Source organism: Camellia sinensis, chromosome 11 (assembly GCF_055761805.1).
Source record: "Camellia sinensis isolate YWXY chromosome 11, ASM5576180v1, whole genome shotgun sequence".
Lineage (NCBI taxonomy): Eukaryota > Viridiplantae > Streptophyta > Magnoliopsida > Ericales > Theaceae > Camellia > Camellia sinensis.
The window spans coordinates 146,541,758-146,613,846 of NC_138971.1; the positions used below are offsets into that span (position 1 = coordinate 146,541,758).

Here is a 72,089-nt window from a genome sequence, read left to right on the forward strand (position 1 = left end):
CATAGCCAATTGTTCCTCTAATCCCAATTGAACTTGATTGTTGATGAATAGAAATTCCATTGGTTGCTAAAAAAATCTTTGCCAAACCAAAATCACTCACATGGGCACACAAATCACCGTCAAGAAGAATATTACTTGGCTTTAAATCACAATGAATAAAAGCCATTTCACAATGATGGTGAAGATAATCCAATGCACATGCCACATCAATGGCAATGTTTAGCCTTTGAACAAAGCTCAAGTTCCTAGGTTCATGTTGCTCTAAAAGACTTGGGTGTAACCAATTTTCTAAGCTCCCATTTTCCATGAACTCGAAGACCAAAGCCCTGAAGTCATTGCCTTTAAAATCAATGCTTGAGCAAGCTATAATTATCTTGACTAGATTTCGATGGCGAATGTTCTTCAATGCTTCACATTCTGTAACAAACTCTTGTTCGCTCCACGTTCATGTAGTTTGAGCGCCTTCACAGCAACAATTTGCTCATCGGAGTTGAGAATCCCTTTATAAACAGAGCCATATCCTCCCTCACCAATTAAGTTGGATGGAGAGAACCCATTTGTTGCTTGAAAAAGTTCTCCAAAAGAGAGTTGTAAATATTGGTTTTGCAAAGGCGAGGCTAATTTGACTTGTTGTCTTGACCTTTTATTCCGGTAAATAATAGTTAAAATGCACAATGATAATAGAACAATAGTGAGAGTAACTATTAGAACTATTACTCTATGGTTGAAAGGTCGTTTCCTTTCATTTAAGACTTTCATTGGGCATGCAGGCAATTGCAATACTTTAATTCCTCCGCATAGCTTACTATTTCCAACAATTGAGAAGGCACTAATGTTTGTGAAAACTCCTCTAATCGGAACTTCACCATCAAACATATTGTAGGAAAGATTGAGATATTGAAAGAACCGAAACTCCCCGAGAAACCTTGGAATTTGTCCCGACAAGTTGTTCCTAGAAACATCTAGTTCTTGAATACCTTTCAATTGACTGAAGGCCATCAGAATTGTACCTTCGAAGAGGTTACCATCGATGTAGAGGAATTCTAAAACTTCACAATTGCCGAGAGTGGCGGGGATTTCTCCAAATAGCTGATTTTTTGATACATATAGTCCACCTAGATTTTTCAAGTTACCCACTTCTTGTGGTAGTAGTCCTGTTAAGTAATTTTGACTTAAGGATAGAATAACAAGGGAAGACAAACCAAAGATTTGATGAGGTATTGCCCCTGTGAGATGATTGTTATGAAGATAAATTTGTTGTAGATTGGTACAATTGCCTAAACAAACAGGAATGCTTTCCTCAATCATATTTGTTGATAAGTCAAGTGCACCAAGCCTACTCAAGTTTCTAATAGACGATGCAATCTCTCCAAAGATGTTATTTTTGTCAAGTGAGAGGATTTCCAACATGGAGAGTTTTCCAATGGAAGTTGGAATACTACCTGTGAGCTTGTTATCATCTAGAATGAGGTATTCCAAATTTACAAGGTTTCCAATACCAAGAGGTATGCTTCCAGATATATAGTTGTATTGTAGAATGAACCGAGTGATCTTGGTTGAGAGATTTGCAATAGAATGCGGCAAAAAACCTCTAAAATGATTGGTACTCAAATCTAGAACTCATAGATTGGAACAATTGCATAAAGAAGTGAGGAAGCTCATTAATTCATTGCCTTGGTTTGTTCCAAGTAAATTTTCATAAGCACCAAAAAATTCTAAAGCATGAAGCGTTCCTAGATTCATAGGTATGGACCCAGTAAAGGAATTGCTGCTTAAACTAATTTGCACAAGTCTTGTAGCATTGACTATTGACGATGGAATTTGGCCATAGAATTGATTGAGTGCAACATAAAATCCTAGTAAATTTGGAAGGGTCAAGCCTAAATCTGATGGTAGAATTCCATGCAATTGGTTGGCATTGATAGAGAAGTAATAGATTGATGAGATGTTGTAAAGCGAAGTAGGAACCATACCGGACAAATTATTTACCGATAGCTGAAGAATCTCCAACTTGTAAAGCTGCCCAAGTTGGGTGGGAATGCTTCCCTCTAGATTATTTAACGGTAGAGAATGCTTCTGTAGATTGGAAAGGTTCCCAATTGAAAGTGGGATAGCTCCAGAGAGATAATTGGCTGCAAGAATCAAGTGGGAGAGATTGGACAAGGAACCCAGCTCTGTAGGAATTTTACCTCCTAGATTGTTACCACCCATATGGATAACTCTCAAGTTCGAACAATGAGCCAAATTGGTAGGAAATTCATCTTGGAAAGAGTTATTCAAAAGCAGAAGGTACTACAAACGAAACAACTTGCCAAGTTCTTGTGGGATTTCGCCGTGAAAGCTATTGTTACCTAGATCAACCCTCCTAATGAAGGTGAGGTTCCCAATTTGAGGAGATACAGAGCCTACCAATGCGAGAGATGACAGGTTTAGGAGTGCCACACGTTGATGTCGACGACCGCATGAGACTCCTTGCCAATCGCAAAAGTGAATTGAATGATTCCATGAGCTTAAGGCACCCAAAGGATCTCCTTGTATCAAATCCTTGATTGCAATAAGTGCCTGATGGTCTGTGTCGTTGGTGAGAACTAAACTGGGATTGCCCTTGGTAGTGGTAATTAGTTCAGGAGAGTTCATGAGAAAGAAAATGAAATAAACTACAGATGTACTAAGTAGACAACTGAGAAAAGTTGAATTTGTTTGCTCCATTTGGTGTCAAAAATAGAATATTGTTATGATGAGAAATGGAGCTGATGATCAACTTATATACACCGAAGGAGAGCCAAACGTATGTATTTATAGAGCCAAGGACTTGGGACTATTTATCTTATTTTATTTTTTGTGCTCTTAGTTTATGTGTTATTAAGGTCTCATTGGGGAACAAATTATTTTAATAATTTTTTAATTTTTTATAAAATGATATATAGAAAAATAGAGAGAGATTTGATAATTTATAGTGACCTTTTGATTTTCTTAAGTTAAAGTGTTTAATCCCCAAAAGAGACCTAAAGGATCATTGCCACAAAGTTAAAAAATTCAATCTCAATAACAAAAGGTTCTATTATACACATTAATCAATCACGTTTTTTGTTCACAATTATCCATTTAATTATTTTTTTTCCAAACACATTAACTTGTTTTCACCTCATAATTGTTTGGATTTACTTTGTTATAAAGGCTAAACTCTAGAATTTTTTTTTTATTACTCCTAAAATTGATTATCTATATAATTTGTTTATTTTATGTAGTAGTATGAAAGGGAAATGTCTATCACATTATTTGAATTTTTTTTTTTTTATATTGCAACATTGACTAAAATTAATTGATGTACTCAATAACCTATACACTGGTTTTCAATCAAAATAAACATGATATCAGGTTTTCAATTCTTTTAAATTGGCCATTCTACTTAAGAGAGTAATTAAGTTTAATGGGCTCCTACTAGGATTGAATTCTATGATTCGAGCCATTCACTTTTTAAAATTTGTTGAGTATTATATTTATACAAAAAATAAAGATGAACGTATATCGATAGCTCTATGTTTAAATTACATTTGTATTAAAAATATGTACGACAAATATAATTTCAAGAATATCTATAATTTTTTTTTTATAATATAAACGCAATTTAAATATATAATTACTGGTGTCTAATCATCTTCATTTTTTGTATGAATATTTTACTCAATAAATTTAAAAAAGTGAACGATTCAGATTACTAAAATCAGTTCAAAATATCCACACCAAACTCAAACTCTTCTTTCAAGTTAGACGGCCAATCTGAAATAACCCAAACCTTATACAATTAGAAAAAAATTGTTAAAAATTTCAATCTAACAATTTGTTGAATGCATTTGGTCCACTAGTGAATATTTTTTTTTATTGATGACAGATCCATCCATTGTAAAATAATTTGGTAAGAAGTAATTTTCTTGTTTTGGAGGACATTTTTTTTCTATTTTACCCTAAATCTATCTGTTGAATTTTTTTGAATATTTATTCAAATATTTTTTATCTGTTTAATTTTTTAACTATCTATTCAATTTCCACCCCCCCTATTTGTTCAAATATCTGTCCAAATTTTATTATCTTTTCAAAAAAATTATCTATTGAAATTCCTATTTGTTCAAATTCTATCTATTCAAATTATGTTTTTTTCAAATCTTTCTTATCTAATATGTAACAACCCTCATTTTGACTTAGTCATACTTACATACATTTGTGGATAATCTTGTGTTAATATGTGCATTTGCAAATCTTGTCTTGTTTTGCTTGAATAATTGCTTGCACGCTTTGTTCTTGTCTGGTGTGTTGCCGAGGTCATCTTAAGCCTAGACACCTTTGAAACCTTTATCACTCAGAACTATCTTGGAACCCCTTTGGTTGACCTCCATCTTCACCCTGGCATATTGGCCGAGACGTCACCATCTAGGCCGAGGTGCGCGTCGCCTAGGCCGAGATGTGCATCATCTGGGCCGAGATGTTAATATCTAGGCGTTCTAGATCATTGATCCTCGCGTGAGTGATTTTGTTCCTGGAATGGCGTGACCTAGACCGAGGTGTAGCACATCTAGGCCAAGGTGTGGCACAGCTTAGTCAAGTGTTGTCCTCCCAAGCCGATGTCCTTGCCCTTTGATTTCCGAAGTCTTGTTGTTAGCCAATGTGGTTACTCGCCGGAGTATTCGTACCGCCTAGCTTGTTGAGTACGCTTTGTCTTGGTCTTGTCTTATCAAGTCAGTCACCTTTTTGAGTTGAGCGAATTGGCCAATGCTACGTGTCCCGACAGAGGGATTAAGTCAGTGTTTGTCGTGTGAGGCATGTCATTTGTATGAATCTTGCCTTTTTAGAGAGAGAAGCTCTAGTTAGAAGGAGGAGAAGTTTGAGCTAGAGAATGGGGACTTCCAAGCTTCATCGTTGGAGCTTGAACCGTTAGATTCGAGTTTTAAGGACTTGGACTTGCCTTGACCCCGTCTTTTGAAGAACTAGGTGAGTGGTATTTTTAATAAAGCTATGTTATATGTTTTGATAAAGACTTTGCTTTGCTTTGTTTTGAAAGTGTTTGTTAACCACGAATAATTGTCCTTATTTTGTATACCAAGTATGACCTTGTCTTGATGACCTTCTTGGAAAGTCCCTTGTGCTGGAGGACTCTAAACTTTCGCAGCACATCTTGTTTTGAAAGTCCCTTGTGCTGGAGGACTCTAAACTTTCGCAACACCCTTGATTTGTACTCTAGCGTTAAAGGGCTACGGGCCTTTGTAACATAGGTCCCTCGTGCTGGAGGACTCTAAACTTTCGCAGCACATCTTGTCTTGAAAGTCCCTTGTGCTAGAGGACTCTAAACTTTTGTAGCACCCTTGTTTGAGATGCCTCTTTTGCTTTGTCTTGATTTGCCACGGACGGTTTACCGCGTGGACCTGTTGCCGAAATGTTGTCATTTGTGATATATGATGCTAGCAAGTATCCCTTGGAACTTTGAAGATTTGTTTGATGGGCGAGGTCCATTCCTTGTTATATATAGAGTTTGTCTTGTATTGTTTTGAAAGGATTTCGGCTATTATTCATGCAAACCCCTTTATTATTTATACCATTCACTGAGTATTGAAGCTCACCCTCTCTATATATATATGTAGGTGATGAACAAGAAGGCGGTGACGCCTAGATGTGATTTCTGGAGCTTGTTTTGGGTCTTGATTATGTCGGCTTAACCTGCATTTATGTCGGCAATCTTGAAAATCATGCTTCTTGACTTGTAATATTTGTATTTCGAACACGTCGGCTGAGAAGCCTTTTGATCAAGATATATGTTTTTGTATGATTGTTATGTCGGCAAAGAAGATGTCGGCAACCTGGCAGACTACGTACTTAAACCTGTAATTCGTACAATTTGTTCACGTCGGCTTGTGGAGCCCTTTACTAATACGAAAAATATAATTTGCACTTTTCTTGTTTGCTATTAAGTTATAACCCATGTGTGAATGGTTGCTATCTCATTTGACTTATGCACAGCTCTTATGGACCACTTGTATTCTAAATTTTGCTTCCGCACTTGAGAGCCCCATTCATCTATACTCTGTATGTGTGTGAATTTTGTAAGTTGGCCTTCGGTAATCTCGGATTACTGGCCATCACGGCACCAAACTACTAGGGGCGATTTGGGGTCGTGATAGAATGGTATCAGAGCCCAAGTTCCTTAGTATACGTTGTTCACACACTTTGAGTCCTAAAGAGCATAGGATTTCCCCTTAGAAGGAAGTTAGAATTGCATCATACTGCTTGCTATGTGAACAAGTTATACATTGTCCTGACATGCTTAACTGTTACTTGCCTACGTGATTATTTGCTCATTTTGTTTTAAAAGCCACATTTTTGCATACAACTAGCATCATGAGGAAAGGTAGACCTCCAGTTGGCCGAGATCAGTCGGAGGACAGAATAGACAGGCTGGAGAGGCTAGTTGAAGGTTTGGCCCGCGAGTTAAGGCAGACAAGACAGCAGTACGCTAGTGCTACATCGACTCAGGCCGAGTAGACAAACGGCCGGAATGCAGTTCCACCTCCACCTCCTCCAGTACCACAAGTGCCCCCACAGCCAGCTTTATATGGGGATGGCACGATAGCTCTGATCAGGGAGTTCAAGAAAATGAAGCCACCAAGATTCCAAGGGGGTATAGAACCGATGAAGGCCGAAGCTTGGGTTTTGGAGATGGAAAAGCTGTTCGAGATCTTTCCCAGCACTGACACCCAGAAGGTGACATTAGCAGCTTTTACACTAGATGACAATGCCCGCAGATGGTGGATGATGGTTCGAGAAAGCAATCCAGACTTGACCTGGACCCGATTTTTAGAATTGTTCTACACCAAGCATTTTTCCTTAAGTGTTCGGAATCGCAAGGCTACCGAATTTCAGACTCTTACGCAAGGCAGTAGAACGGTAGCTGAATATGACCGTGCCCTTACAGAGTTGGCAAGGTACACACCCCATATGGTCAATGATGAATATATGAAGGCTAGGAAGTTCGAAAGTGGACTCCGTGGACCGATACAAGACCGGGTCAACATGCTCAACATGCCGACTTATGCCGGAGTGTTGGACAAAGCTATTCTGGCCGAAGCCAACTTGAACAGATACTAGGGTTCGGGAGAGAACTAGAGGAAAAGGCAGAGTTATGACAATCGCCGAGCGCAGTTTGGTACCAAGAAGAAAGCGAACGTCGGCAGTTCAAGCAACCCAAGACAAGAGAGTGGTACTAAGCCGATATGTTCCAGTTGTGGGAAGCCACATTTCGAGGTCTGTCGTCGAGCGTCTGGGGCTTGTTACGAATGTGGTGAAGTAGGTCATTTTGTAAGGGACTGGCCAAAAACGAAGGCTGGGGAAAGTAAGAAAGATGAGAATACTTCGGGCTCCGTGCAGAAAGTTAACGCTGGGAAAGGACCGATGAGACAAGGCAGAGTTTTTGCACTGGTACCAGGGGACACTCAAAATGCTGAGGCGGTGGTGTCAGGTACACTTTCAATTTGCTCTCAAAATGCATATGTATTGATTGATTCGGGTTCTACGCATTCATTCATTTCTGCTAAGTTTGCCGAGAAGATTAATAGGAAACTAGAACCCCTTGATTATGTATTATCTGTATCTACTCCATCCGGGAGATCTATGAATGTTGCATCCATCTATCGAGCATGTGTTGTTGTGATTGGAAATGTTGAACTATTAGCTGACTTAATGCCATTGGACATAACTCATTTTGATGTTATTTTGGGAATGGATTGGTTAGTGGCAAATCACGCGTCCATAAATTGTGTTTCAAAGAGTGTTACGTTAAAACCCCCAAACCTAGCCGAGGTCACGTTTCAGGGAAAAGGGGTAGTGTCCCCACCTTACTTAATTTCATCCATGAAAGCCTATAGATTGATCCAAAAAGGGTGTCAAGGTTATCTGTGTAGCATATTAAGTAATTTGAATGGAAGCGTTGAGTTAGCCGACGTCCCAGTGGTTAGTGAATTCCCCGACGTCTTTCCAAATGATTTGCCTAGTCACTTAGTTGATAGACAGGTAGAGTTTACGGTTGACATCATGCCGGGAACCCAGCCCATCTCTAAAACACCCTATAGGATAGCCCCCGCCGAGCTTAAGGAATTGAAACTTCAACTAAAAGAGTTGCTAGATAAGGGTTTTATTAGGCCAAGCACTTCACCCTGGGGAGCACCCGTCTTGTTTGTTAAGAAGAAGGATGGCACACTCCGTCTTTGTATTGATTACCAGGAACTGAATAAGGTAACCATTAAGAATAAAAACCCGTTGCCGAGGATAGACGATTTATTCGATCAGTTGGAGGGAGCACGAGTCTTTTCCAAAATTGACCTTAGATCGGGCTACCATCAGCTTAAATTCAAAGCTGAGGATGTTGAGAAGACCGCTTTTCGGACGAGGTATGGCCATTACGAGTTTTTAGTGATGCCTTTTGGAGTGACCAATGCCCCTGCAGCCTTTATGGATTTGATGAATAAAGTCTTTAAGCCATACCTAGATGAGTTTGTGGTAGTCTTCATCGATGACATATTGACCTACTCTAAGAGTAAAGCCGAACACGAGGAGCATTTGAGGCTTACCTTACAGACTTTGAGGGATCGGAAATTGTATGCTAAATTTAACAAATGTGAGTTTTGGCTTTTCACTGTTTCATTTTTGGGGCATGTAATTGATGATGAGGGTATTTCGGTCGATCCTAGTAAAATTGAAGCTGTGGTGAATTGGCCGAGACCGACTAATGTGTCCGAGGTTCATAGTTTTCTGGGATTGGCTGGTTATTACAGAAAGTTCGTAAAGGATTTCTCAAGGATTTCAATTCCGTTGACCTAACTGACTAAGAAGGGAGTGACTTACGAATGGACTGAGGATAGAGAAGCAGCCTTCCAGGAGTTAAAGACGAGGTTAGTCGCAGCACCAATTCTTGTACTACCATCAGGTAATGAAGAGTTCCATGTCTACAGCGATGCTTCGCATAAAGGTCTAGGTTGTGTATTAATGCAAAAAGGTAAGGTTATAGCATATGCCTCTCGCCAGTTAAAGCCACACGAAAAGAACTACCCCACCCATGATCTAGAGTTAGTTGCCATGGTATTTGCTTTGAAGATTTGGCGCCACTACTTGTATGGAGCTTCTTGTCAGATTTTTACAGATCATAAAAGTTTAAAGTACTTGTTCACTCAGAAAGAATTGAATATGAGGCAGAGGAGATGGCTTGAGTTATTGAAAGATTACGACATGCGGATTCAATATCATCCAAGAAAAGCTAACACCGTAGCCGATGCTCTGAGTAGAAAGGTGGTTGGAAATTTGGCATGCCTAACCACGATCTCAGTGCAGCCGACTATTGTTGAGGAAGTAAAGACGAGGCAAATGGAGGATGAATTCTTCAAGAAGGTAGCCGGTGAGATTGTCACAAAGCCGAGATCCGGGTACACCTTAGAAAATCAAATACTCAAGTTTGAAGGAAGGTTGTGTGTGGCCGAATATGAAAGGAGAGATAGCCGAGTTCGTGTCCCAGTGTCTGTATTGTCAACAAGTAAAAGCGGAACATCAAAGGCCAGCAAGACTTCTTCAACCTTTGCCGATTCCTGAGTGGAAGTGGAAGCACATCTCCATGGACTTCGTGGTTGGTTTGCCGAAGACATAAAAGGGTATGGATTCGATTTGGGTTGTTGTGGATAGACTAACTAAGTCAGCGCACTTCTTGCCTGTCAAGACCACCTTCAACGCCGATAAACTTGCTTCGTTGTATGTGAATGAGATTGTTAGACTTCATGGAGTGCCGATGTCAATTGTGTCAGACCGAGATCCGAAGTTGGTTTCCAGATTTTGGCAGAGCCTACAAAGAGCTTTCGGAGCCGAGTTGAGGTTTAGCACAGCTTTTCATCCCCAGACTGATGGGCAAACAGAGAGGACGATTCAGACACTTGAAGATATGCTTAGACTATGTGTATTGGACCTCCAAGGAAGTTGGGGAGTACATTTGCCTTTGGTGGAATTTACCTACAACAACAGCTACCAAGGTAGCATTGGCATGGCGCCGTATGAGGCACTGTATGGCAGAAAGTGCAGGTCACCAATATGTTGGACCGAGGTGGGAGACAAAGCTCTGCTTGGTCCCGAGTTAATTCAAGTAACAACCGAGAAGATTAAGCTGATTCAGCAAAGAATCAAAACCGCACAGAGTTGACAGAAGAGTTACGCCGACCAGAGAAAGAGAGAGTTAGAATTTGAAGTCGGGAACCACATGTTCCTGAAGATTTCGCCGACAAAAGGAGTTACAAGATTTGGGAAGAAGGATAAGTTAGCACCCCGTTACATCGAGCCTTTTGAAATCCTTGAGAAGATTAACCTCGCCGCCTACAGACTTGCTTTGCCACCGGGATTGAGCCAAGTCCATAAAGTATTTCATGTTTCGATGTTAAGGAAATATATTCGAGATCCGCTACATGTGATCGACTATTTCAAAATAGTAATTAATGAAGATTTAGGCTACGAAGAGAAGCCGATGCGGATTGTTGATAGACATGTGAGGCAGTTGAGAAACAAGTCGATACCCATGGTGAAAGTTGAATGGAAGGAGAATTACGGGGAGGATGCTACATGGGAAATGGAAGAGGAAATGAAAGTCCGACATCCATAATTGTTTTTGGAACAAGGCAACTCAAGTTTGGGGACCAAACTTCTTTAAGGGAGGTAGGATGTAACAACCCTCATTTTGACTTAGTCATACTTACATACATTTGTGGATAATCTTGTGTTAATATGTGCATTTGCAAATCTTGTCTTGTTTTGCTTGAATAATTGCTTGCACGCTTTGTTCTTGTCTGGTGTGTTGCCGAGGTCATCTTAAGCCTAGACACCTTTGAAACCTTTATCACTTAGAACTATCTTGGAGCCCCTTTGGTTGACCTCCATCTTCACCCTGGCATATTGGCCGTCACCATCTAGGCCGAGGTGCGCGTCGCCTAGGCCGAGATATGCATCATCTAGGCCGAGATGTTAATATCTAGGCATTCTAGATCCTTGATCCTCGCGTGAGTGATTTTGTTCCTGGAATGGCGTGACCTAGACCGAGGTGTAGCACATCTAGGCCAAGGTGTGGCACAGCTTACTCAAGTGTTGTCCTCCCAAGCCGATGTCCTTGCCCTTTGATTTCCGGAGTCTTGTTGTTAGCCGATGTGGTTACTCACCGGAGTATTCATACCGACTAGCTTGTTGAGTACGCTTTGTCTTGGTCTTGTCTTATCAAGTCAGTCACCTTTTTGAGTTGAGCGAATTAGCCGATGCCACGTGTCCCGACAGAGGGATTAAGTCAGTGTTTGTCGTGTGACGCATGTCATTTGTATGAATCTTGCCTTTTTAGAGAGAGAAGCTCTAGTTAGAAGGAGGAGAAGTTTGAGCTAGAGAAGGGGGACTTCCAAGCTTGATCGTTGGAGCTTGAACCGTTAGATTCGAGTTTTAAGGACTTGGACTTGCCTTGACCCTGTCGTTTGAAGAACTAGGTGAGTGGTATTTTTAATAAAGCTATGTTATATGTTTTGATAAAGACTTTGCTTTGCTTTGTTTTGAAAGTGTTTGTTAAGCATGAATAATTGTCCTTGTTTTGTATAGCAAGTATGACCTTGTCTTGATGACCTTCTTGGAAAGTCCCTTGTGCTGGAGGACTCTAAACATTCGCAGCACATCTTGTTTTGAAAGTCCCTTGTGCTGGAGGACTCTAAACTTTCGCAGCACCCTTGATTTGTACTCTAGTGTTAAAGGGCTACGGGCCTTTGTAACATAGGTCCCTCGTGCTGGAGGACTCTAAACTTTCGCAGCACATCTTGTCTTGAAAGACCCTTGTGCTAGAGGACTCTAAACTTTTGTAGCACCCTTGGTTGAGATGCCTCTTTTGCTTTGTCTTGATTTGCCACGGACGGTTTACCGCGTGGACCTGTTGCCGAAATGTTGTCATTTCTGATATATGATGCTAGCAAGTATCCCTTGGAACTTTGAAGATTTGTTTGATGGGTGAGGTCCATTCCTTGTTATATATAGAGTTTGTCCTGTATTGTTTTGAAAGGATTTCGGCTATTATTCATGCAAACCCCTTTATTATTTATACCATTCACTGAGTATTCAAGCTCACCCTCTCTGTATATAGATGTAGGTCATGAACAAGAAGGCGGTGACGCATTGATGTGATTTCTGGAGCTTGTTTTGGGTCTTGATTATGTCAGCTTAACCTGCATTTATGTCAGCAGTCTTGAAAATCATGCTTCTCGACTTGTAATATTTGTATTTCGAATACGTCGGCTGAGAAGCCTTTTGATCAAGATGTATGTTTTTGTATGATTGTTATGTCGGCAAAGAAGATGTCGGCAACCTGGCAGACTGTGTACTTAAACCTGTAATTCGTACAATTTGTTTACGTCGGCTTGTGGAGCCCTTTGCTAATACGAAAAATATAATTTGCACTTTGCTTGTTTGTTATTAAGTTATAACCCATGTGTGAATGGTTGCTATCTCATTTGACTTATGCACAGCTCTTATGGACCACTTGTATTCTAAATTTTGATTCCGCACTTGAGAGCCCCATTCATCTATACTCTGTATGTGTGTGAATTTTGTAAGTTGGCCTTTGGTAATCTCGGATTACTGGCCATCACGGCACCAAACTACTAGGGGCGGTTTGGGGTCGTGACATAATAATCTTCAAAATCAAAGATGAGTACATGGCTAATATTGAATTTGTTTCTAACATGGATTGTTTAGCATGTGCATCTCTCTCTCTTTCTCTCTCTCTCTCTCTCTCTCTCTCTCTCTCTCTCTCTCTCTTTCTCTCCTCATATGTTGAACAAAAGAAAAAAAATTAGAAATTCAAATTCAATAGATACAGAGACAACAAATCCAACAACAACAACAACAACAACAACAACAACAAATCAACAGATCCATTGAAAAAAATTAACAGTAATGAAAAAAAAATTAGAACAAATGAATAGATTCAACAGATTTGACAACATATTCAACAACAATATATCCAACAACAAATCAGATATTTTCCTATTTGTTGATCTGTTGAAACCTCCATTTTCGTTTGATTTCTTGAAGCTGTAACAAATCTAAGCCATTTTTTTTTAACAAATCAAGATCTGTGTCCACATTCAAACAAAGAGCATAACATAGAGATGTATTTGTTTCATTGTCATCAATGTCAAATAATAAACCTATATTTTTGGACAGAGAGAGAGAGTTAGTATGTATGTAATGTATGTATAGTTGGCTATGTACTGTGTTCTCTATCTTTTCTCTTGGAACCAGACCGAGACTAGACTGCGTCGGAGGTCTAGATTGAGTGGCGGGAACGAAGGACTAGACGAAGAAGGACAGGCACTGCGATGCGGTTCAAATCATCAACGTTGGTGCAATTGGTTCAGGTCTGGTAAATGAGAGTAACGACGAGGAGATTTGGGTGGCAAGAAGGACTGAGACACTCATTGGACCACTGAGTGATCGTGATCGAAGTGGAACTAGTCATTACGGCCTTCGTCGTCCTCAAGTTCTCTGTCACCGCTGTCATCATCAACGACCTCATCGCCATCGTGGAGCTCATCAAATAGAAAAGGCGAGAGAGAGAGAGAGAGAGAGAGAGAGAGAGAGAGAGAGAGGGGTTTGAGAAATGAGAGTTGGGAGATTGTCCATCAAAAATGGGTATTTTGGTCATTTTGCGCGACAGTTTGTCCTTATTGACCTAATTAAGGGAGCCTCTATTTGCACACCACATTTCATCTCAAGGCACACCATTACTCAAGGCACACCTTTAGTAATTTGATACATAAAACATTTGTTCAATACACACCACAATCTTCTATCTTTATCCTTACTCACACACTCCACCCATAATCTTCCATCTTTACCCTTACTCACTCACGTACTCCACCCACCCACGATCTTCCATCTTCCCATCCATTTTCTGTTTCATTGTCGTCCCAGTCTAAACCAGTGGTGAAGACCCATTGGAGACGTCACCAGTGGTACTCGTTGTTGTCATTACAATTGGAAACAACTTCACATTGGAGATACAATAGGTGAGAATTCTTATTTGGCTTAGAGTTTAGGATTTTATGTACGTTTTTCCATTGCCATGAGTATTGTATTTGAATTTACATTTTCCGAACCGTTTGACACTGTACTTTCGAACATTAACCATTTGTCCGGATTGTTTCTGTCAAACACTGTAAATTTGTTCGACATTTTAGTGTCGAATATAACTAAACTATTAGGATGTAGACTGTCGAATATAATCATGTTGTTCGAAATTAAAGTGTTAAACAAAATGTGATTGTTCAGTTTTGTACTATCGAACGGACTTATCCTTCACTGTTTTTTGTTTCATTTTCAGAAATGGATGACCCTTCGCGTATTCTGCCTACTGCCTTAGAGAGACAACGTCGTGCATTAACAAATATGGCTAGATGCATCCATCATTCAGTCCAATCAAAATCTTCAATAATACGTATATTTTTGGTTGTTTGTTTAAGGGTTTTTGGTTTTCGTCTCAAGGTTTTTGGATTCTTGAGAGAGAAGATACGTAAGTAACGTTTTAGATACTTGGTGTGTATTGTATTCATTATAGTCCTTTATGGTAATTTTTACAAAAGGTGTGCATCATAGCCTTTTATCCTTTGTGGTCATTTTACATAAGGTTAATATTGTAATAAAAATTAAATCAATTAATGGTGTGCTTTGAGATGAAAGGTGGTGTATAAATAGAGGCTTCCCTCACTACAAGAATTAACACTTTTGGCAACAAAAAAATTGGTCGCTAAAAGTCTATTTTTGGTCGGCAAAAGTTATCCGCGACCAATTTTTTTGGTCGCTACTTTGGTCGCCAATTGAGGGTCGGCAAAAGTAATTTGCGACCAAAATTTTGGTTGGTCGGCAAAAGTTGGATTTGCCGACTAAATTTTTTGTCGCTAAATATTTAATTACCGCGACTAATTTATTTTGTCGCCAAAACACTTTGGTCGCGAAAAGTGATATTTTCCTGACCAAATTTCTTAGTCGCCAATTGTCACATTTCGCGACCAAAAAGTTTGGTCGCCAATTATCACATTTCGCGACCAAAAAAATTGGTCGCCATTTGTGTCTTTTCGCAACCAAAACTTTTGGTCGGCAAAAGTGAGATTCCACGACCAAGAGCTGTTTTGGTCGGCAATACATGTATTTTTTGCAACCAAAACTCTTGGTCGGCAATTGTCATTTTTTGCGAAAAAAAATTATTTTGAAAGAATCGACTTCCAACTTTCAAAATCAACTAGCTACAGCAAAAAGTGAAGCAAATGTCCTCAATGATTAAAAACTTGTATAGGGTTCTGTACTATAGCAGGATTTGAAAGGCAAAACAAAAACAGCTAGAAAGAAAGAAAATGGGTAATGGAAAATAATTACTTAGGAAACAAATGCATTACAATTCAAAAATAAAATAAAGAAATATTAGGGGAAAAAAGGTGAAAAAGAACCAATCTTCTCAATCTCAGCATGACCAGGACATTCTTTTTAAATGCATAAATAAGAGTAAAATGTTAAACACGCTGCAATATTCAAGGCTTTGAGATACCTTGAGAGAAAAATCTTCTGTAAGATAAACAGCACTAGAATTCAACTCGGATATAGTAAAAGGTAGGTCAAGTTGTGTGTGAAGGTATCTGAGTCCCTGAGCAATGCCTATAACAATTTTCATTCGCCCTGTCCAAGATAATGGGCATCCTTCTCCATCTGCAATTATAAAGAAAGCTCAAATTTCAGCTACTGAAACATGTTGGAGTAACCAACTATTAGAAATAACAAGCTTTACTCTTACAATGGAGGTGCTCATACAACGTCCCATTTGATGCATATTCAAAAACCAACATCCTTGTAAATGGTTTACTCTCTGTGCAATAACCCAGTAATTTTCTTGTATTCTCGTGATTTAATCTTGCCAAATCAGCTACCTGAATTGTAAAAATAAGTGAGATTTTAAAAGTCGTTTGTCACATATCTAATTATGTTCAACATCAATCTAATTACTTTACCTCTCTCTGGTAATAAAGCTCAAGATAGCTTGTCCAATGCTCTTCTTTAATGCAAAGCGATATTACAGCAATCTCAGGCCCACCTTTCATGGTCCCTTTGTAGACTAGACTGTCTGGAGAGGACCCAATAATGTTGCTGAAATTTTCACATGCTACTTCGAGTTCTTGTCTGCTAAATCTCAATACATCCTTCAACATCTCAGAATCTGTATAGACTCCACCAAAGTCAACATGAGATCTATCATATTTAAAGAGCACAACTTTGAATCTTAGATGTAATCTTAGATGTAACCCAATAAAAATGTACAACGTAGAATCATATTTAAACACCTAAACAAGCGATGTGTAAACTTTGTGTCACAGAAGTTCAATGGGTTGTTCACAAAGATGCCACACTATGAATTTATAGATTGTGTTGATCAGCTCATCAATATTCTAGCTGATGGAAGAATTATACAGGAATAGGAAGTGCAAGTATATAGTTATACATTTTTATTTTCTTCATTCAAGTTCACATGTTTACTTACCACAAAAAATTAAATTAATATTATTCACATTCTTACTACAAGCAACTATTTTCAGTGAAAGCGCATCAAATCGATCCCCAAACAGATAACTGCAACATTTAGAGGAATTATAGTGTAATTATATATGAATCTTTTACTTACATCCCATGCATGCTGGATGTAAAATCTGAACTGTTAGTTGCAGGAACGTTTCCTTGAAGCTTATTCCTATCCAGTCGAAGTTCCTCAAGGTATTTCAAATTGCCAAGTTCAGAAGGCAGCTTTCTAGTCAACCCATTGGATTGAAGGTTCCTGAAACAGGAAAAGCAAAATCTCAAACCAGAAGCAAACACATAAACTCAATTGAAGAAACAAAATGTCAAACACCATTTACATTTTCAGAAGGCTGGTCAAGCTCCCAAGCTCGGAAGGAATTGGACCTGATAGTTGATTATTTCCCAAATCCAAGACCTCTAGGTACTTTAGCATGCCAATTTCTTTGGGTATTGAACCAATCAAATTGTTCCCATGCAAAATTCTGTAATGCATCAGGATGTTAGATTAAGTTTCAACCATTCTCAGAATAAGTTTTCAAACATTTTGTGCTCTACTTAACAAATAACAGAATAATTGGAAGACAAAAAAATAAGAGAGAAAATTGTGTAGGATGTACAGATGGAAAGCATACAGTTCTTGCAAGGAAGAGATTTCTCCCAATTTTGGAGAAAGAAAACCCATCAAGGATGACCAAGTAATGTTTCTGCAAAACAGAGTTCCAAAACAAATGGGTCGCAACAATTAGCCTTTACATGCATGCTAATAGAGCACCTCTAATCCTTCACCAATTCTTTGACCAAAATTTTAATTTGAAGAATAGAGGGCTAAACAAGTGAGCTCCAATTACTTCATCGAACTTGTATCAAATCGAACTTGTATCAAATCAAGGGAGAGGCAAAATTTTCAGCAAAAGGATGAACCAAATCCTTCACCACATATTTTTAGTCAAATTCGACGAAATTCTGAAATGATTAGGATGGGAGATGATTTTCTTTCATCAAAAATGGTTAAAACAGGTTTGATGAAAAAGGAGAGAGTAAGAATCGGAGTGTTGCATAGCAGATCAAGCTTTTAACTAAATTTTCGCTCAAACTTGATGAGAAAAAGAGAGTAAAGATTGCCACAACCTGAAGTATTGTAATTCCTGGACTTTTATTATATTGTAGAGCAGTTAAGTACAGTGACAAGACTCGAACCAAGCAAGGTATGGAACTATCAAGACCCAAACTTGAGAAAAATACAAAAAAGAGATGACTACTCTGATCATTGTAGAGAGTACCAACCTAGTAGAAAAATGATGTAATGCATCAATCACAGTGGCAACCAAAAACAAATGTAATAGAAGTGGAGAACTGTAAGAGAAGTATCAAACAGAAGACAACTGACATAGAAGTTCTTATATGCAAGCACTGTCACCTTGTGAGTCGTGACTCTTTCCAGAATTGTCTTTTTCTGAACCAAGTGTCGGAAAGTCTCCAGAACTCAGAGAGAACCCATCTTTCTTGGAGGTTGCCACTTCCTGCATACATAATATGTTATAATCTGTTAAGTCAAGTTGCCAAGAGATAATGCAGCAACCTCAACATGAGTAACTATTATAAACACAAAAAGGGTTAAAAATGGAAAAAGGCAGCTCCAACTAAGAAATCTAATCATTCATATAAATAAGATTTGAGACGATGTATTGCAGCAATTTTTTTAATAACTAGAAGCAAGGCAATAAATATTTTTTTAACTAAAAATTTATAACATGAATATTTAATGCTGAACTTAGTTATGCCATCCTACCAATTTCTCTGAGACACCAGTTGGACCCCATGCAACTGAATTATCAGATGAGGAAAGATCATAAAAAGGTGTGCATGTCTCCAAGTGCTTGCACATGTACGTGTGTGTGTGTGTGTGTGTGTGTGTGAGAGAGAGAGAGAGAGAGAGAGAGAGAGAGAGAGTATATATCACCAAGACTGTGTATTACTCACTTGGGAACAATTTCCACACTTGAGTCCAGACCATGATTTTCTAACCTTGAAACAACATTGAACAGAATTTCAGAGAGAGAACCCCCATAATTAACATAGGAAAATGGAAATAATTAAGCAGCAAGCTAGATACCTTTGGCTGGGTAAGTTTAAAGGTTTTGGAACAGCAACTTTTCCCAAAACAGTCATGCCACCTCTTCCGGTGGAGGACGCCCACCTGCAACAATGACCGAACGACGTTAACGCATATAAAGCTGTCCACAAACTATGAAATAGCATAATTTAAAAAATAAAAAACATAGTTTTTTACAATACTTGAACATAATTACATTAGAAGATGGAGGAAACCAACACATGACTCCTCTGATAGACACTAAAATATATATATACACAATAGGTGTACTGAAATCAATCTTGCATACACTTGGAAGACACAAGTAAAAACTCACAATTCAACAACCACATAATATAAAAAGAATCAGAACGTCATAGCCCTCAATAATATATATGCCAACTACTAGAAATTATTTAAAACAACAAAAAATACATAATTAAAATTGGAACAAGATCATGATTTTCCTTTTAATAAGTAAATTTGAAACAAGATCATGCTATTAGACATTTGCATGTAGAAACATTAACTCCCCAATTAGACATCCACAAAGGGAATGGTTTGTCCATAACCAAATGGAGGCCCAACATAATAAATCTCTAATACAGAACATATCTAGGCAGATCTTGTAGAGGAATTATAGAAAGAAAAGAAAGCAAACGCAGTAACAGACACAATCTTTGACGTGCCCTAGAGAACACCACAACTAAAAAGAGTGGAAATATATTGCCACAAGAAGGTTAACATGGTTCATGAAAAAGTAACCCATGTCAGAAGGAGATGAGAAGATCCACCATCACGATAGATGGACAATGGTAAACTCATTACCCTCACATATGCTGGCAATGATGTTGCATAATTATACATATTACCTAAATTAGTATGAAGCAAGAAAAATCAACACAAAAACAGAACTAAGAGGATTCTCGGCAATCTTAAACCACATGTGATGTAGCTAATCCATCAGGCTGCAATTCAGAGTTCCTTGTGAAGGAAGACAAGAAAAATAAAATTCTAATATCTTTGATTAGGGTAAAAACAAATAAACAAAAATCATAGAGGCTACAGTAAGAAAAAGTATTGATCCATTGACATGTATACTTAATGTAGGAATTGAAAATATCCTAAGACATCTAGGCTTTTACAATACAATACATTCATACATTCATATTAATAATCAAACCCGAATCGAGCGAGTAAATCTTCTTTCCCTCAGCCAGATCCCACAACAAAATAACCCCATCTTTCCCACCACTCGCACACAGCGACCCATCGGGCGACACGGCCACCGTATTCGCATACCCAGAATGCCCAGCAAGCGAAGCCCTAATCTTACAATTGGTCAACTTCCAAATCTTCACAGTCCGATCCCAAGACAAAGACACAATCGTAGGTTGAAGATTATTAGGGCTAAATCGAACACAACTGACCCAATCGGAATGAGCATCACCATCCTGAATCGTGTACTTACACTCACCCAAAGTGTTCCACAGCTTGATGGAGCGGTCTCGGGAAGCAGAGACGATTTGGCGGAGAGTGGGCACCGATTGAGGGCACCGATTGAGAGGAAGAACACAGAGAGGGAGAGGGCGGACCGAGAAACAAAGAGAGAGGGCACCGATTTGATTTTTTTTTTTTCTGATTTCATGGTACAAAACGAGGTCGTTTTTAAATTAGCGACCAAATTTATTTGTTGCCAAAACATTTCAATTCCCGCCCCCACTAAAAATCAAATTTCCCTCCCAAACTTTTGGCGACCAAAAGACCTTATTAATCGCAGAAAATGTACCTTCGCCGACAAACTTTTTTAATCGCCAAATCTCAATCAACGACAACTAAAATATTAGTCGCTAAAAGTACTAATTTGGCGACTAATTTTTTTTGTTGCTGAAAACAAGTTTTTGGCGACCAAATTTTTGGTCGCCAAAAAATATGTGACTTTCCGCGACCAAATTTGTAGTTGGTCGGCAAAAGCATACCACTTTCTGCGACCAACTCTTTTTTTGGTCGCCAAAATATAACCTTCTGCGACCAATAATATTTGGTCGCCAAAAATAATAATCATTCGCGACTAATTAATATTTGGTCGCCAAATGTCATTTTTTTGCGACCAAAATTTTTTTGATCGGCAAAAGTGATCGCTAAATGTGTAAATTCTTGTAGTGCCTAATTAATATTTTAAAGTGTGGAGTTTTGACTAAAGGAAATCCAAACTTTGAGATAGTTTCCATAAAATTGATATTTTGGTCATTTTGTAGAGTTTATTGGACATATTTAGACTTTTAAGTAAAGAAAATTCATAATTTATGGACTGAGTGTCATAAGATTATCCCTTTTTATTTATTTATTATTATGATAATTCTTCTATAAAAAACAAAAAGTGTGTTTGTTTGGATGGACTGGATAAGGGAATATTGTAATCCATCAGACTGTTAGTCCTGAGATATATTGTTATCGGATTATTTCATTAGACTGGATTTGTATTCTATGTTTGTTTAGTCATGGGATTAGATGTATGGATTAGATTATTATATTAAATCATATTTTTGTTTAGTTATAGAATTAGATGCTTGGATTCGACTATTCTATTAAATCCGACGTGTATCCTATTTTATTTAATTTTTTTACTAAAACTTGAAAAAATTTAATAAATAGAACATCAATAAAAATTGTATAAGTTTATTTTAATTTTTAGTTGAGATTTTTTAATTTTATTTAATTTGAAATTTTAAATAAATTGAACTTTTAAAGGGGAATTATAATCCATTGGATTATTAATTTAATTTAATTTTTAGTTGGGATTTTTAAATTTTATTTTACTTTACTAAGTATAATTAAAAATAATATAAATAAAAAATTGAGTGCAAAAAATGAGGGCAAAAAATGTCATTTTAACTTTCCAATCCAGAGGAGTTATCCCACCCTTTTTATCTCATGCCTCTCATAGGATACAATAATCTCACAAATAAGGGATTGATAGTCCAATTGGTTCCTTTTCTGGTGTACCAAAAAAAGATAGTCTGGTTGACTTATATTTTTTGAACCAAATGTCGGACTATCATATGCAATAGACATGGAATCCTATCCCATACTCTAATCCCCTTAAATAAACATCCCCAAAGGGTGTATTTGGTTGGACGGACTGGATAAGGGGTGATTAAAATCTATCGAACTTGAGGAATTGTGATTCTTCTACACTATTTGGTTGGATTGGATGTGTATCCCGTGTTTGTTTTCTCATGGGATTAGATATCTGTAAAGGACTATTTTTAGTGCATCCAATGTTTGGTTGGATGGGCTGGATAAGGATAAATGTTCAAAATACTATTTTACCCTTGTAATTTATAATTTATATTATAATTTTAAATTGGTAATCTATAATTTATAATTTATAATTTAATAACACTAAAAAAATTTAAATTATAAGGCCATAATTTTTTATTTATTATTTTTAATTAAATTAAATTTATAATTTATAATTTTTATTTAATATTTAATTTTAAATTAACAACACTAAAAAAATAATTTTATTTAATATATAAATTTAATTTTTTAACAACACTAAAAAAATTTAATTTATAAGGCCATAATTTTAATTTATTATTTTTAATTAAATTAAATTTAGAATTTATATTTTTTATTTTTTATTTAATATATAATTTTTAATTAACAACACCAAAAAAATAATTTTATTTAATATATAAATTTAATTTTTAACATCAATAAAAAAAAATTATGAGGCCATAATTTTTAATTTATTATTTTTAATTAAATTAAATTTATATTTTTTTATTTTTTATTTAATATATAATTTTAAATTAACAACACTAAAAAAATAATTTATAAATGTTGAAAGACTATTTTACCGTTTCCAATTGGATGAACTGGATAAGGGGGATTAGAATCTATTAGACTTGAATCCTGGAACTGTGAATCACCCGGACTATTTGGTTGGATTGGGACTCTTTTTAGTGAATCTAATATTGGGTTGGACAGACTGGATATGATAAATGAGCAAAAGACTATTTTATCCTTTTTCAATTGTTTACTAAGTAATAGCAATATTAAACATATCTTTGATATTTTAATTATTTTTAGCTAGATTAAATAAAAATTTATTTTATTTTATTGTTTACACAATTAAATAAATTTATTTTTTAAAAATTAAATAAATAAAAGAAATAAAATATCAATAAAAATATATTTTATTTTTTTAATTAAAATTTTAAATAATTTATTTTTAAAAATAATAATAATTAAATAATGAAATTAAAAAAAACATCTATTAAAATTTAAATAATGAAATTAAATAAAATATAAAAAAAAATTTAAAATAAACCATCAATAAAATATCTACAAAAAATTATTTTAAAAAATTAAATAAATAAAACATCAATAAAAAAGTTAAATAAAATTATATTATTTTTAAATTGAGACATTTAAATTTTATTGAATTTTACTAAATATAATACATAATTAAATAGTAAAATGTCAAAATAGTCATTTCACCACCTAATCCCAATAGTAAATAGTCCGATGGAAATTGTCCCACACCCCTTAGGATACAATAGTACCTCATATGGGAGATAAAGAGTCTAGCTGGACTCCATATCCGGCGGACTAAAAAAAAATACAAACGCCGGATAAAAAGCTTCCTTCGAATTACAATCCGAAAAGTAGATAGTCCCCTCCTAATCCCTCCAATCAAACACATCCTTACTATCTCAACAACCTAATACTTTCTATCAAAACTTCACTTCAGTTCTTCTATTTTAATCCCTTTGTTAGTTTTCAAAATGACATTATATGATTGGATTCAATTGCAACTTAACTCAAAATCTAACAAGTTGATTGGGGCAATTAAAAGATTATGGAATTTTTTTTTACTAAGTAGAATAAAGTGAGATTAGATACAAAGTATAAAAGTGAAAAACAAAATTTATCGAAAAAATAATATTCAAAGTGACAGATGACAGCAAAAGTTTCCATGGAAAATATCCATATGGCCCCAACAAAAAATTTTCCGTGGAAATAAATTTCATATGGGCCATGATTCATGGACTACTTTTCAGTGACATGCATGGTAGTTAACGAATAATTTCATTTCAGGTTCAGAAAAATATTTTTAAATTAATGGTATTAAAAAGTTAAATTATAAATTTTTTGTCTTTGCATTAAAGGTGCTAAGATTCGATAGGTATACTTTTTTTTTTTTTTTTTTTTTTTTAGATGGGGTTGGATAGGTATACTTGACCTCGCAAATTAATCTAGCTGACTCAAGTCAATTTTAAGATATTTAAATTTGATCCATTGAAAATTAATCGATCTAAAGTTCAAATTGAAGTTGCCTTCAAACTCAATTCATAAAGTATTTAAAAATTTTGAATTGATTTTATTTTTTTATTTTTTTAAACGGCGAAATTTTTTTATTTAGATCACCTGGTAATTGTGTGTCCACGTCCACCCATTTGCGCATGATCATGTCGACTTATTTGTATAATAAAATGGCCACATAACTCTTCTATTGGACAGACATAGGATCATAACGTGACCCTGATAGAATTTTAATGGCTAGGCTTTTGTTTTTGAAAAATAAATAAATAAATAAAGGAAAAGACCCTTTGGTTAAAGTCAATAAAAGCACACAAGTCCCTTCAACTTTCTGTAAACTTTGTTTCTTGACCGAACTGTTTCAGTCTAGCTATGAAGAAAATTTTTTGGTCTTTTTACTTCGTCTCGTGACTGAACTGCTCCACTATGGCTATGAGCAAAAAACCCAATAAAGGCACACAAGTCCCTTCAACTTGTCTCTTGACTAAACTGCTCCGGTTTGATTAGGACGAAATTATTTAGGCATCTCAACTTTGCCTCTTGACTGAATTGCTCCACTCTGGTTATGATGAAAACAAAAATGCTAAAGATTTCTATAAAAAAAATTTCAAATGTCTCTAGGTGTGGGATCAAATGGGATCCATATGATATGGATTCCACGCTCATATGAGATATTTGATAAAAAATTTAATAAAATATTTAGAGTTTTTAATATTACTCATTGTAAGAGGGGCTGATTTGAGCCCACTAAATTATTTAAGCCCAATAGCCCAAGATTAGTGGGCCCGAATTTATCGCAAGTCCAAGAATCGGTGGGCCCAGATTTATCGCCATCAAACGGATTGAATCGCTCTAAGCCTCGAAAGGGTTCGGATCCACGAACCTAGAGACTTACTCGGGCCCGGACTCGAAAGGGTATTAAGCAAGCCTAGAGATCCGAGGCACTCGGACTCGAAAGGATTCGGATCCACGAATCTAGAGATCCGAAGTACTTGGCTTCGAACGGATTCAGACGCAATCTAGAAGTCGCTCCGTTAATGAGTCCCAGAACACTTGCGGGCTCGGAGCTTTCCGGGGTCTACGTACCAGAACCATGGGCGTAATGGAGTCCGAACAAAGGACCCGATCCCGAAGACGGTGAGTGGAGATAAATTCACTCTTCGGTTAAACTAGCCTATACCCGGGTCGAGGTGGCACGACCCCGGGGGGTCCATGAGACTCGGCAATATTTTGCGGCAGGACGTCCTCTGGGACTACCCCTGACCCTTTGGGATGATTGGGGATCATTGGTTAGGTGTGGCTAAGAAGAAGGGTTCGCCGAGGGATTGATCTCCTCTTCGGGGTTTTCTCATCCTCGGAGAAGTCACCTCCTCGGAGAGGTCACCTCCTCGGAGAGATCACCTCCTCGGAGAGGTCACCTCCTCGGACAAGGTGGTTAGAGAAAATATCCCCCATGTGCCTTGCACATGGGCTCCATCCTACATCATGAGGTGCCTATAAATAGCACCCACCCATAGCTTTACAAGGGATGGATTTTGGAGATTTTTAACTCTTGGGAAAGAACTAATTTCCCTTCTCCATTATCAACCTTGAGAGCGAAAGTGGGAGATCAATGGGAGAGCCTTGCCATTATTCTATTCTCTAGCCATTTTGCCTTCTTCTTCACCCAATCTCTTATCTCCGTCATCTCCTTTGTTGTCGTGTTCCTAAGTTGAGATTATTGAAGAATCTAAGCCTCTCATCATATTCTAGAGAATTCGAAATTGTTCTTCAAGGATCTTCGAAGATCTTCGAATTTTCCAACTCCTTTCTTGAACCCTCTCCTACATTTTGGCGACTCCGCTGGGGAGGCGGATTGGTTAATGGTCTCAACGAGATCTGGAATCCACACAACTCCAACAAGGATGGCGGGAGAAGATGAAGTTCACCAACAAGGATCCTCTAATGGTGGTGATGACAGGACCACGGCTCCAGATCAACCACTTTTGCTTGAAGCCATTCAAGGACTTCAAAATGCTCAACAAGAGATTCTTACCACTCTTCAGAATCTCACTCACACCATGATGGTGATGAGTTCTAACTTTGCACCGGCGCCAAACGGAAATCAAACTGTTGGTGGAGTTATTCCCGCCGGAACGCAAAATCAAATCCAAGGAGAAGTAGGCCCCAATCAGCCTGTGGCTCATGGCAACACGGCCACAGTAACACATGCTCAAACCATAGTAGGCGGCAGCAGTTTGCCCGCACCCGGTCTCCATGGCGTGCCAAGCCAAGATCCAATGGTGACTAGGGGAGTTTCTGGTGTAATGAACGGCACTCCAACGACTGCTGGTGTCCAGGAAAACATAAGGAGCATGATGGCGCAAAAGGGAGCTATGCCCGTACCTAATCTTGTTACGCCACCAGTGAATGTTACCCAAGCACCAAGCGGGCCTCCTTTGGTGCCAACAACAAATCTGCAAGCACAACCCGGTATAGCGGCGCCGTGCGGTGGACTCTATGGGCCTCAATTCAATATCCCATCACCGACTGGCTTGTCTATAGGCGCTGATGGCCAGTATCGTCAAATGTCCTCACCAATGATGAATTCGCAGCACCAGAATGGCCAAGACGCCCCTAGCTCAGTCTTCGGGTACATAAGCCAAGTCTCGGGAATACCACCATCAAACTCTCTCCCTCAACAGTTTCTCACTCTCGCCGATGTGCAGGCCATGTTCGATCTCGAACGGGGCAAGAGGACCTTACCCTCTTTGCCTGATCCAGACGTCAAGCCGCCTTACCCCATTGAGATGCTGAGCTATCCATACCCTGAGGGGTATACAGTGCCGAAGTTCATCAAGTTCGACGGCAAACAAGGAAATGCCCGAGAACATGTTGTGCGGTTCATCGAGACTCTAGGTATTCATGGTTCAAACCACGTCCTCCGACTGAGAGAATTCTCTAAGTCCCTCACCGACCGAGCATATAGTTGGTATGTTAATTTGGCCCCAAACTCTGTCCGAAGTTGGGAGGAAATGGTTAACAAATTCCACTCCAAGTTCTTTCAAGTGGCGGAGAAGGTGACCACACTTACATTGTGTAAAGAGAAGCAACAAGAAAGTGAAGACATCCTTGACTACGTCAAAAGGTTTCAAGACAAGGCCGTGGATTGTCATGAAGCAGTTGAGGAGAGTTATCTGGTTCAAATTTGTCTAGAAGGGGCATTGAGCAGGTACAAAATGTTTCTAGTTAACCACAAGCTACCCACCTTCTCGGCATTAATAGAAGCAGCTCGGAACATTAGCATCCCTCAGGCTCAGGAGTCCGGATTTAAAGCCAGTTACAAGACTAGTTTCAAGTCATCTCGTGGACCTATCGTTGCTGCTGCCTCTGCCCCGGATACCCGAAATTCACAAGGAGGAGGTCATAGGGGCCAGAAAAGAAAGCAATATAATGGTGAAAAGGGGAATGTTTCTTATCCATGTGGAATCGAAGAAGTGAAAGCTCTAGTTAAGGAATGGGTGGCTGACGGAGAGCTAAAATTGCCTTATGTTGAAGAAATGCCATCAAAAAAGGACCGTGAGAGCCCTGAATTTTGTGTCTACCATCGTACATTGAAACATCCGACAGAGAAGTGTTGGACTCTCAGGAAAATCTTCAGAGATAAAGTCGAGGCAGACGAATTGAGGTTCAAAAAGCGAGGGACTCAAGACATCCGAGAACAACCATATCCTCAACACCGAGACAAGGGCAAGAATGTTGCTATGATAGCTTATGAAGGCCCAATGATCGAGGCTATCGCTAATCTCGATGACGATGACTGTTATCTGGACGACATCCTCGAGCCAGAGGGTGAACAAGTTTACTATGGAAGTGCTCTCGATCCAGAGGGCAGAACATTTATGACTCATGGCGAAGATCCCTTTGATCCAGAAGGAGGAGAAGAATGCTATGGAAGAGGAGGACACCATGTTTATGTGGCATCTTATTTTGAGGAGACCGAGGAGATGGTTAACTACGAGCCTCCAAGAGTGGAAAAAGATCCGGATCACTATGCCAAAACCCTGCAAGACTGTGTAAAGTTCAAGCAGTTCTTTGACCAGCTTGGACTTTCCAGGGAGGCAAGAACGGAAATCACCAAGTCTATCATTAATATAGCCGAGGCACACCATGAGGAATGCATGTCGACTGAAGGGTCTATCCCGAGGAAGGCAAAAGAGCAATCTAGTGCCATTACTTTCTCCGAGGCTGATCGGAAGTATCCTTTTTCTCACAATCGCCCGCTTTATGTGACTGTTTTTATTAACGGGGTTGAGTTCAAAAGGGCCTTTCTAGATAGTGGAGCCTCTATCAACATTATGACTCGCGCTACTCTAGAAAAAGCCGGAATCTCTGAAGAACGCATTGTGAAGCAGCCGATAGTCATCACTGGCTTCGGTGGAGAAAGGAGAGTTACTATCGGATGCGTAACTGTTGATTTAGCCGTTGGAGAGATTCGCTCGGCCACCAAGTTCCATATTATCGATTCTGAGGCAAATTATCACATCATTCTAGGGAGGACCTGGATGCATAGATATGGGGCTGTACCATCGAGTTATCATCAGTGTGTTAAGGCTAAATGGGGAAAGAAGACGGTGACAATTCAGGCTACAGAAAGGCCTTTCGAGATCCATGAAGCTCATTATTCTGATGCCATCTACTTCACCGAACTGGCTGTCGAAGAAGTTCCCACCACCTCTAAGCCTCGAGGGGTCAAAATTCCTCGTTGGGAGGATATCAAAGATGACAAGGAGCCGATGACAGAATCAAGTAAGCGGGCGATGTCTAGACCAGAAAGTCCGCCTATTCCTCGGAAGGTGATGAAAGTTCGAGAAGGAGGCAAGATGGTGTATTATTTATGAAGGCGCGGGGAGTCGGTTTCTTCAGTCACCGACTCCGAGTCAAAAGAAGAGCCTCCTGACAATGATATAGTAATAAAGCCTGAAGTGGCTCCAGAATGTATGCAAGATGGGCCGAAGCCTCAGCCTGAACAACTTATCGAAATAGATCTGAGTGATGGACAAGATGCACCGAGGCCGGTATTCGTAAGTTCGAGCCTTAGCCCAGAGAAGCGGGAACAGTTGTTAAAGTTGATAAGCCGATACTCAGATGTGTTTGCTTGGTCATATAAGGAAATGCCCGGACTAGATCCTGACCTAGTCTCCCACTATCTTGATGTGTTCCCAAACTCCAAGCCAATTAAGCAAGCTGCTCGAAAATATCATCCAGATCTCGAAGAGAAGATTAAGAAGGAGATTGAAAAACTTCAACAGGCTGGTTTCATCCGGCCAATACAGTACCCCACGTGGTTAGCAAACATCGTGCCAGTAAAGAAGAAGAATGGCCAAATCAGAGTATGTGTAGACTTTCGAGATTTGAACAAATCTTGCCCGAAGGATGAATTCCCTCTTCCTCACATCGACACCCTCGTGGATACTACCTCGGGACACCAGATGTTCTCATTCATGGATGGATTCAGTGGATACAATCAGATTAAGATGGCTGAAGAGGATGCAGAAAAGACCGCTTTTAGAACACCTCTCGGAAACTTCTTCTATACAGTCATGCCTTTCGGACTCAAAAATGCCGGTGCAACTTACCAAAGGGCTATGACTGCAATCTTTCATGACATGATCCATCATGAGGTGGAAGATTATGTTGATGATCTAGTGGTGAAATCCAAGAAAGAAGAAGACCATCTCCGAGACCTTGAGAAGGTATTCAAGAGGTGCCAGAAATTCAAAATGAGAATGAATCCTCTCAAATGTGCTTTCGGGGTGACGGCCGGGAAGTTCCTCGGGTTTCTTGTACATAGGCATGGTATCGAGGCAGATGAAGACAAGGTCAAATCTATCAGAGCAATGCCTCCCCCGCATTCTCAGAAGGAGTTAAAGAAGTTCCTCGGGAAGGTGTCTTATATTCGGAGGTTTATCCCAGCACTGGCAGAGATCTCTGCGCCTTTCGGCTCTTTGTTAAAAGGAGATGCCAAGTTCGAGTGGAACCAAGAGCACCAAAAGGCCTTTGAGAGAATCAAGGCGGCCTTGACCTCGCCTCAGACCATGATAGCCCCGCAGCCCGGGGTGCCTCTAATGTTGTACCTAACTTCAACCCCCAAGTCCATAGGGGCATTATTGGTCCAAGATGTAGATGGAGTAGAACGGCCGGTGTATTACATCAGTCGGAAGATTCGAGGAGCAGAAGTCCGATATACTCCAGTAGAGAGACATTGTTTAGCTTTGGTATTCACTGCCCAAAAGCTCAGACATTACTTCCTAGCACATCAGATTCAGATTGTTACTAGAAGTGATCCAATCCGATACCTCCTCAGCAAGCCTGCTCTAACCGGGAAGGTGGCAAGATGGTTGTTAGCATTGGGTGAATTCGAGATCACATGTGTAGCCCCTAAGGCAATCAAAAGCCAAGCCTTAGCTGATCTCCTTGCCCAATTTCCAAGTGGTGACTATGAACCAGTGAATGAAGAATTAAGAGGAGAGGTGCACGCAGCTATGGCTTCCGAGGAAAGCTTCTGGACATTGAGCTTTGACGGAGCAGCAGCCGGAGGGAAGGGAGGAACCGGGATAGTCCTTACAAGCAAAAGTGGGGAAAAGTTATATTTGTCTTATAAACTGGATTTCCATTGTTCGAATAACGAAGCCGAGTATGAGGCTCTTATTTTAGGCTTGATAGCAGCTGAGAAGCACAGTATCAAGAAGATTCGGATCCGGGGGGACTCAAAGCTGATAGTGAAGCAAGTTTCAGGACAGTTCGTCTTAAAGGAGCCTGCCTTGGCCACATATCGAACAACAGTCCAAAGGCTTCTTGACAAATTTCAGAAGGTCGAAATAGAGCATGTGCCTCGCTCCGACAACAAGTTTTCAGATGCCCTCGCAACATTAGGGGCAAGAGTTGACATTCCAGAGGAAGAGGCAACAATTGTTATCAAGAAGAGAACAGAACCTTCAATAATACCCGAAGACAAAGGCCTTCCGGAGGACTGGAGAGGAGAAGTCCTCGAGCAACTCAGAAGCAAAGTTGGAAAACTGACTATGGCCAAGCTCGCCCAATTCACAATTATTCAAGGTGAACTTTACTTCCGAGGAGGTACCGGATTCCTAGCCCGGTGTATTGGCCAACAAGAAGCAAGCTTCCGGCTACAACAGATCCATGAAAAGTCTTGCGGGGATGGGGATATCAGTCTGTATAGAAGAATCCAAAGACAAGGTTATTATTGGCCCGAGATGGAAAAGGACTCAAATCAATTACAGAGGGAATGCCCCAAGTGTCAGTCATACATCCGGGAGGATGAGAGTTGCTTTGAAATTGATACCCCTGACTGGAGGCAAGTCTACATTGACTATCTCAAAGAGGGAACACTACCTGAGAGCCCGAGGGACATTGCACACCTCAAGAGGAGAGCGAGGCGGTACTTTCTTGACCAGGACAAGCTGTATAGAAGAAGTATTGAGGGCACTCCCCTGAGATGTCTCTCCAAGGAGGAGTCAGATCTAGTCCTCGGAAGAGCCCACGAGATTGAACATCAAGGAGGGGCTCGGCTGTTCGAGCAACTTATACACCTTGGGTATTACTGGCCGACCATGGAGTCAGATGCATCCCATCACGTGAAGAGGTGCCAGACTTGTCAGAAACACGGAAATTTGATCCATGCTCCAGCTGTAGACCTGCATAGTATCCGAACGCCATGGCCGTTCCATACCTGGGCTTTTGATCTGATAGGGCCCATCTCCACATCTTCTAAGGGGTACAAGTGGATTCTCGCAGCCACAGAATTGAGTACAAAGTGGGTCGAAGCAATTCCTCTGAAGAACGCTACGGGGCCTGCAGTTGCGAACTTCATCAAGGAGAATATCATTTGCCGATTTGGAGTACCAAACACCATCCTCTCGGATAACGGCACTCCCTTCATAAACAAAGATGTGAAGAGCCTCCTAGAGACTTACCAAGTGAAGCATCACAAATCCACACCCTACTATCCAAAAGGGAACGGGCAGGCGGAAGCCACAAACAAGACACTGATAAGGATTCTGAGCAAGATGATGGATGAGTTTGGGGGGACTTGGTCCGAACAGTTGATAGTAGCCCTATGGGCGTATCGCACTTCGAAGAGAAAGCCAACTCAAGCAACTCCTTACTCCCTTGTGTATGGGTCCGAGGCAGTGTTACCTATAGAGTTGGAAATGCCATCTGCTCGAATGGCTCTCGCCTCGGGAATGGTATTGGAGCCTCGAACCACCAGATTGGAAGCATTAGAGGAAAAGCATGACAGAGCTGCAAAAGTCATGGAAAGGTATCATGAGTCCATCGCCCGAGCCTATAACCAGACTGTGGTACCAAGGAAGTTTGAAGAAGGTGATCTAGTATGGAAGATTGTAGACCCAATCATGCGAGGACAGCCTTTACCCAAGTTTTCTCCAAAATGGGAAGGGCCCTACAAGGTGGTTCAGGCAAGCTCAAGCGGGTACTACAAACTTGTAAGGGTTGAAGACGGCTTCCGAACTGGCCCGCTCAATGCAAAGTTTATCAAGCATTACTACCCATAGTTGGACTCATCTATGTTGAAATTCATTTTCACTTTCTTACTTTGTCTAAAGGTTGTATTTCCCTTGCGTTATGAAGAAGCTGGTTTTCTCTATGGTGTATGTTTTATCCCATCACTTACAGTGAATCTATTATGCTTTTGTCAAGAAAGTTGAAGAACTAATGAGAATATTTCAGCTTTTATAAACATGTGCATATGATTGTTCTATCATTCGAAATAAATATTTTATCAAGTAGAATGAGAAAACAATGCGAAAATATCCAAACAACAAAAATTTTGTCATTTCATTGCATTGTCCTAGATAAAACATTTTTATCGAAAGGGGCAAGAAAGTAATGATAAAAAAAAACTCAATCTTTCCTAAAGACACCTTCGAAGAAGCTGCCCGTCACATCTACATCTGGAGGACAAACAGTAGAGTGTGCCTCTAAAGTCTCCAAGGCCCGAGCATAACCCGACTCAAGTTCACGAAGAGTTACCTTTGTCTCATCTATAGAGGTGCGATAAGAGGCAAGCACAGACATAAGTTCCAGCCGATGACTGGCGTTCGAAGCTATATCCAGGCGCTTCCGAAGCCATGATAAGTCCACTTGGTGACGCTCCATGTCAGAGATCCCCTGATACGCCGTCTCGACTACTTTTCCATTAAGGTCACACAACCGTTGCGTGTCCAAGCTATATAAGATAGTGGCAAAAGACTCGAGAAGAGCAGTCTGAATGAGTGGACACTGGCAAGCAAATGAAGCAAAGGTCTCCGGGTAACTTGAATGCACAAGCTGTAGAACTGAAGCAAACTCAGGAGCTACCCAATAATGGAGAAATGATACTTTGCCAGAAGCTGAAGGAGGAATTGGGGCCGGAAAGCTGCTAGTCTCAGGAATCTCCCCAATGTCTATCGGGTTAGATGAACCACCCGGAGGGGTAACTCCCGGCAGAGGTCCCGAGCCTGAGAATGCCGAACGATAAGGGGAAAGACCAAAAGCATCACTATCAATGTGGAAATCACTGAGATTCAAATCCAAAATATTTGAAGGCACTGGCGATGAAGAACCTCTAGCAGTCGTCTCAAAGGCAGGTGTTCCCCCTTGAGAAGGAGAACCGTGAGGAGTTACAAAGAGAGTCGGAGTAGAGTCCGGGGCAGGTGAAGACGGGACCCCGGTAGCAGCTAACACTGGAGCAGAGTCCGAGGCAGGTGAAGGCAGGACCCCGGTAGCAGCTAACACTGGAGCAGAGTCCGAGGCAGGTGAAGGCAGGACCCCGGTAGCAGCTAACACTGGAGCAGAGTCCGAGGCAGGTGAAGGCAGGACCCCGGTAGCAGCTAACACTGGAGCAGAGTCTGAGGTAGGTGAAGGCAAGACCCCGTTAGCAGCTAACACTGAAGAAAAGATAAGAAGGCCTTATTAGAGGTAGGGAACAGGAAAGTCATTTAAGTAAAGATTTCTCACAGATATAAGTAAATGACAAACTTCAGAAAGAAAGATTACCAGAGGGAGAATCAATATGCAAAGCAGGGGCAACTGAAGGACTCCTAGCATCAACAAAGTCACTTGGTCGTGTAGAGACCACCTGATCGATCTCAATGTCTGATGAAGCCTGAACAGTAGTAGTCATCCCTGAAGAAGGAAGGAGGGCCGGAGGATGAGAATCACCATAAGTGCCAGAGCGAGTCTCAGAGATCTCTAGCACATCCACCTCCACACCATTCCCAGAGGCGCACCTCATCTCTACATCGCCTCTAGAAGCATGGCCCGCGACATCAATTTCTGTGGCATCAGTCCCTCCAGCAATCTCAACATCAGAACGGTGAGCCCCAACAAACTCGTCACCAAGGTAGTGCTCCTCCTCAGCTACGGTAGGGCGATGACGACGCGTGCGTGGAATAAGGTCACAAAAATGATCGGAGGACTCAGCCTCATCATCATCGTCATCTATAACTGCTATACGAGGGGTGCACATCTTCACAAGTCTTGCAGACAAAGGGAGGGTGTCGTCCAAGTCTGAGTCCGGCCTGGGGGAGGCAGCATGGCCAGGAGCCACGGTACCGAGAACGTCAACAACCGCAGGATCCTACATAACATGGGCAAATAAAAGTTTTCATTTTAGAAGGTATAGTCGCAAGAAGGAAAGTAGCTTCAAATCAAGAATTTCGGGTACCTCACGAAGCCTTTTGGAAAGGCGAGGAGCGGAAGGACTGGCATCAGAAGTCCTCTTGTGAGCCATCTTCTTAAGGCGGGTCGTCCGAGGACCAGAGGCCTTATTCAAAGGGACTGGCTCTGGAGAAGTAATTGCCAAGCTAGAAGCAGATGCCCGAGCAGAAGGGTCAGTTGGAGCAGATGAAGTGAAGAAACCCTCGTACATATGGTCAGATTTTCGGCTCTCGGGTAGCCGAAGAGAAGAATCCTTCTTATAAATCGGCGGAGGCAAACATACGGTCGGTCTGCTCTGGACAAATGCAATAAACGCATCGATATTCTTCTGCCAATACCGCCTGAAAGAGGGGGTGAAACCCCCTACTCGGCTCAAGCCTGGCATCGTCAAAGAGCCGGATATGGGAAGCACGGTGTGTATAAGCCGGCGACTGAAGCGCCCGTAGCTCTCTGAAAATGATAATAAATGAGGTGCTGGCCCCGGGGCACATTGATCAAACCCGAATTGACATGCTACACGGTCAGGCCTATAAACGGCACTATCGACGCCTTCCTCATGCCACACCGGTAATGAACTCGGACGGATCATAATTAGCATATCAACAAAGGGTGCAGGGATGTTCTTCGGCAAAGGAAAGGACACCAAGCGGGAGGAACCATGATAGATAAGCGGTGTGGCCACACCTACAGGTGGGCATACATACGGCCGTGCCACAAAGTGTCGGGGATCATCCACCAGAGTATTCAAGGATAAGGTGGAAATAGTACGTGACCAACGTGTAATCAACGGCTGGCAAGACTTCGCTTTCTCAAATGTCCGAGACCCATCAGTATCGAGCACGGGGATGCCATCTTTATCCACTATCTCCCGAAGAACTTCCGCCTCAAATACAGTCGGAGCAGGGGCAAATTTTGGGAACCTCTCGAAGAAGAAACATAGCAGGAACTGGCTGTGAATAAAGGAGACAGGCTCATATCGACCCACGGAGCGAACCATATCTCGATGTAGCAGATCCAGCCGATAATAGAGATTCCCAAGAAATAGGGGAGCCAAAGGGATCCGATCTCCTCTGAAGAGCCTGACTGCCAAGGGGAAGACGAAAGGATTGAGGGAATCCGGAGGTGTGCTCGGAAGAATGAAGAATGAAAGGAAGCAAGCCAGAAATCCCAAGAAATAGAGCCTGGAGCCATACATCGGACCGGCTTCATACTCCCGAGAGTCAGGGTCAGCATCTCTGGCCAAGGGCTGAAGATCCTTGAAGAAGTGACGGATCCATGCAGTATAGGAGGCACGGTCCGTCCTTACTCGACTAGTCCTCCTCGCTGAACCATCAAAAACAGAACTCCACCGACCACAAGTTTGAAGATTTAGCTTCAGAGATTGGATCAAAGAATCATCTTCGGGGGGTGTCTGCTCAGGGTCGAAGGCATCAGGGCCGGTCACTTCCAGACGCAGCAACATGAACACATCCTCAAGGGTGGGCCCCATCTCGTGCTGGCCAAGTATAAAGGTGTGTGTCTCGGTGCTCCACCGAAGAGCCATGGCTTCCAGGCTAGCATTGTTGCGACGGATGGATAGAGATCTAGATATTTTCACCGGGATCAATAGCCGAGCCTCCTGAAGCCGTTGACAGAGGCTCTTGTCCGAGAGGACATCATCAACCCACTCTTGCCAACCGAAAGGAGGGTTTGAGAAGGCCTTGAACTGAGGATAACAGTATGGAAAGTCCCCCCGCTCAATCCGAAAGCGTAGCACCGAGGAAGGAGAAATGAGGGCCTCCTGGCCAGAGTCAGTGTCCTCAGTGAGACATAATGGAGCCCCCTTCGGAGATAGAAGAGAAGTGGTAGAGGTAGCCGCCCGCCAGAAGGGGTCCTTCCGACCAAAATAAGGAGATTTCCTCCACTCAGATACCGGAGGTACATCCCTCTCTTTCATGAGAGCCGGTTCCGATGACCCCGGGACAACGGGTTTCTTTCGAGAAGACATATGGCTGAAATAACCTGTATAAATATTAAAGAGTTGACCGTATTAAAATTCAGAATATTGTTACATGCAACATGATGGGTTTATCAACAAATTCAACTTCGGACGTCATCAACAATTCATTTTCTTGGATATTCTTCAAGCTCAACAAATTTTAATACCAATGGGTGCATCATCAACATATAGATTTTCGTCTTCTATCATCAATAAGAGGTGCAATGTCATAGGTCGCTTCATGATGAAGTTCAATTGGGTCAATTTCTTAAAGTCACTATGTTCTATATTAAAGGTCCAATTTATACGGGGTTCAAAATTTGGACAGAGTGAAGTTCAATAGTAAATTTCAGGCCCGAGATCCGAAGTATATTACATTGCTTATCAGTAGCAAGATTCAATGGATCATTATGCAAATTACAAGAATGTCCTTTCCAAAGTCCATATTCATAAGTCCAGGGTTTTCCCTCTCCATGTCAAAAATGGAGCTCAAATACTAGTCAACAAGTTATATTCGGCCTTTCCTCGGTGATAAAGTTCAACAAATTATGTTCAAGCCAAGCACCTCAATAAGGTTTCAAGTGCTAGTGCATGTTTTCATATGGCCAAAATCACGGTGTTTGAGCTAAAAAAAATATATATATATATCATCGGGATTGCCACAAAAAATTGAGTCCATATTCAGATTCAGTTTTTATTTATGTATTTTTTTTTTTTATTTTCATCGGATTGCTTGAGCCCTCTACATTGCCACAAAAATATATTTATATATATTTAAATATATTTATATTCGGAAGAGGGGGTCGAATGTCATACTTACAAATTTGGGCAGTTAGAGAGGTGAAGTCCGAAGCCGATACTGGAAATTTAAGCTGAAATCAGAGAGGCTTTACAGACTGTAATCAACAAGACTGGGCTAGGCTTGGGCAAAACCACACACGTTGCGTTGAGAGGGCGAACGTGCGTGGTCAACGTCGGATAAGCTGAAGCCGGAAGCAGCGATGTGGAGCTAGGTTGGGCAAGACCACACACGTTGCGTTGAGAGGGCGAACGTGCGTGGTCGACGTCGGATAAGCTGAAGCCGGAAGCAGCAGTTGATTGTGCACAAGCCAAGGCTAATGTGGGTAATCCGAGCTCTAAAAAAAAATATATATATGATAATCAATATATATATATATATATATTTGCCCAAAGTTTGTCAAGTAGCAAAAAAAAAAAAAAAAAACGAAGCACCAACAGATTCGAAGCAAAAAAATAAAATAAAATAAAAATAAAATAACATATATATATATAATAAAATAAAATATTATATATATATATATATATACATCATAAGCCATCTATATATATATATTCGAAATGCACCTCATGGTGGTTTAGACCACCCCTTCTGACCTTTGACACTAGAATGTCTCCGATGATTGCAAATTGGAACTTGAAGATTTAACCCTCATCTATTTCTGCATGACTCCACCATGGCACCCCACACCTGACTAGTATTGATTCTCTTTCCCTCAAAAGCGTCTAGCACAATGGTATTTCCACAACCCTCATAAAATAGTAGTCGCAAGAGCTAAGCACCAATTTGTGTCTGTCACACCCTTCCAGTGGCCTGTCTCATCATGGTCTACCGCTCTTAAAAGGAATCTAAATGATAACCAGATGTATCTAGCCGCAGAGGAAACAAATATCACACCTGAAACACGAAAGAACACTGAATAAGCTGAAGCAAACTGGTTTCATGGTGACTAGAGCATTAGGAACACACTGGATGGACATCAATTCACCTTTTAAAAATTGAAATTTTGACTGGCACCATGTTCCATGCACACTTACGTTGTACTTTCAGGTGCTATAGTAAACTTTACCTCTGATATTTGGATGAAGATTAGCGTGCAAATGGCAGAGCCTTCTTGAAGAAGAAGAACAGCTGGGTTGATCTCTGTGTAAAAAGGGGGGAGCCGAAGTGGCTGTGCAACAAAAAAAGGAAGAAGGCTTTGAGCAAGGACCAAAGACCAACAAATCTAATACAGTGAAAGGAATAAAAATAGTTGAGAGGAAGACCAAGGCCCACAAAAAACGGGTTTCATAGTAGATCGATGACGGCGCGAGCAGCGTGTGTGAACAGTGGGCTAGAAGGATGCTGGGCAGGCCAACACCGCGCTGAGTGGGCGGCGTGGCCAACGCTGGTCAGTCACGGATAGAGGCAGCAGTGAGGTCACAGGTGCCGGAACAAAGCGCAGGGCTGAGCCATGGTTAGCTCTCCAGTAGGTCGACGGGGTGCAGCACGACGATAGGCAGGCTGGTGTTGCGACGGAGCTGCGGCGGATCACGATGGTTTGCGCGATCTTTGGTGATTACAAAAGTTAAAGAGGAGCACTGAGTTGTTGCTCTGATTAAAGAATGTTAAAGAAGGAGGCCGACTGCAGCAGTATTCAACGGGTTGCAAAAAGAAAAAAAAAAAGAAAAGAGAAAGGAAGAGGAAAGTTGTGCTGTCGGTGGTTGTAGGCAAAAAGAAAGGAGGGGGTATTGATTAGGTTTGCCAAAAAACGTGTGAGCCTTTCTTTAATCAAAAAAAAAAAAAAAAAAAAAAAAAAAAAAGGAGCATTATCTTTGAATATTTCATTAGTATATTCCAATAATGTATATATAGGTAATTGATCTGCTGTATGCCAAACGACAAAAAAAAAAAAAAAATGCTTCTTTATTCTTTGGTTAAAAAATATATACATCTATATTCAAAAAAAAAAAAAAAAAAAAAAAAAAAAAATTAAAAATTTCCATAGGCTCTGTCGTGACAAAACGTTGACAAACGTTGTCAATTTTTTTTGTAAATTGAAGTGCGTCATCAACTTTATCCATAGGCTCTGTCGTGACAAAACGTTTTTTTTTTGGGAACGTGATGCGAAACAGGGTCGAAGAAATGACCGTATGCATGTCTGAGAAATTTAAAATTTCTCATACACGCAAGGGGCAAATGTAAGAGGGGCTGATTTGAGCCCACTAAATTATTTAAGCCCAATAGCCCAAGATTAGTGGGCCCGAATTTATCGCAAGTCCAAGAATCGGTGGGCCCAGATTTATCGCCATCAAACGGATTGAATCGCTCTAAGCCTCGAAAGGGTTCGGATCCACGAACCTAGAGACTTACTCGGGCCCGGACTCGAAAGGGTATTAAGCAAGCCTAGAGATCCGAGGCACTCGGACTCGAAAGGATTCGGATCCACGAATCTAGAGATCCGAAGTACTTGGCTTCGAACGGATTCAGACGCAATCTAGAAGTCGCTCCGTTAATGAGTCCCAGAACACTTGCGGGCTCGGAGCTTTCCGGGGGTCTACGTACCAGAACCATGGGCGTAATGGAGTCCGAACAAAGGACCCGATCCCGAAGACGGTGAGTGGAGATAAATTCACTCTTCGGTTAAACTAGCCTATACCCGGGTCGAGGTGGCACGACCCCGGGGGGTCCATGAGACTCGGCAATATTTTGCGGCAGGACGTCCTCTGGGACTACCCCTGACCCTTTGGGATGATTGGGGATCATTGGTTAGGTGTGGCTAAGAAGAAGGGTTCGCCGAGGGATTGATCTCCTCTTCGGGGTTTTCTCATCCTCGGAGAAGTCACCTCCTCGGAGAGGTCACCTCCTCGGAGAGATCACCTCCTCGGAGAGGTCACCTCCTCGGACAAGGTGGTTAGAGAAAATATCCCCCATGTGCCTTGCACATGGGCTCCATCCTACATCATGAGGTGCCTATAAATAGCACCCACCCATAGCTTTACAAGGGATGGATTTTGGAGATTTTTAACTCTTGGGAAAGAACTAATTTCCCTTCTCCATTATCAACCTTGAGAGCGAAAGTGGGAGATCAATGGGAGAGCCTTGCCATTATTCTATTCTCTAGCCATTTTGCCTTCTTCTTCACCCAATCTCTTATCTCCATCATCTCCTTTGTTGTCGTGTTCCTAAGTTGAGATTATTGAAGAATCTAAGCCTCTCATCATATTCTAGAGAATTCGAAATTGTTCTTCAAGGATCTTCGAAGATCTTCGAATTTTCCAACTCCTTTCTTGAACCCTCTCCTACACTCATGATGAAAAATATTAGGTCTCTCAAGAACACTGCATGTTTTTGCTCTTAACAAATCATCAATTATCAATTAATCCTCTCAATTAATCACAATGCACTATCTGACCATGCTCAAAACTACTAAATAACTTCTAGGTAATGACAATCTTAAAGAGGAATCAAAACTAAAAAAATTTCGATGTATAAAATTAGACACAACATTCTTACATAAGATAGAGCTTACAAAATATGTAGGTCACACCCAATGTGAAAGAGTTCTATTCAATTATTTTTTATTTTATTTTTTTTCCTGAACTCCTATTCAATTATCTTTTTTTTTTTTTTAAGTTAACAAGTAAACTCTCCAAGTCTATCCTCCACTGACTTCGGAATCAACTACTTAATGTTGGTTTAACAGGGGTAGGACGATGAGCAAACATCGAGTGTGTGTACTGACTCCACAATGCATACACAATTTAAGTCAGAGAATGCAGCTGTCAAGATTCAACCCCACACCAAAGCCCTGGATACGATTTGTCCAACATTTAGAGAACCGTCCAAGGACCACTGCACTAAACTCCTAGGAGTTAGCCCTGGGAAGTGTAGAACATGAAATTTCAGGGCTTATACCCCAAAACCTTACCAAAGTATCCCAACCCCTTGCGTTCACTTCAATTATCTTGCTCTTTCAAGTTTCAACTAAAAAATTCCTTTTGAATTTTTATTTTACTAGTGAAACTTGTGCTATGTACGAGATGTGAAAAAATTAATAAAATATGTTTATATGAAATAATATAAATAGTTAGACTTTTGTATGTAAATTATGGAATAAAAAAAATATTGAAACTTGCAATTTAAGTTTTATAATTTTATCACAATTTATATATCAATTTTTAATTTTTGATCTCATTCTAATTGTAGTAACATAATTTAAAAAAATTTAAATTTAAAATTTTATTTTATAATTTAATAAAAGATGCAGAAATTAGGGAATGAATATTGATATTATTCTGGTATTATAATTTAAGGAATAAACTAAATTTAAAATTTTATTTTAAAAATATAAAATTAATTTATAAATAAATTATTGCGATACATATTAACAAAAATTAAACAAAATAAAAAAAAACAAAAAAGAATTGCAACTTTAAGTTTTAATAGGATGGCAACGCTTTTCAATTATAATAGTATATAGGTTTAATATGAAATTTTGAAACTCTCATAATATCTCTTCTTAAAAACATTCTTTTGTAAAATATATAAATAATCTCAACGTCACTCTTATTGCTCATAAATACAAAAATTATGAGCTAATTATGATAATTTTAAACTAAATTTAAAATTTTATTTTAAAAATATAAAATTAATTTATAAATAAATCATATTGCGATACATATTAACAAAAATTAAACAAAAAAAAAAAGAAAAAAAGAATTGCAACTTTAAGTTTTAATAGGATGACAACGTTTTTCAATTATAATAGCATATAGATTTTATATGAAATTTTGAAACTCTCACAATATCTCTTCTTAAAAACATTCTTTTGTAAAATATATAAATAATTTCAACGTCACTCTTATTGCTTATAAATACAAAAATTATGAGCTAATTATGATAATTTTAAATTTGTACTTAAAACTTATAAATCATGGGATAGATCATTATAATTTAAAATTATATTGTGCCATTTTAAATTTAAATTAATAGATCACTTTTCATATTTAGTGACCCTCAAATTTGAATTTTGAAATGAATTAATATACTTTTCATTTTTTTAAACTTTGATATACTTTCTATTTAAAAGTCATAAATTAAGGGATATTTATTTTTGTTTATTTATTTATTTTTACTTGAATAAGAGTTACCCAATAGAAGATTTTTTTAATTTTTAAAAATTAAAAAATTTAGATTGAGAGCTTAAAACACCCACAAGACTTGTGGATCAAAAACTCAAATTTTCTTATATAATATAGATTTTCATTGCAGTTCTCAACAACCAACTTCATTAGTGTTATAATTGTATAAGTATATGCCAAATCTCACTGGGTTATTGATAGGGTAAATAGATCAATTGTTTTTTTTTAGCAAGCAGAAAACAAAAAGGAAATTTAGGTAAAACCTCTCCATTGTATCTCTGTTTGGTTAAAATAATAGCCTAATTTATTTTGTTTCATAAATCCCCCTAAAGAGGAGGCACATAATTAGGTAAAGACAAAATAAAATATTTTCTTTTCTAGGATAATATTATCGGAGTAATATGTTATTGTGAACTAGAATAACATATTACTGACATGTTACTGTTTACATTAATTTCGACGATAATGTTTGGTTTGAGTTTTCTAAATTAAGTTTTTTGAAAATTGAGTTTTTTTTTCGTGTTTTTTTGTTTTTAGTGAATATTTTAAAAATTTTAAGCATTTTTTTAAAAAGTAAAATATTTGTGAAAAAATATTTTTTAAAAATTAATAAATACACAAAAATACAAAAAAATGTACTGAATTTTAGTTTTTTTTTTTATATTTTTTATATTTAGTGAATTTTTTAAAGATTTTGTTCACAAAAATTATACTTTTTAAGTGTACTTATGTTAGGTGTATCTAAAAATTAAAAAAAAAAATTGCTTAAAATATTAAAAAATTTCTATAAAAATAAAAAAATATAGAAAATAAGAAAGTAAAATTTTTTAAAAAGTGTTTTTAAAAAATTCAAACCAAACAATGTAATAAAATTTTAAAAATTAAAATATAATCCACTTAAATAATATGACAGGTGTCCTGCAATAATAAACATTAAAAATTGAAACAAAACTCAACAATAGCTTTCACATCAATATGTAAGAAACAAGTGTTCAATATAACGCTAGTTATAAATAATAATAATAAAAAAATTGTTAAGGCACAAATGCAATGTAGATTTTAGTTTTGGAAAAAATATTCAAAGAAAACTAATTGGCGTGTACTCTATTAATTTACAATTAATTTTGTCATTTTTCATTATCAACTCCCAATCCATTTAGACTCTCAGATTGCCTACGTTTTGGATTCTTTTATGCCTCAAATATTTATTTTCCTTGTAACTAATGCAGTCTAATAAATAAATAAATTGACAATTATAGAGTAGCACTATGCCGGTACAGATAATTAGTGTGTGCGTGATTTTCTGATCACACTGCCCGCCTAGTAATCAGCTGGAGAGCACTGACAGAATAGATGGTTTTAGCTAACCTGCAACAGAAAGAAAAGGCTCCGGCGGTGGCTCTTCTACCCGGGGGCACTCTGACGATCAAGTCAGTATATCTCTCAAAGATAATCAAGTGCTAAACTCACTACTCAAAGCATAAAACTACGTACCTTAGACCCACGAGGGTGCCTCTCTTTTATAGCCAACTCAATCCTGATCCCACTAGAAGCCTGACTTCTATGGACTCCCATTCAGTACTTACTTAGGATTTCACAAGAGATAAAGATAAACTCCCTAAGAGTTTTATCCTTATCTTAGCAAAGTTCCCTCTTTACTCTAAGACTCTTGCCCCTTATCCATTTATCTCGGATATCGATATCTTCGGAGATAACCTCGGCTTTTCCGAGATAACCTCGGCGTCACAATCAAAACACGTGGCACCTCGGCTGACACGTCGGCGTCACCTTGCCACGTGTTGGCATTCAGAAAATACATCCCCACAACTGCCCCCTAGGTTCTAGTACCTCGGCATTCTGAAGTGATGGAACCTATATCAGTATTTTCTTCCAGTAAATCGGCTTAAAATTTAATAGCCGAGATCATTCATTTCAGGCCGACATGCTTTCCCTAAAAAATCAAGATTTTTAAGGACCTTTTTACGTGCATGAGTTGTCATGCACTTCAACCCAACCGTTTTAGCCACGCGTTTCCCTCTTACTGGACCGTACACATGACACGCCTGTTAGCCGCCTCTTTCTTTATGTGCGCCGTCTGACGCCCTCGTTCTTCTAGGCGTATTGATTGCTTTTGCCGCCGTTTCTGTTTAATCAAAAACTTTTTCCCTTTTTTCCGTCTCTTCACTTTTTCATTCGAATCTCCTGCTACCTCTCTCTAGCTTTCGAAACCCTCCACTACTCAAGCTTTCAAAGCTCTGCAACCTTCTCCGTTCACCCCTTCCGGTGAGATTTCCACCGGTCTTCTGCTCCTGCAACCGTCGTAGGACATCAGCAAATCCCTTTCCGGCTTCCCTTTTTTTGGTAAGCTACTGTTCTTTTCGTTTTCAATTCCCTGATGTTTCTTCTTTTTTTTGCTGTTGCCATTATTGTACTATTTCAAGCTTTTTTAATTCATAAATCGTACATCTGAATGCATTCATCCATGATTTTGCCTTTGCCCACATTTTGAACACACGCATTGTTTCGCCACTTCTTTGCACTTTTGCCACTGTTCTTGGTCATACACTCTTGTATTCTTCATGTTCTTGATAGCCCATCTTAATTCTTGTTTCTGAAACTTCATTTTTGTTTTCTGTTTTTTGCATCTTTTCCAGATTCTTGCTTTCAATCCGTGTTTCCACAAATTTAGGTCTGGGATTTGTCTGTAGAACCCATAACTTAGGAAAAAATTGAAGCTACACCTACCTTTTTGTTTTCCGAGGTCCCAATAGCCTTTCAAAAACATCTTCTGAGACACACCTTCTAAGATTAAGCCGATATCATGGGTATGTGGGAACATAGGGTAAACACCCCCTCCAAACTAGAATACTTTAGACAGGAGTTTGAGATCCCAGTCGACGTCCATTTGAGATTGGCTGGCGATGATAACTCCATCATGCCCACTGCTGACTCCATGTCTTTCCCTGTAGTCACCTTTATCGAGTATGGACTTCGGCTTCCATTAAACATTCTGTTTCGTGAGGTTCTTCATTACTATAAGTTGAACGCTATGCAACTGGCCATCAATTCTTACCGAGTGATCAATGGTATTATAGCCCTAGCTAAACAGGAAAATGCTAGGATCACCCTTGCCGACATCCAATATTGCTATACCATGTGTGGCCTTAACTTGAAGGAAAAATGTTACATTTATTACCTTAAGCCGAGGTCCACAGAATTCAAAATTGTACCCGACCTCCCAGACTCCAACAAGGGAGCTGGTGACGATTATTTCATTACCTCGGGGAACTGGGAGTTCACCCCAGATAAAGACCTCCATCTCTTCCCTCTCCCATGATCAATCTTTATAGAGGGTAATGGTAAGAGCCCTGCATTCATACTTGTTTTACTTTTAAATTCTTGTATACTTTATCTGTTTCCTAATGTCTACTTTGTTTTTTCTTTTGCAGTTCTTCCTCAGCCGCCAAAAAACTTTCGCCAATCCTTTGTTCCCAGCAAGGATTTAAAGAAATTATTGGACCTGCCAGTTCAAAAGCGAAAGGCACCCCTGCTTCTCAACTTCATCCCAACATACAAATCAGCTCTCCCCGACGTCCCCAAGAAAAAGAAGAAGAAGAGCTTATCTCCTCCCTCTGCTACAACTCTTCCAGCTGCATCAACATCCCGAACAGACCAAGGATCAACCTCTGATCCAGCAGAACAACCGTCGACCTCGGCTTCATACCTCATTCCACCATCCCAAAGAAAGCGTCGCCGACATCTTGTTCTTACAGCCGAGATGGGTCGTGCAAAGCCAATTGCTAAAGACCTCCTAGCCAACATGCCATCATCCATTGACGAACAACTAACATAAACCCAACCTCCAGCAAAACCAAAAAGAATAAAAAAAGGCTCAACCAAAGGCCAAGGTAGCTCAGGTTGAGTCTGAAGACACTCTGCCTATCTCAAAGTTGGCTGAGAGTGATAAATCTCAGCCTTCTGCTGGGAAGAGGCGTTCTGAATCTCAACCATCAGAATCCCAACAACCAAAAAAGCCGAGGTATTCCTCCGCCACAACTTCGGGATCAAAAAAGCCCGATGCCCCCTGGGCCCCCACAATTACTTTGGAAGACAAGCCTGTCATGGCAAGTGATAGTGATGATGATATAAACGTCGGCGTCGCACTCAGTACCGCCCTGCTTCTTCCAGGCGACCTGGAGCGAAACGCCCAATATAGTGAATATGAGAACTATGCTTTAATGCTTCAACACTCTGTTCAGGTAAATGTCTTCTACTTGGTAAATTTTTCTCTCTCTTTATTTCACACTTTGAATATTCTTTAATACCTCTGTTTTCTTTGAGGCCATCCAATATGCCCACTCTTTCTCAATGCAGTCTTTTGAGAACAGGAGGAGGCTTGCCGAGATGAAGAGGGAGGTCTCCAGCCTTCAAAAAGACCAACAAAGGCCTCCAGTCAAAAATGAAGAAGCTGGAAGACCAAGCTGGGGAAGCTATCAAGGCTCAGACCGAAGCCGAAGAAAAGGCTGAGGCTGCTGAGGCCATTAGGAAGGTGGCCGAATCGCAAAGGAGAGAGGCCGAGGAAAAAATGGCCCAAGCTGAAAAAGAGCTTCAGGAGGCCCTGGCCACCAAAGAAGCTGAAATCAAGATGCTGACGAAAAGGCATACTCACATGGTATGGCCGACGTTACTGAGGCCTACGAAAAACAAGTGAAGGAGGCATGCAACAAGGGTTTCACCCTTGGTTGGATGTCCCTTCTTAAAAAGCTTAATGTTCCTGATGATTCTCCATTGCAGAAGGCCGACGCCATTTCTTTTCCATTTCCTCCAGCCCCAACTCCGAGTGAAGATGTCGGCGAATCTGATGCCGAGGATGAGGCCGAGGAGGAAGAGGACGAGGTTTTGATTAGAAAATCAAAAGATGCTGATGGGACCAAGTCCCCTCTTCAGAGTAAGCAAGTCCTAGACTTGACTCATGATGAAGAAGGCGATGAGGTTGTCCAAGAAGCTGTTCCTGACATCGCACCAGCCGACATCTCTTCTGAGGTCAAGACTGTTGAAAAAACTCTCCAAGAAATTGAAGCCGAGATAGCGGCAGAGAAGGAGGCCGAGGTGGTATCTGATCTTCAAATTCAACAATCTGGAGGAGATGAGCCTTAGTTTTATGTTCTTCTTTTACTTACTTGTATTTTGTTGCTTCTTTATCTTTTGGAACAATGTATGCTTTTTGTGTGGCCGATGTGCCCTTTGGTGAATGAATATAACTTTTCTTTTCTAAGTGCTTGTACTCTTGTCTTTTCTTTTTTGTCTTTGCATGATTCTATACTTAGTATATTCTGCACCTGTACACTCTTCCTCCTTTGTGTAACTTTCTCGGGGTGACACACCTCGGTTATGCCTACCGATGATATACCTCGGCAAGTATCTTGTCTTTGATTTATCTTCAACTTGTAAATTGCTACAAATTTCAACAAGTGAAGATAAACAATTATCTCGGCTTAACTTCAACTTGTAAATTGCTACAAATTTCAACAAGCGTTAAGCATTACTTCGGTTTAACTTCAATTTGTAAATTGCTACAAATTTCAACAAGTGAAGATAAACAATTATCTCTACTTAACTTCAACTTGTAAATTGCTACAAATTTCAACAAGCGTTAAGCATTACTTGGGTTTAACTTCAACTTGTAAATTGCTACAAATTTCAACAAGCGTTAAGCATTACTTTGGTTTAACTTCAACTTGTAAATTGCTACAAATTTCAACAAGTGAAGATAAACAATTATCTCGGTTTAACTTTAACTTGTAAATTGCTACAAATTTCAACAAGTGAAGATAAACAATTATCTCGGCTTAACTTCAACTTGTAAATTGCTACAAATTTCAACAAGTGTTAAGCATTACTGTCTTCTCTCTGCCCCCAATGTGAACCTGAGTTGCACTTGGGTTCTCATTATTTCAAAAACAATCATTATGCATCTTTTATCAATTTACAAGTCTTTGGAGAGCTCTGCTAAAATTTTATTGATGATGTTGGTAAGGAATAACAAGGAACATTTAATGATAGAAAAATTTCAAATTACAAGTGTTCTAGGGTCTTGGCAATGCTTTGCCCTCATTGTCTTCAAGTCTGTATGCCCCATTGCCCAATACCGAAGTGATTCTGTAGGGCCCTTCCCAGTTTGGGCCAAGCTTGCCTTCTCTGAGATCCTTCTTGTTGCCAACAACTTTTCTTAGAACTAAGTCGCCGACCTGAAAATCCCTTGGATTGACCTTCTTATTGTAAGCTCTAGCAAGCTGCTGCAGGTACGCTGCGAGCTGAATTGCAGCTTTTTCCCTTCTTTCTTCTAAGAGATCCAGATCTCGGGCTAGAAGTATGTCATTAATTCCATTCTCTACTCCCTGGGTTCTGATTCCTGGGATGCCGACCTCCAGTGGGATGACTGCTTCTGTGCCGTAGGCCATGGCAAAGGGGGTTTCCCCTGTTGATCTTCTCAGCGTAGTTCGATATGCCCAGAGTACATTGGGCAATTCGTCTACCCATTTTCCTTTTGCTGCCTGCAGTCTCTTCTTTATTCCGTCCAGAATTACTTTGTTGGATGCTTCGGCTTGCCTATTGCTTTGGGGAAAACTTGGTGTTGAAAAGTAATTCTTTATCTTGAATTTCGCACAGAAGTTCTTGATAAGTTTGCTGTCAAACTGCGTTCCGTTGTCGGCAACTATTGCTCTTGGAATACCAAATCTGGTGATGATGTTTCTCCATATGAAATTCTTGACGTCCACATCTCAGATTTTGGCAAGAGGTTCCGCTTCTATCCACTTCGTGAAGTAATCTGTTGCTACCAGTAAGTACTTCCTTTGCCTAGTTGCTTGGGGTAACTGCCCAATGAGATCCATGCCCCATTGGGCAAATGGCCATGGACTGGATACAGGGTTCAGGTCAGCAGCTGGTTGGTGTATCAAAGGTGCGAACCTTTGGCATTGTTCACACTTCTTCACGTAGGCTTCTGCATCTTTTTGCATATAAGGCCACCAATACCCCTGGGTAATGGCCCTGTGAGCTAGTGATCTGCCCCCAACGTGGTTTCCACAAATCCCTTCATGAATTTCGTATAGAAAATCTTCCACCTGCAAAGGGTGTACGCACCTTAAAAAGGGTCCAGTGAAGGACCTTCTGTAGAGATGTCCGTCCGCTGTCAGACTAAATCTTGCCGACTTCAATCTGACCTTGTGTGCCTCCTTATGGTCTTCTGGCAGCTTTCCCTCTTTCAGGAATGCAACAATTGTATCCATCTAGCTTGGTCCCAAGTCCACACACATTGCTTCTTGCTCTGTGATCGGCTGTTCTATGCTCGGGCTTGACAGATAGTCAATCATTATTGTTCTTGTTTTTCTAGTTTGCATTGAGCTTGCCAAGTTGGCCAACGCATCGGCGTGGTTGTTATCGTCTCGGCTAACTTAAAGAAGTCGGCAGTTGCGAAACAAGGCTGCCAGCCTGATGACTTCCTTTGTGTATGCCGACATTCTCTCATCTCGGGTTGCAAACTCTTTTGTTGTTTGATTTACTATAAGTTATGAATCAAAAAAAATTATTACCTCATCTGCTTCTGCTGCTACTGCTAGCTTTAGTCCTGCAATCAGTGCTTCGTATTCTGCCTCATTGTTTGAGGCCTTGAACCCCAATCGAATAGACTGTTCCAATATCTCCCCATCAGGAGATATTAACACTATTCCTGCCCCTGCTCCTTGCCGGTTTGAACCCCAATCGACAAATAGGCGAAAGAAGTCGCCGATGTAAATGCTGCAGGGTCTGAGTTTTTCCTTTTTTTGTTCTTTTGCCTTTGGCTGGACTTCTCCTTGTTTGCTTGGACCTTGTTCATCTTGGCTCAACGGAGCCTGATGTTTGATGGATTCTGGTGTGAATTCAGCCACGAACTAGGCCAAAACTTAGCCCTTAATTGCTGTTCTTGGTCTGAACTCCAGGTCGTACTGGCCCAAGGCCACTGCCCATCTTGCTATTCTTCCAGTTAAGTCTCCTTGTTGTAGCAAGGACGTTAGTGGGTGCTCTGTTAACACTATAATCTTGTGCGCTTGAAAGTAATGGTTTAGCTTCTTTGAAGCCATTACTAAGGCCAGCATTAGTTTCTCTAGTGGTAGGTACCTTGTTTCTGTGTCGGCCAAGGTTTTGCTTACATAATAAACAGCCTTTTGCTCCCCTTTTTCCTCTCGGATTAGCACGACACTTATCGCGTGTTCTGAAACTGCTAAGTACAAAAACAGTTCTTCCCCAGGTTCAGGTGTTGAGAGGACTGAAGCCGTGGTCAGATATTTCTTTAGGTCGGCCAAGGCGGCCTCACATTCCTCAGTCCATAGGAAGTCCGTAGCCTTCTTCACTAGGTTGAAGAAAGGTTTACATTTGTCTGAGCTTCGGCTTATGAACCTGTTTAGGGCTGCGGCCCTTCCAGTAAGCATCTAAACCTGTTTTGCCGACGTCGGGCTTTTCAGCTCTAGGATGGCCTTGATTTGATCTGGGCTGGCCTCAATGCCCTTTCTTGTTACCAGGTACCCCAAAAATTTACCTGATCCAACTCCAAACGCGCACTTCGATGCGTTGAGTCGGAGCCGGTATGTTTTGAGTATATTAAAGACCTTTTGTAGGTCGGCAAGATGGCCCTTTGGTTCCTTGGTCTTCACGACCATGTCGTCGATGTAAACTTCTACTGTTTGGCCAATCAGGTTTTTGAACATCTTGGTTACCAACCTTTGGTAAGTTGCTCCTGCGTTTTTCAACCCAAAAGGCATTACCTTGTAACAACACAGCCCTTTTGGGGTGATAAACGCTGTCTTCTCCTCGTCTGGGGGGTACATGGCTATCTGGTGGTATCCTCTGTAAGCGTCCAGGAAGCTCATCCTTCCATGTCCAGATGTGGCGTCTACCAACTGGTCAATCTTAGGTAGAGGAAAGCTGTCTTTGGGACAAGCTTTGTTCAGGCTTGTAAAATCTACGCAAACCCTCCATTTACCGTTCTTTTTCTTTACCACTACTGTGTTGGATAGCCATGTCGGGTAATGAACTTCTCGGATGGCCCTGGCCTCCAGAAGTCTGTCCACTTCTTCCTCTACTGCTTCGACGTGCATCAACGTTGGTCTTCTGGCTGTTAAATCACAGGTTTTGCCGACCTATCGACATTCAGTTCGTGGCAAGTGACCTCGGGGTCGATGCCAGGCATTTCGTAAGGTGTCCAGGCGAACACCTCAATGTTGGCTCTTAGAAAAGTCTCCAACTCTTTTTCCACTTCTTCGGCTAAGCCTGAGCCGAGAAGAAAGAAGCGTTCTTCATCCCCATCCTGGACGAAGATTTTCTTCAATGCCTCTTCGCTTTTCTCGGCTGGTTCTTTGCCGATGTCTTCTAGGACTTCCACGTCCTCATCTTCAATTTCTGCCTTTTCTGGTTCTCGAATATTGCAAGTGGATTTCATTGCTGCCATGGAGCAATTCTTTGCCTGCAGTTGATCTCCTCTGACTTCTTCAATCCCATGCTCTGTTGGGAACCGCAGTAGTTGATGCAATGTTGAGGGAATTGCCCCCATTGCATGCAACCATGGCCTTCCCAAGATAATGTTGTATGGCGAAGGTGTGTCAATCACCATGAATTCTATCCTGATCTTTTTAGTGCCAGCTTGTACTTCCAAGCTTGTTGCGCCTAGCGGCCACGTCGGCGTTCCATTGAAGTCGACCATCGGGCCATTGGATTGCTTCAAGTCATCAGTATGAAGGCCCAGCTCTTTGTAACATCTAACATACATGATGTCGCAAGAGCTGTCTTGATCAATCAGGATGCGTTTCACTTGGCACTCCCTAACCTGGAGGGATACTACCAAGGCATCATTATGTGGATACTGGACCATCTCTAGGTCGGCTTCAGTGAAGGCTATCGTCAGTTCCTGGCATTCTTCAGGCCGAGGTGTTTTATGACCACACTGGTTCACGTGCTCTAGGTGTTTTACCTTCTGGGTTTCCCCTCGTATGTCGTTTTCATTCACCTTTGAGTGAATTACGTTAACCACCCGTGGTCCTCCTGCGGGTGGTTGCTGTGCTGGAGGAGGCGGAGCTGCTGGTGCTTGAGGCAATCTTGCCTGTTCTTCTCTAGTCTTGGCCTCATCAACAAGGTCCCTCAGATGTCCTTGCCTTACCAAGTCTTCTAAGTGTGCTTTTAGGGCTCTGCAGCCCTGAGTTGGGTGCCCTTCTTCATTGTGGTAGGCACAACGCCTATCGACATTTCTCCCCATGAATTCCCCTGGTGTTCTTGTCGGTTCTCTAAAATAAGGTTGGTTTCGTATTTGATCTAAGACTTTGTGGATCGGGACTCAGAATATAGTTGTTACTACCTGTTTAGCCTTCAATTCCGTTTCTTGTTTGGTCGGTCCGTTGTTGCCTCGGCTTCGCTTCGGCGAGCCGTTTCCTTTCTCCTGCTTTGTTTCTTTATTTCCCGACGCATCCTCCTCGGCTCTGGCGTACTTCTCGATTCTCGCCATGAGTTCTTCCATGCTTTTTGGCAATGTCTTTGCCAAGGATTTCCGTAGTGGGCAGTCATCTTTCAGGCCGTTCTTGAAGGATACGACCGTCACCTCTTGGTTGCAATCAGGTATTCGATTGAAAACCTCGTTGTACCTTTTTGTGTAGGCCCTAAGGCCTTCATCCTTGGCGATTTTTAAAGCCATCAGTGCGTCAACCCTCAAGGGCTGTAGTTTATTTGTCACAAACCTGGCCACAAACATCTCGGCCAGGCCTTCCCAAGTCTTTACGCTTCCATTCGGTAGTTTATGGAACCAATCTGATGCAATTTCTTTGAAGGATGAGGGGAATACTTTGCAGAGCAACGGCTCGTTCCCACTATATAACGTCATTGGATTCAGGTATAGTCCAACGTGAAAGTTGGGATCTGACTTAGAATCATATATTTGGAACCTCGGCATACTGAATCTCTTTGGTGTTTCAAATTTGTCCAGTTCCACCGAGAATGGTGTTTTCGGCTTAACCGGGGATATTACCTCAGCTTCAGTATTCTATGTGTTTCCTCTTGAGATAATCTCTCAAGTCTTCTTTACTCCTCCCTGGAGCTCAGCTATCTTTGGACTTTAATCTTTTCGGCACACTACTTTCAGCCTCGTGGTGGGCTCGTTTTGATCTCTCTCCATGTGTTGTGTCAAAGCAGAGCGCCTGCCCTTGAACATGCCGATGTTCTTTGGGCTCTGGGTCCTTCGTGTGATATGTTCTTCGGGACTCCTCTCGTCTCGGCTCCTCTCGTCCGACTTCCCTGGAAGGTCGGTGAGAGTGCTTTCCGCTCCTGGTGTGCTGAGGGACTTCGGGAATTGTTCTTCCTCCTCCCTTCTGGGTATTAGTTGCTGGCATCGGCGTACCCTGCAGTGGGTATGGTGGCTGCATGACATTGTTTTGCATCATGAAGTTGACGACCGACTGTAGGTCTGCCAACTTGTTCACCAATTCTTTTACTTCCTCATCCCTCCGTAGGCACCTATCCCTCCATACCGGAAGGTTGTCTTTGTGATAGTACTTGCCTTGGTCTGTCCTTTTCGAAGTGTCGCCCTCCTGGCCGACGTCTTTCTCTCCGTGGCCCTAGTCATGAGTTTCTGCATTATGGTTGTCTCCTTCAATGTCAAGGTCAATTGGTCTGCCACTCCCAGCGGGAGTGTCGCCCCCAATGTTTTCCTTCTGTCCGTTACTGGCCATCTATTCTTCTAAGTTTCCCATAGACGGTGCCAAATTGTGTGGGTGATTTTCTGACCACACTACCCGCCTAGTAATCAGCTAGAGAGCACCGGCAGAATAGATGGTTTCAGCTAACCTGCAACAGAAAGAAAAGGCACCGGCGGTGGCTCTTCCACCCGGGGGCACTCCGACGATCAAGTCAGTATATCTCTCAAAGCTAATCAAGTGCTAAACTCACTACTCAAGGCATAAAACTGCGTACCTTAAACCCACAGGGGTGCCTCTCTTTTATAGCCAACTCAATCCTGATCCCACTAGAAGCCTGACTTCTATGGACTCCCATTCAGTACTTACTTAGGATTTCACAAGAGATAAAGATAAACTCCCTAAGAGCTTTATCCTTATCTTAGCAAAGTTCCCTCTTTACTCTAGGACTCTTGCCCCATATCCATTTATCTCGGATTCCGATATCTTCGGAGATAACCTCGGCTTTTCCGAGATAACCTCGGCGTCACAATCAAAACACGTGGCACCTCGGCTGACACGTCGGCGTCACCTTGCCATGTGTTGGTATTCAGAAAATACATCCCCACAATTACCGATCTTTTTTTTTTTTTAGATGGCCAAGATAATTAGAGATCTAGTTTACTTGTCTTTTAATCGGGTTGGTTCTCAAACCACGCATACATGAAACAGTGGGCAAATATATCAAAACCATATTCTAAACAATAAGGAAAGGAAGAGCATACGATGCTTCTCTTTTAGAATTTGATTCCCTTCTAATTGTTTGCTTTCTATTTAGGATTTTGTTGTGAATAAATACATTGAATCCGCTACATGAAAAAAAAAAAAAAAAAAAAAAACTTTATAGTCCACTATTAATGACCTTATTTTCTTTCTTTATGTTAGGTGTGTTTAAAAATTAAAAAATTTGCTTAAATTTAAAAAACAAATAAGAAAAATAAGAAAGTATAATTTTCTGAAAAGTATTTTAAAAAAACTAGAAACAAACATGGTGAATAATTTTTTTAAAAAAACTTCATAATCAACATGGATCTTGTCTGATAGATTTTGATGAGAAAATTCTAAAAAATACTAATTTTATTAAAAATCGACATTTAGATCAAAAGTTATATTATTTTAAAGTTTAATATTTTGATAATAATGATATGTGATAGATTTTTTAAGGAAATTCCCAAAATAAAAAGATATATTAACATAGATTCATTTATGTGCTGGATCCACCACTAACCGATTAACTTTCGAAACATATTTCACTTGGGATGTGGATTAATTTTTTGACTTGGGACTAAAAAGTTTCATTTGAGATGAACTTTTTAACTTTTTTGACTTTTGTGAGAAAAAAGTAAAATGATTATGATTGAAATGTGACATTTTTTAGCCCGTGACTAAAAAATTTATTTTATTTTTTTAAACTATTTTCACCCCAACCTACTCCAATCCGAGCAATGATTCTCTCCTTGTGATCTCTACTTAACTCCCTTAATTCTTGCAACAATTAAGATTCATCTAAAGATAATTTAACGGGTCAAATCACTTTATTAAAAAAAATTAAAAATTAAAAAGTAATTTTTTTAGAATGATCTAAACCATTAAATTTTCTTAAGATGAATCTTAACCATTACAAAGAGGGAGTGAAATAGAGAAAAAAAAGAGAGGATCCTTGCTCCTCCAATCCACCCAACCCAACTTTCTAAACCGTTGCATCGAAATTGAAAAAAAATAGCATAACTCCTAATAGCACTAGCGACCGACCGAGACCGAATTCTGAGGTGCAGGTACCTTTCAAAATATTAACCAAAATTTGGCAATCGGTAAAGATGAAAACACATTGAATTCGCCTTTCCTTTGCCCATTGTAAAGCAGGTAAGCATGCCCATGCCATGCCTTTGCCTCCGCAGCTAGTGGCAACGGAAGGTTGGCTCTCTGAGCTCCACGGTCCCCAAATTACTGGTTCTCATCATAACACACACAAGCATAGCCAGAATTATACCCTTTATATAGGGCCCATGTAAAATTTACACGTGTGTGGACGGTTCATATCTATTTGTGGTTCAGATCTATACTATGCGTGACATGAAATAACTTATTAATGGGTAGATTGGTGATTCTAAACAAGACGTTAATTTGGGAAATTTATTCACAATTATGACTACATTTTTTTCCCCATGAGTGATAAACATATTGTGATTTCTCTTGGAATAATACTAAACACTGATTATTAATTAATAAATCTTATATTATCTATTAATTAAAATATCAATATAAAAGTAATTGAGTCCCAACCCTGCATAGACTTGTTCTAACAAGACTAGATAGTTTAAAGTGAATATATTAGTTTAATTTCAACGGTAATACTACATGCACCAATTAATGTACACACTAGTGTACCAATTAGTGTTATGTTATTATTATTGACTCTACCTATTGTACAAATTACAAATCTCAAAACTTCTGAAATTATGTCACATCATTTGTTAGTATATTAATTAGTACATTAATTGGTACATATAATATTATTCTAATTTTAAACATTAAAGCTTATAAAAATACAAAAGTGCTAGAGATCTCAAAAGTTTTATCAAAGTTTCTACCATAGAAATTTTGGCACACTCATGTGAAACCTTTGATAGAAATTTTGATAAAACTTTAGGATCTCTAATATTACTCATAAAAATATTCAGAATTTTGTAGCAGAATATGAGGGAGCACATTGATCCGTTAATTAATGCCAATTAGAATATCAATGAGAGAGAGACACCGCTATTTTTGTGCACTAATTTGACTCATTTTATGTTAGCTCATTATTCAATTTGTTCGGTTTCTTTCAAATTCAAAGATTTAAATCTTGAGGGATTCATGGATTCACTGCATAATTAGTTAAGGTTAACTAATTGAGTTAAGTAAATTTATAATTTTGCCTTTAAAAATATGACACGCGACAGCTATGTGCGTATTTTTCATAAAAAAATGTTAAGAGTTGTAATTAATTAAAACAAATTGAGACAAAATTATAAATTCAGATTCAAAATCGAATCAATTGAAAGTACATGGACTAAAATAATTTAAGGGGTAAAGTACAGTAACTATTGCCATAATTTGTCCTTTGATTTATAAGTTATCTGAGAAATTCCAAAATTTGCCCTTCAATTTATAAGTTAATTGAGAAAAGTTAAGTGAAAAATTGATGAGAAAAATAAATCTTTTATGTTATATGTTTCATTTCTCACAAAAAAATTGTGAGATTTGGGAGAAACAAGGGTTGTGTTCAGTGGGGCTCTAAAATCAATTTTCCATCTACTGATTTGAATGTTATGTTTAGTTTCAAAAATCATTTTCACACCCACGTTTGAAAACTCGTGTACCTGGTCATCCCCTCGGACGTCCGGTCGGCTGACCGAAACAGTGTTTGTTTTTGTTTTTTTATTTTTTGGCACCTGTTATTTTTATATTTTAAACAAAAAATATGTTCAGAATTTTTTAAATTTTTTTTATGAGCTTTGAATAGAATTTTGGATTGTGTGTTTGGTTATGAGTTGTAAGTTTTTGAATCGAATATCATATGTCACATCACTCAATTCAAACTCAATTCAAAACTCTTTTCAAAACTCATAACCAAACAAATTTTCCACACTCAAATCATAATTTTAGAACTTACAAATTCAAAATACAACTCTATTCTCAAATCATAATTCTAAAATTCTACCAAACACTACCAAGATAATTCATTGTATATGTAACGCCCTCAAAATAATACAAATAACCCAACTCATAAGAGAAATGAATATAACATAATTGATACACTTTCATATATCAGAGTTCGTATTACAAAAGGTAGTATATGCATTATACATTCATAAACGTTCATCCTGAATCTACAGCATGTAATACAAGTTAATAACAACAAAATAAATGCCCTACGAACTTACATCTTTCCAAGTTATCACTTGGTTACAACAAAAGAGAGTCATAAGCTCTATACTTTTAAAGCCCTCAGCTTGAATAAACACTTAGACACAAAAATGACAAATAGAGCCTTCAGCTCCTAAGTTCTCCCAAGCTATGTCTTTGGAGAAAGCATATCACCTATACTTGAAAATGGTTTCCCAAGTAGGGTGAGCCAAAACTCAGTAGAGATAAACTAACACAATTTATGAGATTTAACTAAGATATAAGTGTCAGATAAATATTCAATGTTCATGACCAACTTACATTCTTTCCATGGCTACTCAGTATTGATATTCACATCTCAATCCATTTCCATTCTTTCATTTCAAACCAATTTATAGACATAGTTCCTTGTTATCTAAACAACCCCAAATGAGGCTACAACTCATTGGTTCACAATTCAACAACAACCGCTATTCAAACACTTCAATTTCTACCATTTTACGAAATTCACATCCGAGGGAATCGACACCCATAAATATAAGGTTTCGAGACTTTTACCTTGGACACTTCGGCCAACTTAATTTTCAATGGAGTCCATCCCCTATCTCCTCCCAAACAATGGAGTACATCCATTATCTCCTCTCAAATAATGATACATATACAATGTATTTAAAGGCATTGCCATATACAATGACTATCCATAACACATATCCAATGGTTTAATCAAACCGTCATATTCAATGACATAATTTATATGACTAGTTTCAATTCACCTAATCTTCATGTAATTTCTACAACAATCATAGCTATCCCCCACTGATAGCCCCAAAACAAATGTACAATCTTTTAAATAGATAATTTATCAAATTTTCATAGGTGAGTGATTTAACAAATCCAACTATACCACTTATTCACATATCCTCCCAATTTCACATTTCCAATATCAATTTCATTATTTATACAAAATAATTATCCAACACAAATTAGGGCAAATTTTTCCCTTTTTCAAATATCAACCCCAAGGCCAAATTTCACCATTCTAACACAAGAGAGAGAAGTCACTCCCAATTCCCATCATTCAAATCTCCACGTTCATTTTGCAAACCAACATGCAAAACCCCTATTTTAATTTGACCCCAAACCCTAGTTTATCCAAAATCACTCCCAATTCCCATCATCTATACATAACAACGAATATTTAGGTTAAAAGCCATATGAAGATGTAGAATATCCCTACCTCAAGAGTAGAAGCCCAAAGAAGAAGAAAAAGAACTTCAAAAATGCACAAAACCAAGCTTTGTTTGGATGAAATGGAAGCCCACAAGATGTTCCACATTTTTCTCAAAGGAAGTAGGGAAGTGATGCTTAGGTCTTGGAGTATTTGTAGAGAGAAGTCAAGTTTTAGAGAGAGAAGGAGCCGATTTAGGGTTTTTAGGAGAAAAGAAATAAAAAAGTGATATAAAATTGCTTTGCTGCGAACTGATATATGCGAGGCTCGCTTGAGCGAAGGAGTTGTCACTCGAGCGACCAGACACAATACGCGACCTTGCTCGATTGCAAGAAGCGTCGCTTGAGCGCAAGAAGCCTCGCTCGAGCGAAGAACTTTACCTTCCTAGAAATTCTGTAAGTCTGGAAAAAAAATACTGGGAACACTCAAAGCTCGCTCGAGCACAAGAAACCTTGCTCGAGCGAGGAATCAAATTCCACAAGACTCGCTTGAGCGCAAGAAGCCTCACTCGAGTGATGAAGCAAATTTCTGGATAACAACAACTTGAACAACTAGCAACTAACCTGCTCCGAACATGCCCAAGACATTCCAATACTCAAACCCAAAGACAAAAGAGGGAAAACAAGACATGGATAACAATATTAACCACGAAACCCGAGTTCGAAATACAATGAAGATCAGATCAAAACCGGGATTGCTATAGTATAGTTTTTTTATAAGGAAAATGCTAAAAACACTCTTAACACTTCATTTGGATCGGAGGTGATAAAAAAAAGAAATTATTGTGATTTCTCATCTATGTGAGAAAAGAAAAGAAAATACTATATTTTTTCACTATCACGTTTGAATGAGTAAGAAAACAAAGCTTATGAAAAAGAGATATGAGTAAGATTTCTTTTAATTCTTTTGCATTTTAAAGGGTAATCTTCGTATTATAAATATTATACAACCAATCAACTTGTTTATCACCAAATCTCATCAATTTTGATGAGAAATGAAACAAGCTTAGTAAGAGTTTTCTTTCTCACCATTTCTCATTCAACTTATAAGAATAATGCCATACAAACAAAAAAATTCTTACATAATTTTCATAAATAATGATGTAGCTTATTATGGACCATTCACTTCAAAACAAACACATTAATGAAGATACATTTATTTACAATAATGGCATTGCCACTTCATTCTTGTGAATTTTTTTGTATGAATAGAATTTTCCGGCTTTAAAACCAACCATGATAAATGAGTTATCTTTCTCAAGCGAAGTGTAAAGGTTGTTATTATTCAAAAATGTGCAAAAAGTGTATTGAAATATGTGAAAATGTTTTGAGATATGTGAATAGTGTATTAAAATTAGAGTAAATTACATTGATAGTCCTTGCAATTTGTTCATTGTATCATTTTACTCATAATTTCAATGAACTTTAATTTTAAATTGTGTCAATTACGTTAATTAGGGTTTTTTAAAAAAATGGTCACTAAGTTGGTTGAGATTAACTCACTGAGTTGAATATGTTTGTAATTTTGTCTATAAAATCATAATACATGCCGCTTATGTGCACATTTTCTTTCAAAAAACACTAACAATTGCAATAAATTGGACTAAAGTGAGACAACATCATAAATTCAACGTAAAAAATTGAATCAATTGAAATTATAAAAACCAAAATAACACGAGCAAAAATATAGGGACTACTGGTGTTTGTGCATCTTATTGACAACCTTTAGAACTACCATTAGTAGGACGGACCGACCACGAGCTATTTATGAACAATTTAGTTCATTTGCATGAAGTTTTTGGAATTAGGTAGAAAGAGGGAAAAAAAATTATGGAAAAATTACAAATCAATAGTGCCATCACAAAATATTTACAAATTCATGAAAAAATTTATCATTTTAATTATTAAAGTTAATAAAATTTACCATTAATTTAATTTAACTTTTTTGAAAAACCAAACTGAATTGCAATTTCTCTAAAAATTATCAGATGTTCTAGTATACTACAGGATTGTGTGTATACCCATTTTCCACATGAATCCATGATCATGTTGTCTCATTTATCCAACAAAGTGTCACATACCTCTCATATGGGAGTACGGATCCTCTAAAGTTCCTTCTTTGATCAAATGGCTAAAATTAAAAGAAATCAAAAGAATGTTGTTTTGATTAAGACGAAAACAAAAAAAAATAAAAAACAACATAGAACGAAGAGAGAGAGAGAGAGAGAGAGAGAGAGAGAAAAGACCCCTCCTTTCTCTCTCAATCGATAGAGGGAGTCCTTTGGTGGTGCGGCAGATTGAAGATTGTTTGGTGGACCCATAATTTTCTATTTCTTTGCGTAGCTGCATTGTGTGTTTTTGTTGTGTTGCTATTGTTATACCAACTTGTAGTTTGCGATTTTTATACTAGAAGATTGTTGCCAACATTATGTTTTTGATTTTTCAACACTTTCTACTAGTACTTGCAGTTTGGGATTTTTTAGTACACTAGAAGATTGTTGCTAGCATTATTTTTTTTTGCTAGGTCCCTTGATTGTCAATACCGGGTACAAAACTTTGTGTTGAACAAATTGTAATTTTCCTGTGTTTTTTGTTCTTCCCGCTCGAGCGGGACCATTGGCGCTCGAGCGGATATTGCAGTCTCTCAGTATTTTGTCAAGTTTGTAAAAATACTGGAAGGTATGATTTCGCGCTCGAGCGGGTAATCGAGCGCTTGAGCGGAACTTTGTTTTGTTGCATGCAGTTTTTGCTGAAGCCGCTCGAGCGGGATGTTGGCCGCTCGAGCGGAGATCTCGGACTCAGGATTCCTATTTATATATGTTTAGTTTGTTTTTAGGACTGTTTTTCCTAGATCTTATTCAAGAGTCCTAGGGTTTTGTTGGTAGTTTTGTTCTAAGGTTTTTATGAGTTTTCCTTGATGTTTTGATAAGAGTTCTTCAATCATGATCTAAGATACATACATCAAGGAGTTGGTTACTTTAAATTCAAGAGAGAGATCTCTTCGGTGGATTCCGAAGATTCAAGCGTAGAGTATCAAAAGGAGTTTGGTTCTGTACGTAGTCGTTCATTCGACAAGTGAAGTTGTGGATTCAACTTCAGGATTGATCAGTTCCGAGACGAAGGCGTGGTGAAAGAGTTACAGAAGATTCGAAGACAAATTGACTGAGTGGGGTAATTTGTGTGTTATCTTTGTAATCTTTCTTACTTCAGTAGTGGATTGATTAGTGGCGTTTCGCCCGTGGTTTTTTATTACAATTGAAGGTTCTTCAATTGTGGTTTTTTCCACGTAAAAATCGTTTGTGTCGATTTATTGTTTATTCCGAAAAACAAACAATCTAAATCACTTTCGTAAGTGTTTGTTGGTTTAGATTGTGTGTTTTGGATACTTGGGATTGGAATATTTTAATCTTGATCTAATCACGAATCACTTAGGATTTTCAATTGGTATCAGAGCAGGTCACTCTTTTTTTTAAAAATATAGGAGTGTGATTTTGTGTGACTAGTGATATGGATTCTATTCGTGAAGGTAACTCGACCTATAGACCTCCTTTACTTGATGGTACAAACTATTCTTATTGGAAAGCTCGCATGAGAGCGTTTTTAAAATCCATCGATGAGAAAGTTTGGCACAGCGTAATCTATGGGTGGAGTGAACCTACTATCACCATTGATGGTGTTGATATTCCTAAACCCCTTGATAAATGGGACACTACTGATTACCAAAACTCGAGTTGGAACAGTAAGGCTCTCAATTCCCTGTTTTGCTCCGTCACACCTAAAGAATTTCGTCGTATCTGCACGTGTGAGGTAGTAAAAGAGGCTTGGGACATTCTTGAAACAATTCACGAAGGTACTACTTCTGTCAAAAGGTCAAAACTTCAACGTCTCACCTCAGCCTTTGAAACACTTTTTATGCGCGATGAGGAGACGTTTGATGATTTCTATGCAAAACTTAGTGATATCGTGAATTCCTGTTTCACACTCGGGGAAAAAATCCCGGAAGCTAAAATTGTTGGAAAAATTTTGAGGTCTTTACCCAAGAGGTTCCAACCAAAAGTGACAGCCATTGAGGAGGCTCAGAATGTTGATACCCTCAAGCTTGATCAATTGGTTGGAAACTTGCAGACTTATGAAGCCCACCAGATTTCAAAGAAAAAACAAAAAGAAAGTGTGGCTTTCACTAGTGCTCATGAGTCTGCAAAAACTCCGGAGGCTGAATTTGATTTAGAGTATGAGATGACGGCTATGTTTACTAAACAATTTAAAAAAAATTTGAAGAAAAAGAAGCCTAATTTTAGAGACCCTATTTCTAAAGACAAGAGTAATGAAAAACCCAAAACTTTTCCACCAAAACTTGCTCCAAAAACTGAAAAGAAGATTGTAAAAGGGCAAGGGGTCAAGTGCTATGAATGTCAAGGGTTTGGTCACATTGCCCTTGAATGCCCTTCGAAAAAGAATCGAAAGAAAGTCTACACTGTAACTTGGGATGATGAAAGCGGGTCGGAGCAAGAACCCGAAGAACCTGAATCTAGAGAAGACGGGGATAGTGCTTTCATGGCATTTTGGTCCACTTTCACTCAAACTCTTCCAAAGCCAGCGGAGTTAGCTCGTGGTCAGAACTTGCATCATGCTCCTACCTTTGATGGGAGTAACTACCTGTTTTGGAAAATCAGAATGAGGGCTTTTCTGAGAGCTTTTGATCCAGAAGGCTGGCAGGCCATTGAAGAAGATACAGACAGGGCAGACAATCCGAGCAGTCAGAGAGCCCTGATCACTATTCGTGGAGCAATTTCTACTGAAGAACAGCAACGGGTTGTTCATTGCACAAAGGCTAAAGAGGCATGGGAAATTTTGAGCCAATTCCATGAAAGGGGAAATTCACCTTCACTACCATCCAGCAACCTTTCTGTCTTAGTTGCTAGACTGGATGCGGTCAAGGAGAATGAAGAGCAAAAAGAGGATGATGAAACATCTAAAGATAATGATGAGATCAATGGCGATGAACTACAACAAGCCTACGAAAAGTTGTACGAGGAATCTCTGAATTTGTCCAAAATCAACGACAAACTCTCTCTCAAGCTCAAAACATGTGAGAGTGAGAATGTCAGGCTGAAAGGAGAACTTGTAACAGCAAAGCAGAATATTATCAAGATCTCTAGTGATAGGCAAGAATTATGTGGAAAAATTCTATCCTGTGAAACTGAAAGGAATGAACTCCTAAAGGTGTATTCCACATATGAAGAAAAGCTTGAAAGTCTTGAGATGTCACAAGCTACATTGAAAGAGAGAGTCTGTCAAAAAGATGAAGAACTCCATGTTGCTAGAGCCACTATTGCCATGTGGAACAAAGGTTCCAAATCTTTAGAGGACATCCTCGGGTCTCAACAAATGGGTTATGACAAAAGCGGGCTAGGTTATGGTGCAACAGCTCACAAGGGACAGGCCTCCACTTCATATGACACGAAGACTCAAGCAAAGGGAAAGCTGAAGGTAGACCAGGCTGATCTCTCTCTTCATCCACCTAAAGTTGGTAAGATCAACAAAAGGGAGGTAAAACCTGTTTTTATTTGTCATCACTGTGGTAGGTATGGCCACATTTGTCCTTATTGTTTTGAATTGTTTGGTAAGGTGTCTCAAAAGGATAGAAATTCGAAAACTTTTTGGGTTAGAAGACAACCTTATATGTCTAGGCGAAATACCAAGACTAAAAAGATTTGGGTGAGAAAAGATGATTTGACTTGTTTAGTTGTTCACACTGCTCTAAAAACACGTGATTCACACGTGGTATCTTGACAGTGGGTGCTCTCGTCATATGTCCGGTAACAAATCTTACTTCACCTCCCTTGAAAAATATGGAGGAATTGTTACTTTTGGAGATGGCGGCACTTTTAGAGTCATTGGTAAGGGCTCTATAAGTGCTGCTGGTCTTCCTAAGCTTGAAAATGTTCTTCTTGTTGATGGTCTTAAAGCAAATCTTTTGAGCATTAGTCAAATGTGTGATTCCCATCATGAAGTATTGTTTTCAAAAAATAAATGTGAAATTTTGGATAAAAAGGGAAATACTGTCTTACATGGGGTTCGCACATCTGATAACTGCTATGGGATTGTTACTACTAATGATCTCACTTGTCACTCTGCCATCATTAGTAACATTGACCTGTGGCATCAAAGATTAGGTCACATGAATTTCAAAGACCTAACTAAGATAGCCAACAAAGAGCTTGTGAGAGGAGTACCTAAATTGGGTAAGAATTTGAGCCATGTGTGTGGACCATGTCAACTTGGAAAGCAAACCCGTGCCCCTCATAAAAAGGTGAACAACTTTACAACCAAACGTCCTCTTGAATTGGTTCACATGGATTTAATGGGTCCTACTCGCACTGAAAGCATCGGAGGTAAAAGATACATTTTTTTAACTGTTGATGATTTTACTCGATTTTCATGGGTAAATTTTTTAAAGGAAAAATCTGATACATTTGATGCTTTCCAGGCCTTAGTTGTTAAAATCCAAAATGAACAAGGTGTATCCATTGGTCGTATCATAAGAATCCGAACCGATCATGGTCGTGAGTTTGAAAATAGTTCGTTTTCGGATTTTTGTGATATACATGGAATTAAGCATGAATTTTCTGCACCCATTACTCCACAACAAAATGGAGTTGTTGAGAGGAAGAACAGGGTTGTTCAAGAAATGGCTAGGGTCATGCTCCTTAGTACGAAACTTCCTCCAAAGTTTTGGGCCAAAGCCCTAAATACTGCTGTTTATGTCATAAATCGCCTGTATTTAAGGCCTGGCACTTTACAAACTCCATATGAATTGTGGAAGGGATTGAAACCTAATGTAAAATACTTCAAAACTTTTGGAAGTAAGTGCTACATTTTCAAAGATAGAGAGCCTTTGGGCAAATTTGACTCCTGAAGTGATGAAGGTATTTTTCTAGGGTATTCAACCACTAGTAGGGCTTTTCGAGTCTATAACCTGCGAACTTCATCTTTAATGGAATCTATCAATGTGGTTATAGATGACACAAGTGCACCTACTCCAGCAACATATGAGGATGACAATGATGAGTCTCCAATCTTGGATACTGAACCACAAAATCAAGGAGAAGCTGCGGACCAATCACAAGAAATTGTTACAACTCCATCCTCACAGGTAAGTTCAAATCCAAAGAGTGCTCCAAGGGACATCACTCCTGTTGCACCTGTCACCGCAAGTCCTGAGCTTAAACCATCAGCTAGGGTGAAACTGAATCATCTAGCTCAACAGGTGATTGGAAATGTCTCGGATCGAATGAAAACCCGAAGACAGATTCGGGATGAGGTATCACACATGTGTTATGTTTCATTAATTGAACCTAAGAATTTTAAAGAGGCCTTGCTAGATGATAGTTGGGTCAATGCTATGCATGAATAATTAGGTCAATTTGAATGTAACAAAGTTTGGACTCTAGTTCCCAGACCTAGAGACATGAATGTGATAGGTACCAAGTGGATCTTTAAAAATAAATCTGATGAGAATGGTACAGTTGTTAGGAATAAAGCTAGGTTGGTTGCTCAAGGCTACACACAAGTAGAGGGTGTTGACTATGATGAGACGTTTGCCCCAGTTGCACGTCTCGAATCTATTCGTATTTTGCTTGGTGTTGCATGTTTTCTTGGCTTTAAATTGTTTCAAATGGATGTGAAAAGTGCCTTTCTGAATGGGTACTTGAGAGAAGAGGCATATGTTGAGCAACCAAAAGGGTTTGAGGACCCTAAATGTCCTAATCATGTCTACAAGTTAGATAAGGCTTTGTATGGATTGAAACAAGCCCCTCGAGCTTGGTATGATAGACTTACTACCTTTCTTCTTGATAATGATTTTCAAAGGGGTAGTGTGGATAAGACTTTATTTGTGAAACATACTAAGTCACATATTCTTGTTGCTCAGATTTATGTTGATGATATTGTGTTTGGATCCACTGCTGAACATCTTGTGAAATATTTTTTGGATTGCATGACACATGAGTTTGAGATGAGCATGATGGGAGAGTTGTCTTATTTTTTGGGTCTTCAAATTAAACAGTCTCCTTCAGGTATATTTGTGTCTCAGTCTAAGTATGCGAAAAATCTTGTATCTAAGTTTGGTCTTGAGTCTGCCAAACATGCACGCACTCCCATGAGCACCAGTCTTCACCTCTCCAAAGATTCCTCTGGTATTGATGTTGATCTTACCCTCTATAGGAGTATGATAGGGAGTCTTTTGTACCTCACAGCCAGTCGTCCTGATATTGCTTTCAGTGTAGGTGTTTGTGCCCGTTACCAAGCTAGTCCTAAAGAGTCTCATCTTCTTGCTGTCAAACGCATCATTAAATATGTTAATGGGACATTGGGGTATGGGGTTTGGTTTTCTACTGATACTACAGCTGAGATTACTGGTTTTTCTGATGCCGACTGGGCAGGGTGTGTTGATGATAGGAAAAGTACATCCGGGGGGTGTTTTTACCTTGGGAATAATCTGGTTTCCTGGCATAGTAAAAAGCAAAATGCCATCTTTCTCTCGACTGCCGAGGCTGAGTACATTGCTGCAGGGAGTTGTTGTGCACAAATGCTGTGGATGAAGCAAATGCTTCATGATTATGGGATAGAACAGAACACTCTCTCTTTTCTGTGATAACACAAGTGCCATAAACATTTCAAAAAATCCTGTCCAACACTCTCGCACCAAACACATTGACATACGTCATCATTTTATTCGAGAGTTAGTGGAAGAGGGCCTTGTTGTTCTTGAGCATATTCCCACTGAGCATCAAAAAGCTGATATTTTTACAAAACCCCTTGATCTTCTTCGGTTTGAGTTCCTTAGAAAGACCTTGGGTGTCATGCTCGATCACTATAGTGTTACTTGCTTCTTGAGTAGGTGTAAGTGTTTTGCCTTATGTATGCTTGGATGTCATAATCTCATTGTCATTGATATCTGTTTTACTTGCATCCAACTTTTTATGTACACTACTCATGCTGCTTACAAGATCTCATTGTTCATTGGTCATAGCTCATTTTGAATACCCATGCTCATTAACCTCATGATCTCATTCTGTACACATCCTTGAGATTAATTGTTGCAGGGTTTCCACACAAGTGATCAAAGTTCTCTATGGACCACTAACAGTGTTTCTTGTACTTTTACAGTGGAATTGACCGATACTAGCATATCATGGGTGAGGTTGAGTCTCTTAATCATCTACCATCTGTTTTCACTTCCACGGTTTCTCCCTCAGTTCTTTGAAGTCCGGGCATTAGGAAAAGGCTACCTCAGAGGCACCAACCAGGCCATCCTTTATGATTTCATTCTTCTCTGGTTTGGTTTCCATACTCTTGAGAGTGAACGCCACCAGTGAGTGCACACACACAAAAAAAAAAAAAAAAAAAAGGACTCACTGATTGAGGGGGAGCCTCCGCATTTACTCAACAAATACCCCGTGATTCCTAGTGGTTTGACTTTTCTCTGTATTGTTGAGTTACTCTTGATAGAGGTCCAGCCATCCGATCACTACTAGGATTAACTCTAGCTCAGTGACCTCTCATGGATTGCACACACACACTTTCTTTTGTGAGCTCCCATGTTGGATTTTGAGTTGTACATTCTCATGTAGCTTATGATCATTGATTATATTTTATCTACTTTGCTCATGATTTCCAGTGTCATTTTTTTAAAAAAATTGCAAGTTTACGGAATTCATGAATTGCGGATTATTTCATCTTCGTAATCAATTTTGGCTAAATGTGATCATCTACTTTTGTCCCAGGTTTCTTCTAGTTATTGAGTTTCTTGTTTTATTTAAAAAAAAAAAAATTGTTTTTTTTTCGCTCGAGCGGATATCTCCACGCTCGAGCGTGTTTTTGCGCCTTGCAGTAGTTTGCTCTTTGCTTTACAGTTCTGAGAGAGGTATTTTTGCGCTCGAGCGTCCTTATTCGAGCTCGAGCCGGTGTCAGCTTGCCCTGATTCACGCTCGAGCGTTCATACCTACGCTCGAGGGGACCTATTTTGTATAAAACTCCCTCCCTCGACTCTTCAGGTCATTTTTTCCCCTCTTCTTCAGTTTCTCAGACCTAGGGTTTGGCTCGTGGGCACTATGTGCTCGTTTTCACCTACCTTCTTCCTCTTCCTTGCCGATTTATACGTTGGTAAGTGTTTCCCTCTCTTCTTGTCTGTTTTTTTTTGTAGTTTCGGCACATTTGGGAGTTGTATTTCGGGTTTTTGGGTTTTTTTGTGTTTCATTTTTTTTTCCTTTCTCTCCCACTCTTTCACTGAGTCTTTTTGTCTTCCTCATATTGCATTTCTTGATTGTGTGTATGGAGTCTGTGTTGTCCATTCAACCTAGGGTTCTGTGTTCCACATGCTTGAGGTATTTGTGTTTGTGCTACAAGTTTGAGCAACTATTTTGCCCACAAGATGGAGTAGTGTTGCCATAGGAGTTCACTTGGTTTTTATATCAGTGATTAGCTTCACTAGGTCATTGATATTCTGCCATTGCCATTATGCACATTTTTGCATCCTGCATTTCATTGATATTTGTCCTCCATGTTTATGAAATGATATCATTGATATTTGTCCTCCATGATTATGCATTATGCATTAACTGTTACTAATGTTCTATGTATTGTGCCTGTTTTTCTCTTCGGGTTTGGTTTCTTTTTGGCTTTGTTGGGTTTTCGGGTTTTAGTCATCTCTCATCTCATCTTTTCTGCCCCTAAACGCCGAAAGGCGACAATGTCTCGTCCTACCTTTAATTCTGAGAGGTTTCATACTGTTAAGCAAGACAAGTTGTTCCATAAATCTTTTGAGGCTCGCACTGTTCATCTAGAACGGAATGTCCAACCCAACATTTTCGAGTCCATCCCTATCCGTCCATTGTTTGATCCTCTAGGTGGTGATTTGGTGTTGTCTTTTTCTGGGCGTCAAAATCTCGACTGGGTCCGAGAATTTTACTGTAATATTGAGCAAATTAGTGACTTTGAGCCTTCATTCACTACTTGGGTTCGGTCCAAATCCATTTTTGTCACACCTGCTCTCATTCGCCATCTTCTTAAGATTGATCAAGTGTACCCTCAACACTATCCTTTTCCTATCCCAGGCCATCCTACTTGTGATTTCAATAATGCGACTGAGGTGTTATGTGGTACTTCTCGTCCTTAGCCTACGGGTGCATTGATTAAACAGTTTGAACTTCTTCCGGAGTTTAGACTGCTTAATCTGATTGTTTGTGCAAACATCCTTGTGACCACTCACTCCTCCGAAATTAATCAAGACCAAGGTTTTGTTTTGTTTTGTATCGCCCGTCACATGTCTATTGATCTAGCTACCCTGATTATTAGGAAAATGATAGGTGTTTCTGGGAATAAACAGTTAGGACTTCCTTATGGGTGTTTGATCAACCGTCTTTTGTCTGAACTTGGGGTTCAAGTTTTAGAGGATGATGAGTTTGCCTTCCCCTCCCGACCATTCACAAAGAAAACTGTTTCTCAGAGTCGGGCTCATGTTAAGGGGGAGTCTTCTCGGGCTGATACTTCTGCAGGTACCATTGCTGGCCTAGCTGAGGAGGCTGAGTTTGACGCTGCAGCAGCCGGGGGTGAGGAGGATGCTATTCCCCCTGTTCCACCACGAGCTTTTCCTGCTCAGTTTCAGCATTTTGAGGAGGCTATGACCCGGCAGTTGGATCTTCTAGATGCCCGCTTTGATGTGTTTGATAGTCGCCTTGGTCAGTTGGAGCAGACTGCCGTCCACACTACTTCTCAGCTGGCCCACATCATTTCCTTACTTCAGCTTCCGTAGCCACCACCTCCCCCTGGTGCATGATTCATTGCTTCCTTGATTCCCGGTCAAAAAGGGGGAGATCGGTGTTACAGTGGTGATCTTACAGTGGTGATCTTGGTGGTATATATTTTTCTTGATATATTTGGTTAAATGGATATTTTGTTCATATTTGGTTATGTTGGATACTTTGTTGATAATCGGATAGGTTGGTTATTATAGTTGGTGGATACTATATCATGGTTCTCTTTTTATGAATGTTTTGGAATATTCTTATACAGTTCCACAAGTTTTGTTTTTCTGGTATGTTGCTAGTTATTTCATAGGTGAATGTTGGATGAAGTTGGTTGAATGGATTGATTGATCACAGGGCAAGATTGTTTGAACATAGAGTTGTTTAGAGTTTTTCTTCTCTTTTTTATTAATCTTGTCTAGTGCGTGTGTTTTAGGACATTTGTTTAGAAAGGTTTTGTCCGGGAATTGACAAAGGGGGAGATTGTTAGGTCCCTTGATTGTCAATACCGGGTACAAAACTTTGTGTTGAACAAATTGTAATTTTTCTGTGTTTTTTGTTCTTCCTGCTCGAGCGGGACCATTGGCGCTCGAGCGGATATTGTAGTCTCTCAGTATTTTGTCAGGTCTGTAAAAATACTGGAAGGTATGATTTCGCGCTCGAGCGGAACTCTGTTTTGTTGCACGCAGTTTTTGCTGAAGCCGCTCGAGCGGGAT

General features: G+C 39.5%; 2 protein-coding genes across 2 annotated transcripts; both read right to left on the reverse strand.

Moving 5' to 3' along the window:
- Nucleotides 1-15,296: 15,296 nt before the first annotated feature.
- Nucleotides 15,297-18,541, reverse strand: LOC114313465 (receptor-like serine/threonine-protein kinase NCRK). Its single transcript, XM_082895509.1, has 12 exons — nucleotides 18,446-18,541; nucleotides 18,074-18,176; nucleotides 17,973-18,009; nucleotides 17,289-17,360; nucleotides 16,995-17,138; nucleotides 16,763-16,912; nucleotides 16,650-16,710; nucleotides 16,425-16,489; nucleotides 16,095-16,332; nucleotides 15,881-16,013; nucleotides 15,638-15,795; nucleotides 15,297-15,338 (listed from the first exon to the last, which is right to left on the reverse strand). Exons 1-12 carry the CDS (start codon nucleotides 18,539-18,541, stop codon nucleotides 15,297-15,299), a joined length of 1,299 nt encoding a protein of 432 aa, XP_082751635.1.
- Nucleotides 18,542-33,004: 14,463 nt separating this feature from the next.
- On the reverse strand, nucleotides 33,005-38,049 carry LOC145802940 (uncharacterized). Its single transcript, XM_082895850.1, has 3 exons — nucleotides 34,809-38,049; nucleotides 34,139-34,721; nucleotides 33,005-34,029 (listed from the first exon to the last, which is right to left on the reverse strand). The coding sequence occupies exons 1-3, from the start codon at nucleotides 36,786-36,788 to the stop codon at nucleotides 33,005-33,007; spliced, it is 3,588 nt and encodes a 1,195-aa protein (XP_082751976.1). The 5' UTR covers nucleotides 36,789-38,049.
- Between the last annotated feature and the right edge of the window lie 34,040 nt (nucleotides 38,050-72,089).

Excerpts from the sequence above, each read along its gene's own strand:
- LOC145802940 (XM_082895850.1), bottom strand. The coding sequence starts at position 36,788 with ATGTCTTCTCGAAAGAAACCCGTTGTCCCGGGGTCATCGGAACCGGCT. Across the intron at positions 34,722-34,808 it reads TTTCCAAAAGGCTTCGTGAG|GATCCTGCGGTTGTTGACGT; the intron begins GTACCCGAAATT and ends CATGTTATGTAG. Across the intron at positions 34,030-34,138 it reads GCATATTGATTCTCCCTCTG|TGTTAGCTGCTAACGGGGTC; the intron begins GTAATCTTTCTT and ends TCTTTTCTTCAG.
- LOC114313465 (XM_082895509.1), bottom strand. The coding sequence starts at position 18,541 with ATGTGCAAGCACTTGGAGACATGCACACCTTTTTATGATCTTTCCTCA. Across the intron at positions 16,913-16,994 it reads TTGACCAGCCTTCTGAAAAT|GAACCTTCAATCCAATGGGT; the intron begins GTAAATGGTGTT and ends TTCCTGTTTCAG. Across the intron at positions 16,014-16,094 it reads AGCTTTATTACCAGAGAGAG|GTAGCTGATTTGGCAAGATT; the intron begins GTAAAGTAATTA and ends TTTACAATTCAG.